The following is a 72089-nucleotide window of genomic DNA, read 5'->3' as shown; positions in this document are numbered from 1 at the left end:
CTCCTATCTATCTATCTATCTATCTATCTCCTATCTATCTAGCTATCTCCTATCTCCCTCCTATCTATCTATCTATCTATCTATCTATCTATCTCCTATCTATCTATCTATCTATCTATCTATCTATCTATCTATCCCCTATCTCCTATCTATCTATCTATCTATCTCCTATCTATCTATCTCCTATCTATCTATCTATCTATCTATCTATCTATCTATCTATGAACAGGAAAAGGCAGCACTCCGTATATAGTGTCAAATCAAGATGGGTGTCTTTATTCCATAAGCGACGTTTCAGCTCCTTGCGAGCCTTTATCAAGCCTGATAAAGGCTCGCAAGGAGCTGAAACGTCGCTTATGGAATAAAGACACCCATCTTGATTTGACACTATATACGGAGTGCTGCCTTTTCCTGTTCATATATTTCAGTCCCCTGGCCTGGGGACCTACGGTTTGCACCCACAGAGGTTGCTGTGCTGCTCCGAATTTTCCCTTACTCTATCTATCTATCTATCTATCTATCTATCCATCTATCTATCTATCTCCTATCTATCTATCTATCTATCTATCTATCTATCTCCTATCTATCTATCTCCTATCTATCTATCTCCTATCTATCTATCTCCTATCTATCTATCTATCTATCTATCTATCTATCTATCTATCTATCTCCTATCTATCTCCTATCTATCTATCTATCTATCTATCTATCTATCTATCTATCTATCTATCTATCTATCTATCTCCTATATCTATCTATCTATCTATCTATCTATCTATCTATCTCCTATCTATCTATCTATCTATCTATCTATCTATCTATCTATCTTTCCCTATCTATCTATCTCCTGTTTATCTATCTATCTAGGAAAAAAAGAGATGTCCGGAGCAGCACTACTGGTTAAGTGATAAAGTGGTGCAAAGCCATAAGTTCCGTGGCAAGCGGTCTTTTGTAGATAAGTCCAAAAAATAGGCAGCACTCCAAGGTTGTAGTAAAAAATGTGAGGGTGAAGCTTTATTCCATGGCAACGTTTCGGTGGTTTAATCCACCTTTATCAAGCTATCTATCTATCTATCTATCTATCTATCTATCTATCTATCTTCTATCTATCTCCTATCTATCTATCTATCTATCTATCTCCTATCTATCTATCTATCTATCTCCTATCTATCTATCTCCTATCTATCTATCTCCTATCTATCTATCTATCTATCTCCTATCTATCTATCTATCTATCTATCTATCTCCTATCTATCTATCTATCTATCTATCTATCTATCTATCTCCTATCTATCTATCTCCTATCTATCTATCTATCTATCTATCTATCATCTATCTATCTATCTTCTATCTATCTATCTATCTATCTATCTATCTTCTATCTATCTATCTATCTATCTCCTATCTATCTATCTATCTATCTCCTATCTATCTATCTATCTATCTATCTATCTATCTATCTCCTATCTATCTATCTATCTATCTATCTATCTATCTATCTATCTCCTATCTATCTATCTATCTCCTATCTATCTATCTCCTATCTATCTATTTATCTATCTATCTATCTATCTATCTATCTATCTATCTATCTATCTCCTATCTATCTATCTATCTATCTATCTATCTATCATTCTCCTATCTATCTATCTATCTATCTATCTATCTATCTATCTATCTATCTATCTCCTATCTATCTATCTATCTATCTCCTATCTCTATCTATTTATCTATCTGCAATACCCTCGCCGATGCAAGGCAGAGGAGTGGTTGCGAATACGTCCCACCATGTAGCTTGCAGCCTGTGTAGGGTCTAGTCAGCCCCACAGCATGTCACTACATCACACTACATAGTCCTCATAGGACACAGGGGAACATTGCAGTGGTAGATCCTGCCTGGTAAGGCAGGAGTTAAGTGTTTTGTCATATGTGTCAGCCAATCACATGTGTTACACACTGTTTTGTGAGCTGAGATGTAATTGGACGAGTAGCCACCACCTGACCAGTGGGAGTAACAAAACCCCTGGCCAGGAATGTTCTAGAAGTTAGTAAGCAGAAGAAGAGAACACTTCTGGAGAGCAGTCAGACCCAGGAGTCTGCAGAAGCAGACTGGAGTTACTCCAGTACAGACTCTATACAGCTAGCACACCAGACCAGAGCAGGAAGAGCCTAGCCCCTGCCTGAAGAGTGGAACTAATAGCTAAGAGTTAGTGAGGAAAGGGGTTTCATCCTACCTTTAAGGGTGAAACCTGAAGCAACCCAGGACAAGCTGAAGCATCCTACTAGGACAGAGCTACCTCCCAGCCTGCCCTCTGCATCCAGGCTGATGATCTACCTCCTGTGGCTCCCTCCAACTAGATCTCCAGCATTCCACCATCCTGTTAAGGCACGTTGCTGATGTTCCTGTCGGTTCCAATAAAGAACTGTAAGTTGTTTTTGTTCAACGTCTGCCTCCGTCTGGTCCCTGTTGCTACGGCTGTCACTATCACGGGCACCCTATCCACCACATAGGGACTCATACTCTAGACACCAAAGGGTTGCCCCAGGGAGATCCGCTATAGCAGCCTCTCCCTCATCATTTCTTGCCAACACCACCCTGCTGGAGACCTGCCAGGCTGTAGGACAGCCCTCCGGTTCCCCATACCAAGCACTGTGACACTAGCGTGCCTAGGCCGCAACCGCCAGCCACTCAGGTACTGCGGGCCCCGGCTGACTCCAGGCCCAAAGAAAAGGCTAGGCCCCGGTGGGGGATGTTGCAAGTGGCGTCACGAACAGGATATATACTTCTGTGCCTTATTCTGGCACTATAGACTGTACTTTATTACAAAGACTGTGATGCCTAACCCTGCTGCCATCCGGGTTTAGGCCCAAGCGATTGTGTGTTTCTGCATTGAACTGTATTACTGCTGCCACGTGCTGCCGAGCACCGCTCCAGCACTCAAGAGGTTAAACCCTGCAAAGAACTCTGTCAGCTCTGCTACATCCGGCGCTGCCGCGTCTGAAGCATTTACCTCACGAAACTGTGGCGCAGCAAGTAATTCCAGTCCGCCAAAACTTTCACTGGCGGGAAACCCAGAGACATCGCTAAGCTCCGCCCCCTGCGCGTATGGCGCGAATCCTGCCTCAGCGCGCTGTGGCGCAGCAGAAAATTCAGCCCGCCACAGCTCCTGGCGGGAAAGACTTAAGCTCCGCCCTCTGGCGCGAAACTCTCCCGTGCTGCAACGCCAATGAGAGCCCACGAGGTACCTCAGAGTCAGCGCAGCCGCCATCCAGCATCAAAGAGGTTAATCGGCCATCTTGGATTTCTCCACGGGCTGTCTCCTGTCCTGCCGACATGCCGCACAGCCTCCGAGATGAAGAACCAAGTGTCGCATGGCCTGCCCACGAGCCTTGGGCACCTTCCTCTCCTGTGAGCTGAGATGTAATTGGAGGAGTAGCCACCACCTGACCAGTGGGAGTAACAAAACCCCTGGACAGGAAACTTCTAGAGGTTAGTAAGCAGAAGAAGAGAACACTTCTGGAGAGCATTCAGACCCAGGAGTCTGCAGAAGCAGACTGGAGTTACTCCAGTACAGACTCTGTACAGCTAGCATACCAGACCAGAGCAGGAAGAGCCTAGCCGCTGCCTGAAGAGTGGAACTAATAGCTAGTATAGTGAGGAAAGGGGTATCATCCTACCTTTAAGGGTGATACCTGAAGCAACCCAGGACAAGCTGAAGCTTCCTTCCAGGACACAGCTACCTCCCAGCCTGCCCTCTGCATCCAGGCTGGAGATCTACATCCTGTGGCTCCCTCCAACTGCATCTCAGCACTCCACCATTCTGTTAAGGCACGTTGCTGATGTTCCTGTCGGTTCCAATAAAGAACTGTAAGTTGTTTTTGTTCAACGTCTGCCTCCGTCTGGTCCCTGCTACTACCCCTGCCTACATCACAGGCACCCTGTCCATCACACAGGGACTCATACTCTAGACACCAAAGGGTTGCCCCAGGGAGATCCGCTATAGCAGCCTCTCCCTCATCATTTCTTGCCAACACCACCCTGCTGGAGACCTGCCAGGCTGTAGGACAGCCCTCCGGTTCCCCATACCAAGCACTGTGACACTAGCGTGCCTAGGCCGCAACCGCCAGCCACTCAGGTACTGCGGGCCCCGACTGACTCCAGGCCCCGAGAAAAGGCTAGGCCCCGGTGGGGGATGTTGCATATCTATCTATCTCCTATCTATCTATCTATCTATCTATCTATCTCCTATCTATCTATCTATCTATCTATCTATCTATCTATCGATCTATCTATCTCCTATCTATCTATCTATCTATCTATCTATCTCCTATCTATTTATCTATCTATCTATCTATCTATCTCCTATCTATCTATCTCCTATCTATCTATCTATCTATCTCCTATCTATCTATCTATCTATCTATCTATCTATCTATCTATCTATCTCCTATATCTATCTATCTATCTATCTATCTCCTATCTATCTATCTATCTATCTTTCTATCTTTACTTCCCAGCACAGGTTCCTCAGCGCTGGTAATACTCGTATTTTCAGCTCCCCAGTCCTTTCAGCGTTTTGTTTTGATATTGACTTCTCTGGCATTCTGACTTTGGCTTTCGTTACTTACCTCGGCTTTCGCTTTCTGATTCTGCTTATATATTGCTCTCTCCGTTGTGACCCGGTTTACCTGACTTCGCTACCTGTGTGTATTGTTTGTTTGTCGTGTTCTTTGTCTGCACTGTGGCCTAGGAAGGGATCGTCTTCGTGGTTGTCCCGTATCAATAGGATACCGGAGGCAAGTAGGCAGGTGACAGCATTGGGGGGCTCAGACTTAGGGCTCACTGTCTGGTTTGTTGCCCCTGAATTCCCGAGCCATCATTACAATCTATCTATCTATCTATCTATCTATCTATCTATCTATCTATCTCCTATCTATCTATCTATCTATCTCCTATGTATCTATCTATCTATCTATCTATCTATCTATCTATCTCCTATCTATCTCCTATCTATCTCCCTATCTCCTATCTATCTATCTCCTATCTATCTATCTCCTATCTATCTATCTATCTATCTATCTATCTATCTATCTCCTATCTATCTATCTATCTATCTCCTATGTATCTATCTATCTATCTATCTATCTATCTATCTATCTATCTCCTATCTATCTATCTATCTATCTATCTATCTATCTATCTCCTATCTATCTCCTATCTATCTCCCTATCTCCTATCTATCTATCTCCTATCTATCTATCTCCTATCTATCTATCTCCTATCTATCTATCTATCTATCTATCTCCTATCTATCTCCTATCTATCTCCTATCTATCTATCTATCTATCTATCTATCTATCTATCTATCTATCTATCTATCTCCTATCTATCTATCTATCTATCTCCTATCTATCTATCTATCTCCTATCTATCTATCTATCTATCTATCTATTTCCTATCTATCTCCTATCTATCTCCTATCTATCTCCTATCTATCTATCTATCTATCTATCTATCTATCTCCTATCTATCTCCTATCTATCTATCTATCTATCTATCTCCTATCTATCTATCTATCTATCTCCTATCTATCTATCTATCTATCTCTCTCCTATCTATCTATCTCCTATCTATCTATACATTATCTATCTATCTCCTATCTATCTATCTATCTATCTATCTATCTATCTATCTCCTATCTATCTCCTATCTATCTCCTATCTATCTATCTCCTATCTATCTATCTATCTATCTATCTATCTCCTATCTATCTCCTATCTATCTATCTATCTATCTCCTATCTATCTCTCTTGTTTCTATGTGTATTTAATCTGTCAGCTTTTCCATGTATGTTAATAATAATTCTCGTCTCTTGTCGCTGCAGACTCTGGGGTCACAGGAGGTGAGGAGCTCGGGGAGCACTTGTGAGAAGCAATAATAGAGAACATTATCACAGATGAAAGCCGATGGAGGCCACTATCCCGCCTGCTTTATTGTCTTCCATCTAATATAGTTGAACATAAAAAGAATTGTCTCTTTGTATCTATCATGTTTATTTTGTTACTGTTTTATGGCAGGAAGGAGCTGAGAAGATTGTGTCTCCTGTAAATCCCGGGGATTACTTAGAAACACGACCGGTAAGTGCCATCACTCTCCAGGAGGGGACCCTGTGCACCCACGTGATGCCGGACCAGAACCGCTCCCACATGATACCGGACCAGAACTGCTCCCACATGATGCCGGACCAGGACCGCTCCCACATGATGCCGGACCAGAACCGCTCCCACATGATACCGGACCAGAACTGCTCCCACATGATGCCGGACCAGGACCGCTCCCACATGATACCGGACCAGAACTGCTCCCACATGATGCCGGACCAGAACCGCTCCCACATGATGCCGGACCAGGACCGCTCCCACATGATGCCGGACCAGAACCGCTCCCACATGATGCCGGACCAGAACCGCTCCCACATGATGCCGGACCAGAACCGCTCCCACATGATGCCGGACCAGAACCGCTCCCACATGATGCCGGACCAGAACCGCTCCCACATGATGCCGGACCAGAACCGCTCCCACATGATGCCGGACCATGACCGCTCCCACATGATGCCGGACCAGAACCGCTCCCACATGATGCCGGACCAGAACCGCTCCCACATGATGCCGGACCAGAACCGCTCCCACATGATGCCGGACCAGGACCGCTCCCACATGATGCCGGACCAGAACCGCTCCCACATGATGCCGGACCAGAACCGCTCCCACATGATGCTGGACCAGAACCGCTCCCACATGATGCCAGACCAGAACCGCTCCCACATGATGCCGAACCAGAACCGCTCCCACATGATGCCAGACCAGAACCGCTCCGTGACACAGGGACCTTATTCATCATGACCCAAGAATTCACAAGATTTTCAAGAAAAAAAATAACTGACAGCTTCCCTCCTTATCTATACACATTGATGTTATACAGGTGGGGTCTATGCATCAAAGAGGTCACTAGTTGCCCCTATGGTGGACACAACAAATCCATGTATTACATGGACAACCACAAATTACAGAGCTCACCATTACTAGCTGATGGTATAGACATCCGAGCTGCTTATAGAAAATAATTCCAGTTGTTAGATGCGTGAGTTCATTTTATTGGCAAGAGGTAATCCCCAAAAAGCCCACTGTTAGGACTCGGGGTCAGTGAACCCCCTGCCTCAAAGATGTCATGTTAGTTCCCCCAATGGTTACAAGGGCCTGAAAAATAAACCTAAGCAGTCACATATTTCATGTAATTTCAAAAAAGTCATCTCAGAAGCTTCCACTGTGAAGAGGGTCTCAAAAAACCTATATTATGGTCATGGAGAACCCAAGCTGTCAAAATGCCCCAAAAAGCCACCTGCTACTTTTCCGGTTAATGAAGCCCCATAATGCCACCTGAGCTTCTTCGATGGTAAGAAAGCTCTCATGGAAACCTCACAGTGGTCTCTATGGTTACGGAGGAACCCAAAAGTACCTGTCAGGATCAGGGGCAATGGACCCACTGGACCACCGCGAGCGATGACGTAAGCCGACACCTGGGAGCAGAATCTAAGTGGCACCCGGTTTTCACCAGAGCTCGAAGCAAAGCAGGTTGGACTTGCTGCGGCGTGGTACCATCTGGTCCCTCCACAGACACGACTTTGCTCGCAGTGGCGGCCAAGGTGAAGTACAGAATCTTGAGGCAGAATCGTGGTCAGGGACAGGCAGGAGGTCGAGACAGGCAGCAAAGGATCGTGGCCAAAGGTAGAACAGAAGGTCAGAGCAGGCAGCAGAGAAATGCAATCGGGAACAGAACTGGAGTTACAACGGGAATTCACCAAACAAACGCAGGGCATAGGGGACGAGCTTGTTCAATGGCGCAAAGCACAAAGTTCCGGCGGAGTGTGTAGTAAGGAGCTGAATATTCATAAAATCAAGGGATGGCCAGCGCCAATCAGCAGCACGCTGACCCTTTAAGATTCAGAAAGCCGGCATGTGCTCCCTAGGAGATAAGGACGAGTGCGCCAGACAGGATGGGGAAGAGCAGGAACGCGGTCAGGTAAACCAGCCTGCCGTGGAAGTGAGGGGGCAAAGAGAGGCACACGGGTGCGTCTGCGGCTCAGGACATGGGTTACAGGAGCACCCGTGCCAGTACCAAATAAGCCACAGGAGCTTCTGCAATGGAGAAGGAGGCATCTATAAAAGCCGCCTGCGCTGCACCCATGATCTGTGATGAGTTTTTATCATGTGACATTGGCACTTATTGCGTTTAGTTTAGAAAACTGCGCCGATTCCCGAGGTTCCTTCAAAAGAAAAAAACATTTTTTAACGAATACTTTCATTTATCTAAAAAGTGAAGCAATATTACGGCTCGGAATAAACCTTTAGAAACCTGTTCAAACACTAGTATTTGCTCGGTGATTGAGGCTTTCGGTGTTAATGTTCTCCTCGTGGTGTGAAAGCTCGAGGTACAGCAACCTCGCAACCTCATGTTTAACTTTCCTTATTGAAGTTTGTGCTTCGGCAATTCCCCCCGGTCGGACCGTTAAGAGTCAGATCTTCCAACCCTGTGTAATATAAGCGAACCTACTTATTACAATACATATTTCTACGGCACCGAGTCATCGGCAGTAATATTGTGCAATATACTAGATAGGAACTGAGCGAGTATCCTAAGTTCATAGCCATAATTTCCGCTTTGTCATTTATTTGTATTTGGGGCATATTAAGCAGGAAAGTAAATTGTATTACCAGCTTATTTTAGGCTCAGCAGGAATTACATTAGTTATCTGGAGCCTCACAAAGGAGCAATGAGGTTTATGGGCTTGGGGACGTTTCATGGGCTCGTAAACTGGTAAAGCAGTAGGCATCTATAATCGGGGAGCTGGATGGAGGATGGTGGAGAAGACGGTAGAACCCAAATATCCAGATCACCCCCAGCAAAGGTTATTATTGCTGGAACACTGTGTATCCATTAGCACTTGATGTATCCAGAGAGACAGCACTTACTTCACCTGTAATAGGACAATTCTGCAAGAGTTGGGATGTCTTGAAGGCCCCGTCAGACCAATGGTAATAAGCCGTTTTGGCTGACAGAGGATCCTACGGGATCTATAGATGCTCAGAAAAATTTGCAAGAATTTTGTAGTCTTCAGATTTGTTCCAGACTTTGCACAGATGTAATGTATGTATTTGTAAACATTACTCTATATTCGGTAGGAAATGTATGTTAGGTGCAGATCTGGGAATTTAATGTCTTATAAGAGATGAGCGAAAGTGGAATACGACCTGAATTTCATGAAAAATTAGGTCCTGTATGAATCCCGAATTTTGTGTCGCTATAGTGCCAAGACCTTGAGGTAGTGGAAGATGTGTCCTTCCTCTTGGAGTTCTTTCTGGTATATCATGGTGTTTCATCCTGGTTGTAGCAGGATTCCTTCCAAGACCGGAAGTCCTAACTCAGCCATGGTGACCAGGTCCTCCCCTGGTGAACAAAAACTGCAGTTCTCAGGGGGTGTCTCTCAGGGGGTGTCCTTCTGGAGATCTGGGAGTGAGAGGACAGGAAAGGGCTCCAGGAGGTCAGATAAGGCTTCCACGATCTCCCTGTCTAGGCACAGAGCACTGGCAGTCAGCATGGACTTGCTAAGAGAAGTTTGAGGCTCTGTGATAAGACAAGTTGACCTCCTGGAGCACTTTCCTCCCTGATCTGTTACCTTCTTCCATATGCTGCAGAATTTCTGCCAAGACCAACACTCTCAGAGTTATAACTTAGCCTGGGGCCACCAGGTCCTCCCATTCCTAGGCAATCACAATGGTTTGTGACCATCGCACTGGTCGCCTCTTCATCCGTGACGACTTGTTCAAGTTTATCTGCTATGTCAAATTCTGTGTTTGCCGATCCTCAAGTGGGGACAAAGACGACCATGGAGTCTAAGCCTTACCTTGTCCTAGCAGGGAGTCAAAAACTGTTCCTGGCCCATTAAATTAATGCAAGAACAACACAACCAGAAAAGAGAGGAAGGAAAGAGCGGTGACCCCATCGAGCCCCAATGGTTGGCAGAAGAAGCTCTCACCCAGAAGAGCATTAGAAAATAATAACCTCCAGGGCTGTTTGGACCAAGTAAAAGACAATCTGAGGGTTAACCATATATTAACAGAGAACATGTATGGATTGAAATGGTCACTTGGTCGGGGTTGTCAGTGACAATAGAGAACATCTCTCCCTCTGTTCTGTATTACACATACAATTCAATATACAAATTACAAATACAATGATTACAATTATAACAATGTAATCCCCCAAATCCCCTGTGGCGGCGCTGCAGGGAAACTAAACACTTGTACTCCTGGAGATACTGTTACACTCTTTGATCTGAGTCGAGGGACTCATTGTGGAATGAAGCGCTCATAGACCGTATTACGTGTGGTCTGTACTGTATACATGATAAATATAAATATTGTAACATCTGAATATAGAAATGTGAAAATCAGATGTAATTTGATATAAAGTTCTGTTCAAAAACTACTGACGTTCCTTTTGATACAATTACATCATCTGGGGACAAATAATCATTTCCAAGGAAAACAGCCATAAATCACTGATATCCTGATAAGATTTACTGAGATCCCGGCAACATCCGACTCCAAGAATTTACATCAAAACGCGGGAGACGGTAAGTGATTGTTATTTATATTATTATTTACAGTATAAACGGATTCTAATAGGAGGATCGTCGGCTACGTGATGGAAACTTGATACATGCAACTATATTGCTATATTGTTGGTACAATAGATTGATACTATTGTGTTTTATTAAAAAGTAACAAAGTTTACAACGAAATCGAAGGAATAGCCTTACTGGGATATAACAGATGGTGCATACTACAATCTCTCTTATTACAGTATAGAACCATCCCAGTACCCGGGTTAGCAGCGTTGCACATCTGATAGATTCTTCTGTGGATCTGATTGTAACTTTGGGAAAGTCTTCCCCAGTTTCCCATCCGGTGCAGTAGAAGTCGGTGTCTCCTTAATCCTGAATAAAACTTTGACTTCTTAGATTTTACTACTTGGTTTACATGATGGATAAATCTTTACCTCCCTCTGACGTCCACGATAAATAAAATGAGTAAAACTCTCAAGTCCTGAGACCAGGAAGCACTAACTCCCGGTAGTGAAGGTCGCGGAGTATTGTGAAGGTCAGGGATGGTGTAAACACGTCCATTACTTTTACTCCCGGTATTTATCTATAAATTGTCCGGTATATATAACGTCACTGTCACCTGCACTGGTAATATCCTTCCCCATGACAAGGTGATCCAGCAGGAGGCCAATACTCCGATCCTTACACACCCCTATCAGCACAATGGGGGTCATTTACTAAGGGCCCGATTCACGTTTTCCCGACGTGTTACCCGAATATTTCCGATTTGCGTCGATTTTCCCTGAATTGCCCCGGGATTTTGGCGCACGCGATTGGATTGTGGCGCATCGGCGCTGGCATGCACGTGACGGATATTGAGGGGCGTGGCCGAACGAAAACCCAACGGATCTGGAAAAAAACGATTTTTTAAAAAAAAAAAGTGTCGCGGGAGACACGCTTACCTTCACCAAGTATAGGCTCGTGCACTCCGGCGGGCCTCGGTGGACTTCAGCGCAGCAGCGCCACCTGGTGGACTACCTTAGTGAATCCCGGCTGGATCCGAATCCACCGCAGAGAACGCGCCGCTGGATCGCGAATGGACCGGGTAAGTAAATCTGCCCCAATATGTAGGTGCTGTATGAACCTTTAAGAAGGGGTTAGAATAGGTCATAAGTATCAGATTGGTGGGAGTCAAACACTCAGCATCCGACAGACCCAACAGAGGGTGGTACAGGAAGTAGACAGCGCCGCTCTATGGGGGTCATTTACTAAGGGCCCGATTCGCGTTTTCCCGACATGTTACCCGAATAGTTCCGATTTGCGCCGATTTTCCCTGAATTGCCCCGGGACTTTGGCACACGCGATTGGACTGTGGCGCATCGGCGCCGGAATTCACGTGACAGAAATTGGGGGGCGTGGCCGAAAGAAAACCCGATGGATTCGGAAAAACCGCCGCATTTAAAAAAAGAAAAGTCGCGGAGCTTGCACTTACCTTCACTAGGAATAGGCCGGTGAACTTGAGTGCATTCCGATGCTCTTCAGCGCAGCAGCGCCACCTGGTGGACGGCGGAGGAAATACCTTAATGAATCCCGGCCGGACCCGAATCCACCGCAGAGAACGCGCCGCTGGATCGCGAATGGACCGGGTAAGTAAATCTGCCCCAATATGTAGGTGCTGTATGAGCCTTTAAGAAGGGGTTAGAATAGGTCATAAGTATCAGATTGGTGGGAGTCAAACACTCAGCACCCGACAGACCCAACAGAGGGTGGTACAGGAAGTAGACAGCGCCGCTCTCTGTGTAGTGGCTGACCCGAGTCATTGCAGCTTAGCTCCCATTTAATCTGCAGTAACCTGGACTGACCACTACACAGAGAACAGCGCTGTTTCTGGCTAAATTCAGACCGAGGGATGGGGACCCCTGTCCCTGTTATTGGCGAAGAGTCCCTGATACTTGTAGTCCCGCTACATTAACATCTCTGCTCTGAGACATTTCGCTGGTTAATAATTTAGACTCCTCTTCATACATCGAACATTTACCATAAGAAATATGGAGATTCTTACAAAAAAAAATTTAACTTTTTTATTCCTCTCTTAAAAATCCCTTCTTGTTGATCGTGATCCGTAATGACTGCGCCGGCGCCCGCGTCTGACAAATTGATTGTGACGTGAAAATGACTTTGCCGCTTCCTAAGTTCTGCACAATCATTCGGGGACAGGTTGTCAGATTTCATTCTATCTGCATTAAGTCAATGTCATTAGAAGCCAAATCCACAAATCACTCGATAGATAAGATTTATTTATCTTTAACTGTTCAGGTACCAGAACATCTTTGGGCTCATCCGTGATGCAAAAATGTTTAACTCCAACTTTTAGACAACTTGTAGTCTTTGTAAATTTAAAGGGGTTGTCCATGATTGACTTTTATAATCTGGATGGAACTTCTAGCGCCTCCTGTGTTACTAGGAAGGGAATCCTGATTCCTGGGTCAAGTATGAACATTGCTCCTCCATCCATTCTCTATGGGGATAATGGAGATTCCTTATCAGTTGGTGTCCTAGTGGTCGGACCACATCACCTGTCGTGTGCATACAATAGGTGATTGTCACATCCGTGCCGGCATCGCCCTCGGTCCGCAGAATGCGAATTAGGAGGCGCTGATTTTCCTGATTTTGTGTTTTGTGTGTGTGATCTGTGACTAAGGTTTGTTACTGCTGTAATGGGACTGATTGAACTGCACTAAATTCCTCTGCAGCTCAGCTCTGCCAAGGGGAGCAGTCAGCTGCGGGGGGCGGCGTCATGAACTCCTCTATTTACCTGCCCACTTCCATTGCACTTTGCAGGTCTTACTAGTCTCCTGATTCCTCCTTCGGGTTGGATCTCCATATAATTGCACATTTATCCGGCCACATTGTCGCCTCTTCCCGTCACCTGTCAGACACGAGCCGCCTGTGAGTGAGAAGGGAGGTGACAGGTGAGAGGGATTGGGTAAAGAGCTTTGCATGATCTGCTCTCACCTGTCACATCCTCCTTCAGACTCCCTAAATGATTTGTCTCCCCCTCGTCCTGCCGGCTCTGGGTGACGCGTCTCCTCTCTCTGCACCGGTGACTTTCAGATCTGTCACAGAAAAGAGGAAACTGTGAATAAGAATTCATGGAGATGATTACAAGCACCGAGCGCGGCCAATCACACGAGCAGAACCTGTCATCCTGACATCCACTTATCATAGTCCATGGGGGAACCTTCTCCACCAAAAAATCCAGGACCTGTTACACTGTGCACGAGCCCTTCTCCCCTTCCACTGTGTAAGATTACATCAGGAAGGGGGAAGTGCTGAGGGAGCAGGGAGGAGAGGGAGACAGTGTAACACCCTGTTGTGCTACAGCACTCGTTCTCATGATCCATAGGGATCCCATCTCTGTGATCCCTCCATAAGATAAGCGCTAACTTATATCTGGCCGAAGAAAGATAAGATTCTTCTCTTTAATATGACACCAGTATCTTGTTTCTAGGTTCCATAGAACTGAAGAGAGGGGATTCTGAGGTGATACTCTCCCCCTGCAGCCTCTATACATGACTCATCTCAGGCAAAATATGACTCTGTTTTGCTTTTTTTCATCTAAAGGGGTGAGATTTCACAAAGGACATTTCATTCCCAAGTTGCTAAAAGGGGTACAAACTGCTGACAGGTTCCCTTTATAAAGCACCAGCGCAGGTATCGGGGTCTACTCTCCCCAATAGTCCCATAATCCATAGGGAGGTGCTAGGAGCGGAGCAGTAACATAGTGATACTCAGCGCTTGGGTTTCTTCACCTCCCGGTGACCCTCCATCAGGGCCGGCTCAGTGATCGGACATTTCCTGCCCCTCAGTACAGGGATTCCGCCTTGTGCCGTCTTATTAGGAATCGTCTCTTTGTGTAATAACATTTGCAATTACATCTAATTACAAACCGTCTCTTCTTTATGGCCGCTCTCTGCGCCCCCCGAATGCTGAGACAGTGGAACGCTGGGCCCTGTAGTGTCTTCTGGCTTTTATAATGAGACATAAAAGAAGTTCAGCCGCAGGTTACTGCATCGGTTTTCGCCGTGTAAACGGTAAATGTAACGTAAAACCGCAGAAACTCTCCGTAACTGCGCTGTAAGTAAAGGGAAATACGTAACAAGTTTGTGTGAAGTTCCAGTTAATATGTTAAGACTGTTCACAGTTGCATTTTTGTTACAGTGTTTCAGTCAAGGCAAAACTGTGCAATAAACCTCACAAAACTCTTTTCTGGATACTGTAACTTTTACCTCCACTGATACATTGGGGGCGGTCATTAATCCTGGCGGCTAGAGCCCTTTAACATTTTTATTTGCAAGAGCAGAACCTGCAGAGATTTTAGTGCGTGCTAAAAAAAAATGCAAGTCTGACAAAACCCATCAAATACACTGGAGTACATTTACTAAGAGCAGTGCAGTGTGTACTATGTGCAGTGTGTACTATGTGCAGTGTGTACTATGTGCAGTGTGTACTATGCGCAGTGTGTGTACTATGTGCAGTGTGTACTATGTGCAGTGTGTACTATGTGCAGGGTCCTGTGTACTATGTGCAGTGTGTACTATGTGCAGTGAGTACTATGTGCAGTGAGTACTGTGTGCAGTGTGTACTATGTGCAGTGTGTACTATGTGCAGGGTGTGTACTATGTGCAGTGTGTACTATGTGCAGCGTGTACTATGTGCAGTGAGTACTGTGTGCAGTGTGTACTATGTGCAGGGTGTGTACTATGTGCAGGGTGTGTACTATGTGCAGTGTGTACTATGTGCAGCGTGTACTATGTGCAGCGTGTACTATGTGCAGTGTGTACTGTGTGCAGTGTGTACTATGTGCAGGGTGTACTATGTGCAGGGTGTACTATGTGCAGTGTGTACTATGTGCAGGGTGTACTATGTGCAGTGTGTACTATGTGCAGTGTGTACTGTGTGCAGTGTGTACTATGTGCAGTGTGTACTATGTGCAGTGTCCTGTGTACTATGTGCAGTGTGTACTATGTGCAGTGTCCTGTGTACTATGTGCAGTGTGTACTGTGTGCAGTGTGTACTATGTGCAGTGTGTACTATGTGCAGTGTGTACTATGCGCAGTGTGTGTACTATGTGCAGTGTGTACTGTGTGCAGTGTGTACTATGTGCAGTGTGTACTATGTGCAGGGTGTACTATGTGCAGTGTGTACTATGTGCAGTGTGTACTATGTGCAGTGTGTACTATGTGCAGTGTGTACTGTGTGGAGTGTGTACTATGTGCAGTGTGTACTATGTGCAGGGTGTACTATGTGCAGTGTGTACTATGTGCAGTGTGTACTATGTGCAGTGTGTACTGTGTGCAGTGTGTACTATGTGCAGTGTGTACTATCTGCAGTGTCCTGTGTACTATGTGCAGTGTGTACTATTTGCAGTGTGTACTGTGTGCAGTGTGTACTATGTGCAGGGTCCTGTGTACTATGTGCAGTGTGTACTATGTGCAGTGTATACTATGTGCAGTGTGTACTATGTGCAGTGTGTACTATGTGCAGTGTGTACTATGTTCAGTGCCCTGTGTACTATGTGCAGTGTACTGTGTGCAGGGCGTACTATGTGCAGGGTGTACTATGTGCAGTGTGTACTATGTGCAGTGCACTGTGTACTATGTGAAGTGTCCTGTGTACTATGTGCAGTGTGTACTATGTGCAGTGTGTACTATGTGCAGGGTGTACTATGTGCAGGGTGTACTATGTGCAGTGTGTACTATGTGCAGGGGGTGTACTATGTGCAGTGTCCTGTGTACTATGTGCAGTGTGTACTATGTGCAGTGCCCTGTGTACTATGTGCAGGGTCCTGTGTACTATGTGCAGTGTCCTTTGTACTATGTGCAGTGTCCTGTGTACTATGTGCAGGGTCCTGTGTACTATGTGCAGTGTCCTGTGTACTATGTGCAGTGTGTACTATGTGCAGGGTCCTGTGTACTATGTGCAGTGTGTAATATGTGCATTGTGTACTGTGTGCAGTGTGTACTATGTGCAGGGTGTACTATGTGCAGGGTGTACTATGTGCAGTGTGTACTATGTGCAGGGTGTACTATGTGCAGTGTGTACTATGTGCAGTGTGTACTGTGTGCAGTGTGTACTGTGTGCAGTGTGTACTATGTGCAGTGTCCTGTGTACTATGTGCAGTGTGTACTGTGTGCAGTGTGTACTATGTGCAGTGTGTACTATGCACAGTGTGTGTACTATGTGCAGCGTGTACTATGTGCAGTGTGTACTGTGTGCAGTGTGTACTATGTGCAGTGTGTACTATGTGCAGGGTGTACTATGTGCAGTGTGTACTGTGTGGAGTGTGTACTATGTGCAGTGTGTACTATGTGCAGGGTGTACTATGTGCAGTGTGTACTATCTGCAGTGTCCTGTGTACTATGTGCAGTGTGTACTGTGTGCAGTGTGTACTATGTGCAGGGTCCTGTGTACTATGTGCAGTGTGTACTATGTGCAGTGTATACTATGTGCAGTGTGTACTATGTGCAGTGTGTACTATGTGCAGTGTGTACTATGTTCAGTGCCCTGTGTACTATGTGCAGTGTACTGTGTGCAGGGCGTACTATGTGCAGGGTGTACTATGTGCAGTGTGTACTATGTGCAGGGTGTACTATGTGCAGTGTGTACTATGTGCAGTGTGTACTGTGTGCAGTGTGTACTATGTGCAGTGTGTACTATGTGCAGTGTCCTGTGTACTATGTGCAGTGTGTACTGTGTGCAGTGTGTACTGTGTGCAGTGTGTACTATGCGCAGTGTGTGTACTTTGTGCAGCGTGTACTATGTGCAGTGTGTACTGTGTGCAGTGTGTACTATGTGCAGGGTGTACTATGTGCAGGGTGTACTATGTGCAGTGTGTACTATGTGCAGTGTGTACTGTGTGGAGTGTGTACTATGTGCAGTGTGTACTATGTGCAGTGTGTACTGTGTGCAGTGTGTACTGTGTGCAGTGTGTACTATGTGCAGTGTGTACTATCTGCAGTGTCCTGTGTACTATGTGCAGTGTGTACTATTTGCAGTGTGTACTGTGTGCAGTGTGTACTATGTGCAGGGTCCTGTGTACTATGTGCAGTGTGTACTATGTGCAGTGTATACTATGTGCAGTGTGTACTATGTGCAGTGTGTACTATGTGCAGTGTGTACTATGTGCAGTGTGTACTATGTTCAGTGCCCTGTGTACTATGTGCAGTTTACTGTGTGCAGGGCGTACTATGTGCAGGGTGTACTATGTGCAGTGTGTACTTTGTGCAGTGCACTGTGTACTATGTGAAGTGTCCTGTGTACTATGTGCAGTGTGTACTATGTGCAGTGTGTACTATGTGCAGGGTGTACTATGTGCAGGGTGTACTATGTGCAGTGTGTACTATGTTCAGTGCCCTGTGTACTATGTGCAGTTTACTGTGTGCAGGGCGTACTATGTGCAGGGTGTACTATGTGCAGTGTGTACTATGTGCAGTGCACTGTGTACTATGTGAAGTGTCCTGTGTACTATGTGCAGTGTGTACTATGTGCAGGGTGTACTATGTGCAGGGTGTACTATGTGCAGTGTGTAATATGTGCAGGGGGTGTACTATGTGCAGTGTCCTTTGTACTATGTGCAGTGTGTACTATGTGCAGTGCCCTGTGTACTATGTGCAGGGTCCTGTGTACTATGTGCAGTGTCCTTTGTACTATGTGCAGTGTCCTGTGTACTATGTTCAGGGTCCTGTGTACTATGTGCAGTGTCCTGTGTACTATGTGCAGTGTGTACTATGTGCAGGGTCCTGTGTACTATGTGCAGTGTGTACTATGTTCAGTGTGTACTATGTGCAGTGTCCTGTGTACTATGTGTGGTGTGTACTATGTTCAGTGTGTACTATGTGCAGTGTCCTGTGTACTATGTGCAGTGTGTACTATGTGCAGTGCCCTGTGTACTATGTGCAGGGTCCTGTGTACTATGTGCAGTGTCCTTTGTACCATGTGCAGTGTCCTGTGTACTATGTGCAGGGTCCTGTGTACTATGTGCAGTGTCCTGTGTACTATGTGCAGTGTGTACTATGTGCAGGGTCCTGTGTACTATGTGCAGTGTGTACTATGTGCAGTGTGTACTATGTGCAGGGGTCCTGTGTACTATGTGCAGGGTGTGTACTATGTGCAGGGTGTGTACTATGTGCAGGGTGTGTACTCTGTGCAGTGTCCTGTGTACTATGTGCAGTGTGTACTATGCGCAGTGTCCTGTGTACTATGTGCAGTGTGTACTATGTGCAGGGGGTGTACTATGTGCAGTGTGTAGTATGTGCAGGGGGTGTACTATGTGCAGTGTGTAATATGTGCAGGGTCCTGTGTACTATGTGTAGTGGGTGTACTATGTGCAGGGTGTACTATGTGCAGGGTGTACTATGTGCAGGGTGTACTATGTGCAGGGTGTACTATGTGTTGTGTGTACTATGTGCAGTGTCCTGTGTACTATGTGCAGGGTCCTGTGTACTATGTGCAGGGTCCTGTGTACTATGTGCAGTGTCCTGTGTACTATTTGCAGTGTGTACTATGTGCAGGGGGTGTACTGTGTGCAGTGTCCTGTGTACTATGTGCAGTGTGTACTATGTGCAGTGTATACTATGTGCAGGGTCCTGTGTACTATGTGCAGTGTCCTGTGTACTATGTGCAGTGTGTACTATGTGCAGGGGGTGTACTATGTGCAGTGTCCTGTGTACTATGTGCAGTGTGTAGTATGTGCAGGGTCCTGTGTACTATGTGCGGTGTCCTGTGTGCTATGTGCAGTGTCCTGTGTACTATGTGCAGGGTCCTGTGTACTATGTGCAGGGTCCTGTGTACTATGTGCAGGGTGTGTACTATGTGCAGTGTCCTGTGTACTATGTGCAGGGTGTGTACTATGTGCAGGGGGTGTACTATGTGCAGTGTCCTGTGTACTATGTGCAGTGTGTACTATGTGCAGGGGGTGTACTGTGTGCAGTGTCCTGTGTACTATGTGCAGTGTGTACTATGTGCAGTGTATACTATGTGCAGTGTCCTGTGTTCTATGTGCAGTGTCCTGTGTACTATGTGCAGTGTGTACTATGTGCAGTGGGTGTACTATGTGCAGTGTCCTGTGTACTATGTGCAGTATGTAGTATGTGCAGGGTCCTGTGTACTATGTGCAGTGTGTACTATGTACAGTCTCCTGTGTACTATGTGCAGGGGGTGTACTATGTGCAGGGGGTGTACTATGTGCAGGGTCCTGTGTACTATGTGCAGTGTGTAGTATGTGCAGGGTCCTGTGTACTATGTGCAGTGTGTACTATGTGCAGGGTCCTGTGTACTATGTGCAGTGTGTACTATGTGCGGTGTGTACTATGTACAGTCTCCTGTGTACTATGTGCAGTGTCCTGTGTACTATGTGCAGTGTGTACTATGTGCAGGGGGTGTACTATGTGCAGTGTCCTGTGTACTATGTGCAGTGTGTTGTATGTGCAGGGTCCTGTGTACTATGTGCAGTGTGTACTATGTACAGTCTCCTGTGTACTATGTGCAGGGGGTGTACTATGTGCAGGGGGTGTACTATGTGCAGGGTCCTGTGTACTATGTGCAGTGTGTAGTATGTGCAGGGTCCTGTGTACTATGTGCAGTGTGTACTATGTGCAGGGTCCTGTGTACTATGTGCAGTGTGTACTATGTACAGTCTCCTGTGTACTATGTGCAGTCTCCTGTGTAGTGTGCAGGGGGCACCAGATTCAGGATTTCTGGCACATGTTCTTCATGAATCTGGCTCCCCCTGCACTGCTCAAACAGAGGGCGCCAACTTTTTTTTGATGCACCTTTAACATGGGGCGTGCTCTTGGACTTTGCATGATAAATCTGGCGCCCGGTCAGACTGAGCCCCTGAACGTTCCCTTCAGTGCATAGATTTGTGTCGCATAGTGCAGCCACGACTCATAAGGGTCACGTGTGACGTATGTGGTACTGACACTTCTTAAATACCTGTGCAACCAGTCTGCATTAGCTCTGCGCAGTGTTCTGCCACACGCGCCCACGGACAAACGTACAACAGTTTCTGGGAGACGAGGGCAAAAGTTATTGCTCACACCACAATCACAGTGCCAGGTACTGCACAGTGGCCATGCTTGGTATTGCAGTTCATCCCCATTGACTAGAATGTGACTGATGTGTAAGATATTACAGAGGGGGAAGTGGACCCTGATGCATCGTGTAGTTTATTGATGGGGGTTCTGCATCTCGGATCTGAATATTATCAAATTGAACCTGGAAAACCCCTTTAAGACAATGATCAGTAGAAATAAATGTTTGCTTCTTTCAATCTTAGGCAATTTCTGGTCTTTCACAGTCGCCCCCTCCCAGGACATGTGGACCCGGCCTCTTCAGTAAAAACCCTTTAATTCCCAGCCAACGCCAAATCGGATCAGTCAGAGGCGGATGCGAGTGTCTGATCCCTCATCCATCAGCATTTAGCCGCCTTTGTGATGGACTCCTCCATCTCCCTCCGCAGTCATTGGAAGCCCCCAGAAGTTGTGCTGCGGCTGGTGATGTGCACAGATATACGGATACGCCGCGCCGTTCCCTCGCTCGCTGCTCTTTTCCCTGGGAATGTAGGATGTGACAGCTGCTGCCCGGATGTGTCACTATATTATCACCAGCTCTGACATTCTCCTCTCATCTCTCGCAGATCATTGCCTTATACTACACAATAATCACCTTCCATACCAGGGACCGCGCCAATCTCCCACATCCCGAAATCACTCACATTAACCATGAAATATTATATTTTTGTTGTGACTTGTCAGATGTGATTGTCATCACCGGAGATCTGGATAATAGAGAGAAGCCGTCCATCCTTCACCCTGCCAGGAATCCTACAGGCGGCCATAGGATGGATACGTTGTAGATACTCTCCCTATAGAACTGTGATACTGTAACATTGTAACAAAGCAGCAAAGCTGGGAAGTCACTGGAAGCCAAGGGAGGAGCAGGAGTCCTAGAGGAGGGGGGCTGATGGCCAGGTTCAGGTTCGGGGTTCAGGTTCCTGACCTGGATATATTGCCGGATTGGCAACTGAACAGCTAATCTGGTAAATTGATGCCCCTAGGATCCAGCCATGGGAATGATTGGCCAGGGGAATGATTGGCTATGGGAATGATTGGCCAGGGGAATGATTGGCTATGGGAATGATTGGCCAGGGGAATGATTGGCTATGGGAATGATTGGCCAGGGGAACAACCCCATGGCTGGTTGCTAGGGATGTCAATGGAATAGGGATGTCCAGGAATAGTCCGGGACAGGCAGTCATACTGAAGGCCACACCCAAATCCAACCATTGGGTCCGCTCATCTCTAGCTGCCACACATTGTGGGAATTTATATGTTAGGATTGATGAGGTCTTCCATGTTTCCGATTTTTTGAAATTCAAAGATTTTTTTATCATCAATTGCAATTGATGGAATACAGGCAGTCCCCGGGTTACATACAGGACAGGTTCTGTAGGTTTGTTCTTAAGTTGAATTTGTATGTAAGTCGGAACTGTATATTTTATCATTGTAATCCCAGCCAGAACTTTTTTGGTCTCTGTGATAATTGGATTTTAAAAATGTTGGGTTTGTCATAAGAATCAATAGTAACACTAAATCTTCATTACAGACGCCTGTGATATCTGTTACAGCTGATCATTGTAGCCTAGTGCTAATGTACAATAAATTGCCAATATCCAGAGGTCCGTTTGTAACTAGGGGTCGTATGTAAGTCGAGTGTTCTTAAGTAGGGGACCGCCTGTATTTTCAAAATACTTTTCTTTATATATGAAAAATTTACATAGTTTTTTCTCTTTAAAGCGGGGGGGGGGGGGGGGGGCTTGGTAGGTCCTCATCCCCTATTTACCTGATAGGAGATACTCATCTGTTCCTGAGAATTGTGGGTTTGCAATTCCCCCGCATGGCCTCAAGGTGAGTAGGATTCCCCAGAGGAACTTGAAATTTACTTTATCAAATAAAGGCCAAGGTTTTACAAATGGGAAGGAGGTCATGTAGCAGATAAGGACCAGAATTGTCTCTGGAATTGATGGCCGCAATCGGATCTACAATATGTCATGTGGTTCAGAAATTATTAATACATTTCCATCAACAACCAGGAACGATCCTGGATCCTAAAAAAATAATAATAACAATAATCACAAAATACAAAACATAAACCTAAACATTCCGAATCTCTCCCCTTTATATACAAAATATTTCCAATAACTGCTGCTCCAGCCCCATTCACCTCCTAGCACACTATTCTTCCCTGCGATGTGCAGCTCTGTGACGTGTTGTCCCTGGTGCTGACCACAGAAGGTGCTGGATCCAGTCATTAGGATCTATAGAGAATCTTGGTGTTGATATCTTTTGGGACACAAGAAATGTTGCAGATCTGATTGTGACAATTGATTTCTTTGACCGTAACCCAAAGGAAATTCTTGGTCTTGATCCAATATGGTGTCTTTCAAAATGACACAATGGGGGTCATTTGCTAAGGGCCCGAATCGCTCTTTTTCATCGGGTTTCCCGAAAATTACCGGTTTGCGGCGAATTGACCCGGGTTTTTGGCGCACGCGATCGGATTGTGGCACCTCGGCACCAACATGCATGCGACGGAAATAGGGGGCGTGGCCGTCGGAAAAACCACAGTATTTTTTAAAAAAAGTGTCGCTTGACACGCGCTTACCGGCACCCAGGATAGGATGGTGAACTCCGGCGGACTTCAGCGCAGCAGCGACACCTGATGGACATCGGGCGCACTACCGTAAGTGAATCGCTGGAAGACCCGAATCCTCGATGGAGAACACGCCGCTGTATCGCTACAGGACAGGGTAAGTAAATGTGCCCCATTGGGGCTCATTTTCTAAGGATCCGAACGCCGCACTTTCGTCAGGTTTCCCGATTATTTCCGATTTGCGCCGAATTGCCCTGGGATTTTGGTGCACGCGCCGCTGGATCACGACTGGACCGGATAAGTAAATGTGCCCCAATGTTCTGAACACATATATCTGATACCCCTGGGGGTATATATTATGTCCCCTTTACAGCCATTGCAGTGCTCCCAGCATGGCAGGCAATGAGTCAGATAAGTTTTCATGCCCCTGACTGCCCCCGGCTAGAAGTAGATCATTGACTTTGGATGACCCTTGGTGCCTCTACGGAGGAGCCGCTCATCTGCCTCTAATCATGAGATCAATGGCGGCTTCTTTATGATTTCAGAGGACGATGAGGGAGCAGCTACACAATGTCATACAAGAGCTATGGGCCTGATGGCGTGAATGTAATTTTCCTCCTGAAGTCCTCAATCACATATGTACAAGTTAATAGATTTCCCACTGTTGGCTGCCCATGGATGTATGACCCGGCGGGCGATGCCCATTCCTCATCCGGCACAGTTAGACTCTGCTCTGCCGTAATTAATGTCCTTCCTTGTTGTGCAATTTATTTTTGAAGCAGCCGGCGGATAGATAACACCTTCCCCGACAGCCGCGGATTTTCCTCCAGTCGTCTTGCACTTGACGAGGCTCAGTAAATCCGAGCGGTAATTTACACCCCTGCGCCGGGGATATTTCACATCGCCATCTGAATGATATCGACTGTCTGCTGTCAATGTGTCGCCGGGGAAGGACATTTTAATTCTCTGAGACTTCTGGACACAACAACTTTATGATAAAAGTGAGATGGAGATCCAATAAGTTGTATTATTGATCCGGCAGTAACATGGCGGCTCTCCATTAAGACGTTTATCCAGCCGCCCGCAAGAACGGACTCTCTGAGTTTTCTAATGTACAGATCCCCAATGTTTTTTGCACAAAAGGACCATTCGCATCCATGGATGGAGCTGGGGTGTTGTTTGGGACCTGACTGGAGCAATCAAGAGATCTGGCACTCGGCTCGCAGCGGCCGTAGTCATGGAACAGCCACACAAATTACACAACCAGCAGGAGCAGTTCTGGTGCACGGAACTGCAGGATCTGAGAACGGACAGATAAAAGCAGTGGGCCCTGAGACTAAACCCGCTTTCCCAGCTGTCCCTGCCTAATTGCTCTACTTATCCTACATGGTAGGAGACAACTGGTTGATGATCCTTTCTTCACCAAAGACAATATAATACAAATACGGGTCAGAACCGGGCGGACTCACTATTGAACTTATGGTGGACTCTATGTATAAATGTTCTCGAGAGGCCTGGATGACTTTCTGGAGAGCAATATCATATCTGGTTATGCGGAATAAACATTTGCTTAATTTTTAAAGGTTGGACTTGATGGACCTGCGTCTTTTTCCAGCCTTATATACTATGATACCAGGCAAAGAGAGTCAGAGATACGGATGGCAAAGAGAACCAAAGAGCCGGCAAAGAGCACCAGTCCAGAACACCTTATATAAAATGTTCTGGTCCAGAAGATGAGTGGTGAAATGAAGGTGGGGCGAGATTCTGTCAATCACAATGAATTAACTGTTAGTAAACCAGAGCAAAGTTTGCAGGAAACACATGGGTGCGGTGGAAATCAATTAAGGTTGCTAGGAAAGGAAATACACCAGTGTTCAGACTAGCAAAAGACATGAAACATACTAAGACTATTACCCTCTCAGCCTTACCTTAAAGACAGAGGATGGTGCAAGCGCAGGTGTAACAGCTGCAGGTGCTGCTTACACCGATAGACAAGTGCTGGCTGTGTAACTTATGGTGCTATTTGATGGCAACGCCTCCACCTACAGACACGAGGAAGATCTTATCAGAGGAAACTGATTCCTTCTCCACTTACTTTGACTCTTATCTTCCCCCCTCTGAGATGGGCAGAAGCTCACTGATGTGTCCCATTACATAGAAGTCAATGGAGTGGGGAGGGGGAGCCATGAGTTACAGCAGGTAGGTCCCTTTAGCAAAGAGAGAGGACTGCAAACTCACAGCCAGGGGCGAGAGAGAAGTCATCAACTGGAAAAGGAAGACGCATGATGTACATAACGTCACATGACAACCACAAACACAGACTGGACTACAGCAAAATAAGTGAAGATAAGATTTTATTTCACAAAGATCTTTTATAATTCTTTGTTTTCATGACATTTGAGTTTGGTTTACACAAAGAAAATTTATCATTCATTACAAAAGGTAAAAGAAATGTAAACTAAACTAAATGTAATAAATGCTTCCTCCTCCACCTATCAGGGTCTTTTACTTCTTCCCCCTTTTTACTCTGAAATCTCTGCGGAATCCATCTTGTTCTACCAATACGGACTGCAGCTCACTGAATTGTCAGGTTACAGCTTACCATTGAAGTCTATGGAGAGGGGAGCAAGAGGGGGGAAGTAGAGGAAAGGAAAGTGATGTCCCGCAGCAGCTTATAGTAAGTGTTATATTGTCTTATAGTTCCAGGTCATCATGGATATCTACTTCCTGGTCCTGTCTCTACAAACAGGAATCAGCCAATCAGTGGCGAGTCACCACTCAGGTCTGTGATTGGGTAAAGTCTAGAGATGAGCGAACACTAAAATGCTCGGGTACTCGTTATTCGAGACGAACTTTTCCCGATGCTCGAGTGCTCGTCTCGAATAACGAACCCCATTGAAGTCAATGGGAGACTCGAGCATTTTTCAAGGGGACCAAGGCTCTGCACAGGGAAGCTTGGCCAAACACCTGGGAACCTCAGAAAAGGATGGAAACACCACGGAAATGGACAGGAAACAGCAGGGGCAGCATGCATGGATGCCTCTGAGGCTGCTTAATCGCACCATTATGCCAAAACTATGGGCAACAGCATGGTCATGACAGAGTGACAGAATGAAGCTAGATAGCATCTAAAACATCCAATAATTGACCCTGACACTATAGGGGACGGCATGCAGAGGCAGCAGCGGCAGGCTAGAGAGTGTCATGGCGACATACCCTAAATGGACTCAGGCTTCAAACCAATGGGTGGCAGAGAGGAACCAAAGGAGGTGAGCAAGAAGCGCTCAAATAATATCGGTACATGATAAAAGTTTGCCAGTATATTTTGTGGATTACACAGCAGGGTGGCGACAAAGTTAACATGGAAGCCATGAAAACAACCCAAAATTCTGCCTGACACAGCACGTTTGATAAGGCGGCCATGTATGGAGGCAGTGAACTAGTAGTAGATTAAAGGTGCTGCAGTTAAAACTATGTTAGTTGGATCTTGGCATGGAGCTGGCGCTCCGCTGCCAGGCGAGCTTTCGCCAATCCAAGCCCCTGTCTCTAGGCTACTCCCCAAACAGCACTTCTAAGAACCTTTTGTATAAGATCAAGTGTAGTAGCGTTCTTATAAGTTTAGGATATGGCGGGTGAGGGGAATGTAAACAGATGCGCAAGAAGCGCTGAAATAATATCCCTAAATGGTAAAAGTTTGCAAGTATATTTTGGGGATTACACAGCAGGGTGGCGACAAAGTTAACAACTTTGATGTGGAATGCCCTGTAATAGCTCTTGGGCGGTGTGCCTTTTATCGCCTAGGCTCAGCAGTTTCAGCACCGCCTGCTGTCGCTTAGCGACGGCACTGCTGCTGTGCCTAGAGCTACCGACTGATGGCGCCATGCCCACGGATGGTAATTCGGAGGAGGAGGAGGTGGAGGAGGGGTGGGAGGAGGTATAGTAGGCCTTTGAGACCTGGACCGAGGTAGGCCCCGCAATTCTCTGCGTCGGCAGTATATGACCAGCCCCAGGGTCAGACTCGGTCCCAGCCTGCACCAAGTTAAGTGTAGTAGCGTTCTTATAAGTTTGGGATATGGCGGGTGAGGGGAATGTAAACAGATGCGCAAGAAGCGCATGATGCGCATGGAGCTGGCGCTCCGCTGCCAGGCGAGCTTTCGCCAATCCAAGCCCCTGTCTCTAGGCTACTCCCCAAACAGCACTTCTAAGAACCTTTTGTATAAGATCAAGTGTAGTAGCGTTCTTATAAGTTTAGGATATGGCGGGTGAGGGGAATGTAAACAGATGCGCAAGAAGCGCTGAAATAATATCCCTAAATGGTAAAAGTTTGCCAGTATATTTTGTGGATAACACAGCAGGGTGGCGACAAAGTTAACAACTTTGATGTGGAATCCATGAAAACAACCCAAATTTCTGCCTGACACACCTCGTTTGATAAAGGGACGATGTATGGAGGCAGCTATATGGACGACTTTTGGAGGTAGCAATGGAGACAACGTGTGGAGGCTGCTATGGAGACAATTTAATTTGGATAGTGCCTGTATGTGGCAGTCCCAAACATTTTTCAAACCAGAGGAGCAGGTAGGTGGCCCTCCAGTAAAATGGGATAGATTGAGTGCCTGTATGTGGCAGTCCCAAAAATGTTTCAAACCAGAGGAGCAGGTAGGTGGCCCTCCAGTAAAATGGAATAGATTGAGTGCCTGTATGTGGCAGTCCCAAAAATTGTTCAAACCAGAGGAGCAGGTAGGTGGCCCTGCAGTAAAATGGAATAGATTGAGTGCCTGTATGTGGCAGTCCCAAAAATGTTTCAAACCAGAGGAGCAGGTAGGTGGCCCTCCAGTAAAATGGAATAGATTGAGTGCCTGTATGTGGCAGTCCCAAAAATTGTTCAAACCAGAGGAGCAGGTAGGTGGCCCTGCAGTAAAATGGAATAGATTGAGTGCCTGTATGTGGCAGTCCCAAAATTTTTTTAAAACAGAGGACCGGGTAGGTGGCCCTCCAGAAAAATGGAATAGATTGAGTGCCTGTATGTGGCACTCACAAAAATTGTTTCAAACAGAGGACCGGGTAGGTGGCCCTCCAGAAAAATTAAATGCATGAAGTACTATAGCAAGAGCCAGTGGGCCCTGTCAAAAAATAGCCATTTTCCTCTGCTATACTGTACAAAGAGGAGGAGAAGGAGGAAAATGAGGAGGAGGAGGAGGAGTGGATCAATTATTCAGGTTGAGCTTCCTTCACCTGGTGGAGATTGGAAATTCTGAGAAATCCAGCCTTTATTCATTTTAATAAGCGTCAGCCTGTCAGCGCTGTCAGTCGACAGGCGTGTACGCTTATCGGTGATGATGCCACCAGCTGCACTGAAAACCCGCTCGGACAAGACGCTAGCGGCAGGGCAGGCATGAACCTCCAAGGCGTACAGCGCCAGTTCGTGCCACATGTCCAGCTTTGAAACCCAGTAGTTGTAGGGAGCTGTGTGATCATTTAGGACGATGGTATGGTCAGCTACGTACTCCCTCACCATCTTTCTGTAAAGATCAGCCCTACTCTGCCGAGACTGGGGACAGGTGACAGTGTCTTGCTGGGGTGACATAAAGCTGGCAAAAGCCTTGTAAAGCGTACCCCTGCCAGTGCTGGACAAGCTGCCTGCTCGCCTACTCTCCCTCGCTACTTGTCCCGCAGAACTACGCACTCTGCCGCTAGCGCTGTCAGAAGGGAAATACTGTTTCAGCTTGTGCACCAGGGCCTGCTGGTATTCATGCATTCTCACACTCCTTTCCTCTCCAGGGATGAGAGTGGGAAGATTTTGCTTGTACCGTGGGTCCAGGAGAGTGAACACCCAGTAATCGGTGCTGGAATAAATTCTTTGAACGCGAGGGTCACGGGATAGGCAGCCTAGCATGAAATCTGCCATATGCGCCAGAGTACCAACGCGTAAGAATTCACTCCCCTCACTGGCCTGACTGTCCATTTCCTCCTCCTCCAACTCCTCCAACTCCTCTTCTTCTGCCCATACACGCTGAACAGTGAAGGACTCAACAATGGTCCCCTCTTGTGTCTCGCCAACATTCTCCTCCTCTTCCTCCTCATCCTCCTCCACCTCCACCTCCTCCGATATGCGCTGAGAAACAGACCTCAGGGTGCTTTGGCTATCAACAAGGGAATATTCTTCCCCCGTCTCTTGTGACGAGCGCAAAGCTTCCGACTTCATGCTGACCAGAGAGTTTTTCAACAGGCCAAGCAGCGGGATGGTGAGGCTGATGATGGCGGCATCGCCACTGACCATCTGTGTTGACTCCTCAAAGTTACTCAGCACCTGACAGATATCAGACATCCACGTCCACTCCTCATTGTAGACTTGAGGAAGCTGACTGACCTGACTACCAGTTCTGGTGGAAGTTGACATCTGGCAGTCTACAATCGCTCTGCGCTGCTGGTAAACTCTGGATAACATGGTCAGTGTTGAATTCCACCTCGTGGGCACGTCGCACAACAGTCGGTGAGCGGGCAGTTGGAGGCGGCGCTGCGCTGCCCTGAGAGTGGCAGCATCTGGGCTGGACTTCCTGAAATGCGCACAGATGCGGCGCACCTTCGTGAGCAAATCAGACAGATTGGGGTATGTCTTGAGGAAACGCTGCACTATCAGATTTAACACATGGGCCAGGCATGGCACATGTGTCAGTCTGCCGAGTTGCAGAGCCGCCACCAGGTTACGGCCGTTGTCACACACAACCATTCCCGGCTTGAGGTTCAGCGGTGCCAGCCACAGATCAGTCTGCGCCGTGATGCCCTGTAATAGCTCTTGGGCGGTGTGCCTTTTGTCGCCTAGGCTCAGCAGTTTGAGCACCGCCTGCTGTCGCTTAGCGACGGCACTGCTGCTGTGCCTAGAGCTACCGACTGATGGCGCCGTGCCCACGGATGGTAGTTCGGAGGAGGAGGTGGAGGAGGGGTGGGAGGAGGAGGAGGCATAGTAGGCCTGAAACACCTGGACCGAGGTAGGCCCCGCAATCCTCGGCGTCGGCAGTATATGAGCAGCCCCAGGGTCAGACTCGGTCCCAGCCTCCACCAAGTTAACCCAATGTGCCGTCAGCGATATATAGTGGCCCTGCCCGGCAGCACTCGTCCACGTGTCCGTGGTCAGGTGGACCTTGTCAGAAACGGCGTTGGTCAGGGCACGGATGATGTTGTCTGACACGTGCTGGTGCAGGGCTGGGACGGCACATCGGGAAAAGTAGTGGCGGCTGGGGACCGAATACCGAGGGGCGGCCGCCGCCATGAGGTTGCGAAAGGCCTCGGTCTCTACTAGCCTATAGGGCAGCATCTCCAGGCTAAGCAATCTGGAGATGTGCACATTAAGGGCTTGGGCGTGCGGGTGGGTTGCACTATATTTGCGTTTCCGCTCCAGCGTCTGGGGTATGGAGAGCTGAACGCTGGTGGATGCTGTGGAGGATCGTGGAGGCGACGATGGGGTTTTTGTGCCAGGGTCCTGGGCAGGGGGCTGACTAGCAGCTGACACAGGGGAAGGAGCAGTGGTGTGCACGGCCGGAGGTGAACGGGCTTGTTGCCACTGAGTGGGGTGCTTAGCATTCATATGCCTGCGCATACTGGTGGTAGTTAAGCTAGTAGTGGTGGAACCCCTGCTGAGCCTGGTTTGGCAAATGTTGCACACCACAGTCCGTCGGTCATCCGGTGTTTCCTTAAAGAACCTCCACACTTCTGAAGATCTAGCCCTCGCCGCAAGAGCCCTCACCACGGGAGCTTCACTAGTTGACAGTGGCGCTGATGCACCAGCTCTGGCCCTGCCTCTCCGTCTGGCCCCACCACTGCCTCTTCCAACCTGTTCAGGTCGAGGACTCTCCTCCGTCTCAGAAGCACTGTGTTCACCCGGCCTCTCAACCCAGCTTGGGTCTGTCACCTCATCATCCTCCGATCCCTCAGTCTGCTCCCCCCTCGGACTTCCTGCCCTGACAACAACTTCCCCACTGTCTGACAACCGTGTCTCCTCATCGTCGGACACCTCTTTACACACTTCCACTACGTCAAGAAGGTCATCATCACCCACAGACTGTGACTGGTGGAAAACCTGGGCATCGGAAAATTGCTCAGCAGCAACCGGACAAGTGGTTTGTGACTGTGGGAAGGGTCCAGAAAACAGTTCCTCAGAGTATGCCGGTTCAAATGCCAAATTTTCCTGGGAGGGGGCAGACTGGGGGGGAGGAGGCTGAGGTGCAGGAGCTGGAGGAGTGGGGATTTCGGTGACATGGGTGGACTGCGTGGAAGACTGACTGGTGGTGGACAAATTGCTCGAAGCATTGTCAGCAATCCACGACATCACCTGTTCGCACTGTTCTGGCCTCAACAGTGCTCTACCACGAGTCCCAGTAACTTCAGACATGAACCTAGGGAGTGTAGCTCTGCGGCGTTCCCCTGCTCCCTCATCAGCAGGTGGTGTCTCACCCCGCCCAGGACCACGGCCTCTGACCCCTGCAGTAGTTGGACGCCCACGTCCCCGCCCTCGTCCTCTACCCCTAGCCCTCGGGTTAAACATTTTTAAAATGAGAGTTATAACTTTTTTTTTTTTTTTACTTCTTTTTGTTTTTTTTTGGTGTTTTTTTGTGTTTTTTTTTTTTTTTTGTGTTTTTTGTTTTTTTTTGAGTTTTTAAAACCAAACAATCCTATCCTATTGCTATGGCTATTTTCTAGCCAAGTATCAAAGGAAGCACACTACTATGCCAGATGAGATGACACTGAGTTATTGCCTAATAGAAATCCAACCCCTACTGAATTTTGCCACTTCGGCCTTTGCTATGGATATGTGCGCCACTAAGCGCAGAACACAGCGGTCGCAAGTCCCACTACAAATTGCTCAGAATTGGCAAGTACATGCACTGCAGAAACTACAGCCACCAGCAGATCAACCAGAAATCAAATATATAGAACGCTACTGTAGGCTTCAAGAAGCTGTTTGTATTCTCCTATGGCTATTTTCTAGCCAAGTATCAAAGGAAGCACAGTACTATGCCAGATGAGATGACACTGAGTTATTGCCTAATAGAAATCCAACCCCTACTGAATTTTGCCACTTCGGCCTTTGCTATGGATATGTGCGCCACTAAGCGCAGAACACAGCGGTCGCAAGTCTCACTACAAATTGCTCAGAATTGGCAAGTACATGCACTGCAGAAACTACAGCCACCAGCAGATCAACCAGAAATCAAATATATAGAACGCTACTGTAGGCTTCAAGAAGCTGTTTGTATTCTCCTATGGCTATTTTCTAGCCAAGTATCAAAGGAAGCACACTACTATGCCAGATGAGATGACACTGAGTTATTGCCTAATAGAAATCCAACCCCTACTGAATTTTCCCACTTCGGTCTTTGCTATGGATATGTGTGCCACTAAGAGCTAAACACAACGGTAGCAAGTCCCCCTGCTAATTCCTCACAAAATGGTAAAAGATGCAAATTAAAATAAAAAAAGTAGAACGTTATTGTAGCCCTAAGAAGGGCTGTTGGGTTCTTTGAGAATCACTCCTGCCTAACACTATTCTAATAGAACACCCTAACGCTTTCCCTGAGCAGCAGCAGCTCTCTCCCTAGCGGCATCCAGAGACAGAATGATCCGAGCAGCGCGGCCAGCGGCTAGTCTATCCCAGGGTCACCTGATCTGGCCAGCCAACCACTGCTATCGACGTGTAAGGGTACCACGTCATGCTGGGTGGAGTGCAGAGTCTCCTGGCTTGTGATTGGCTCTGTTTCTGGCCGCCAAAAAGCAAAACGGCGGGAGCTGCCATTTTCTCGAGCGGGCGAAGTATTCGTCCGAGTAACGAGCAGTTTCGAGTACCCTAATGCTCGACCGAGCATCAAGCTCGGACGAGCATGTTCGCTCATCTCTAGTAAAGTCCCATTCGGAAAGTCAAAATTTTACAGCAGTTCGGTTAAAGGCGGCCGTATTACACATTCAGCTTCCTATCTGCAACAAGGAACTGAAGGGCTTATATCTCATGAGAAAGTTGGTCCATAAACCCAATCCCATCCACCTAATAAGGAAGATTGTAGTTTTCTACCAGTCTGACGCCCTCCCCCCGCAGATAATCATTATAAATGACAGCACATCTGCCGCCCCTTTAATTCCTATTTATAGTCGGGCGCCATAAGGATAATGTCGTTTATCTTATTGCTGTTTCTGACACGTGTGATTGATACATCAATTATCAATATGTATCTGCCGCTGCATCTCACCGGATCCCTCTGTATATTTATGGAGGTTCAGGTTTATTTGCTTGTTTTCAACTTTTTGCTATAACCCCCCCCCCCCTTCCCCATCTTAGTCAATAAGAGAAAATTTCGGAAACCCTTCAGAGCGGCCTCGAGAGACCCAGCGATACATTATGCATCCGGGTTCCAGCTTTGAAATCCCCGCGAGCTGCTGAAAGATTAACGAGGGCGGCAAATAAAATAACGTAAGTATTTACATACAGGGAAGAGGCGGAGATGAGAGGCCACTGACACCGCGTGGCCCCGTGTCACCCTCAGATCAGGGCCCCCGGGGGAAGATTTGTAAAGACTCTAATGTGCCAAAAATATTATAAAATATTCACCTCCAGAAGCGACACTGAGAAAAATCCACTTTGATCAGGAAGAGACGGGAACCGGGGCGACATCTGTAATAATTACTACAGGGGGCTATGGGGTAAGTGGGGTAAGTCGTCATGGGTAAACTGGTGCCAGTACTGAGCAGGGGCACTAGGAGGTGCTATGTATAATTGGGGGTTACTAAGAGACTCCATGACTCCACTATAAATTAGATGGGGGAATGTTACTAAGTCAGGGCTCTATGGAGGCAAATGAAGAGAACCATTGGGAGCCCTATGGGGCATCATTGGTGAGTGGGAGGCAGTGAATGCACCGATAATGAGGCTCCTTTGGGCACCATCAATAGGGGGCACTATAAAGCATTATAACTGAGTTAAGGGCACGGTGAGTTACTGTTTTTGAATAGGATGAACTAAGGGGAATCATTACTCAGTGGGGGTCACAACCAAGGAGCATTATTATTGACTAGGGGTTACTAAATGATTTCTGTATTGGGCCCACTATAGAACACCAGTAAAAAGTAGGAAGTGCTCAATGGTCACAGATACTGAGTGGTGGTCACTAAGGGGCACCATTAACAAGTGGCTAGCACTATGGGTTGGCATTAGTGAATAGGGGGGACTATGCGGAACCATTACTGTGTGGGTGACATTATTACTGAGTGAGGTCGCTTACAGAGTGGGAGCACTATGGGGCACCATTACTGAGTGGTGACTATTAAGGAGCACCACTAACAAGTGGCTGGCACTATAGGGTGGCTTTAGTGAGTAGGGGGGTTTGTGGAGGCACTGTACAGAACCATTGGGAGCCCTAAGAGGCATCATTGGTGATTGGGAGGCACTAAAGGTGACCAATAATGTGGCTCCCTTGGGCACCATCAATGAGGGCACTATAGGGTACAGATTTTGATTAGCATGCACTAAGTAGAATCATTACTGAGTGGGGGCACATTACTAAGTGAAGAGAACCAAGAAGCGTTATTATTGATTAGGGTTACTAAGCTGTGGGTACTATGGGAAACTATTGCTGAGTTGGGATAATAAGTAGGAGGTGTTCAATAGGGACCATCACCGAGTGGTGGTCGCTAAGGGGCAACATTAACAAATTGGTGGCATTAGTGAGTAGGAGGGATGATGGGGAGCCATTACTGGGTGGGTGACACTAAGGGAAATGATTACTGAGTGGGAGCGCTATGGGAAACCATTAGTAAGTGGGGGGCATTTTTATGTAGCATTGCATAGGAGGCACCATGGAGCAGTATTATAGAGGGGGGTAAACTCTGACAGCCTTGCTGGGTAGAGAGAACCTGGGAGCATTATTACTGGTTAATGGTAAGTGAGTTGGGGCTACAAAACCCCATGAATGAGTTGCTATTGCAGAACCGGGAACCATTACTTCGTGAGTGACCTGAAGCGAGTGGAGCCAAGGAGCATTATGCTTAAATGGACTAAAGAGACTATGGGGCACCATTGATCCGAAGGGAACATTTTGGGCTACTGTTAGTTGGTGAAAGGATGTAAATGACCCAATTTGTGCGTGCAGGGCACTAAGTAGGAGGGGGTACAAAGAAACCTCATTACGGAGCGGTATCCATCCATCCGCAACACCCTTGCCAACATATACATAGGCAGGCTGTAGTTGCCAATGGCGCCCTCTCCAGGTCAGGAGCTGGGGAGTCACAAACCCTCTACAAAGGTTCTAGAACCTGGACATTGTGTAATAGCAGCTGCAGATTCTGCCTGGAAAGGCAATGGTTAAATGGGGGTAAGATGTTATCCAATCAGTTGACTGTATAGTACACTGGAGTGTGATTGGAGAGGAGCTACCAATTGACCAGGGGGAGTATAAAACCCCTGTGCAGGGAGAGCACATGGTCTGTGTTCTTACCTCATGTTCTTTCCACAGAGCAGAGAGTCTGTCTTTACCACTATGTCTGAGAGAAGAGAGACAGCGTTCAGTGCACCTTCAGTGCTGCCACAGAAACCAATCCTAGGAACTGAGTCAGGAGACTCTAATCCAGAGCTGCAGCTTCCATAGTTTGGACACAACTCCATCTCCATTATCTCAGCCTGCATCTACTACCAGGCTGGTGCATTATGCCTGAGGACCACTCTCCATGACCACTCCAGTACCAGAACCTGCTGTTACCCTTTTGGCCATTGCCTGCTGTTGTTCAATAAAGAACCGTGAGTTATTTTGCACAACATTGCCCCCGTCTGATCCCTGGATACGGGTTTTACCACCACGGGCTCCCCAGCCACTACCCAAGGACTTATCTTACAGACACACAGGGGTTGCCCCAGGGAGAACCAGTACCTCAGCCTCTCCCTCCATATTTCTTGCACACACCACCTGCTGGAGAGCTGCCAGGCTGTAGGACAGCCCTCCGGTCCTCACACCAAGCACAGTGACATCAGCATGCCCTAGGCCGCAACCGCCAGCCACTCCGGAAAAGTATATGCCCCGGTGGGGGAGGTTGCACATGCTGTGTTGGCCCCGGTGGGGGAGGTTGCACATGCTGTGTTGGCCCCGGTGGGGGAGGTTGCACATGCTGTGTTGGCCCCGGTGGGGGATGTTGCACATGCTGTGTTGGCCCCGGTGGGGGATGTTGCACATGCTGTGTTGGCCCCGGTGGGGGAGGTTGCATATGCTGTGTTGGCCCCGGTGGGGGAGGTTGCACATGCTGTGTTGGCCCCGGTGGGAGATGTTGCACATGCTGTGTTGGCCCCGGTGGGAGATGTTGCACATGCTGTGTTGGCCCTGGTGGGGGATGTTGCACATGCTGTGTTGGCCCTGGTGGGGGATGTTATACATGCTGTGTTGGCCACGGTGGGGGATGTTGCACATGCTGTGTTGGCCCTGGTGGGGGATGTTGCACATGCTGTGTTGGCCCCGGTGGGGGATGTTGCACATGCTGTGTTGGCCCCGGTGGGGGATGTTACATATCTATCTCATATCCATCTATTTATCTGCTCTCACGGATACTTCCTGCTGATCTATACGTCCGGTTTCCTCCTCACCTTTATATATTTAGTTTCACTTCCCCTAAACTTTTATTTCTGCCTCCATAAATATTTGATTCCCGGTGACGGTTCCGCGGAATCTACCACGTTCCTAAAAAAAAAGAAGTAAAAAAAAAAAGCGTCTGTGAAAGGAAGTAAATTTTGCTTTTTTCGCTCTTTGCTGTGAGATGTTTTTCTATGAAGTGATTTCTACGGCCGGAATCCGCGCGGCGCGTTTCTCCGTGTGTCGAGTCGCTATTTATAAACATCCCTTCTTAAAGAGACGCTATCTGAGAAACCTTTCGTCTTCTGAGGATTTATTGGCGCATTCTGAAGACGTTTCCTCCGCCGTCTTATAGAAATATCTTCCCTTCATTGTGTTCCATCACAAAAATCCGCCACTGCATTTTGCTTCTTTTAATTCCAGGGATCTCAGTTTGTCGGCGCGGAGTCACAAGGCTCCCGGTGCCGCGGCTAAGCTGCCCCCCCCCCATCATAATTGATTGAATCATTGACAATGTTTCGCCGCTGACGGTAACCGCACTTGGAAATGAGTTTCCTTATCGAGATACATGAATTGGCCGTGTAGTCGGAGGGATTATTTATGAGGCAAAAATTCCATTTTAAGTCTTTACAAAGTAACTTTTTCTGATGTTTGTCAATGGAGACGACTTTTCCCTTTTTTTTCGTTTCCATAGAAAAGCCAAAGAGAATACATAAAAAATATCTGTCAGCAGAAAAAGTCCCCGGGAAGGTGTCACAATGTGCAGGCGATATCACCATCAAGTGCGGAGGAGGAGGAGGATGAGCTGCAAAGAGAGGAAACGCGGGCTAAATAGTCATAATATTTACAATCAAAGTAGTATAAATAGTAATAATAACACAAATAATCACAGAAAAATAAATAATAACAACAGCAATAATAATAGCTACAAATAGTAAATAGTAATCACTATAAATACTCAAAAATTACTATGAATAATAATAATAGAAAAATAAATAATAACAACAATAATTATACTACTAATAATAGTTACAATAATAGTAAATAATAATCACTAAAAATACTCAAAAATAACTGAATAATAATAATGACAATTTACAACACTGGTAATAAATAACAAAAAAGGTAGACATAATAGTACATAAAATAATAAAAATTGATGACAATAATATTACTAAATTATTGCTAACATTAAAACAATTTATAATATTTTCAAAAAAGGTCTAACTTTAAAAAGTTTTATTCATATAAAAGGTTTTATTCTTGACATTTTTAGTGCCTCTTTTTATTTGCACAGGTCTCAGTAACTCTTGGATGTCTTCAGCCCCATTGAGCTCCCTCTAGTGGTGGCGACAGGCAGATGTAATTTTATTATTTATTGGAAACACGTCACCTTAGTTTTGGCCTCCACGTCACTAACATTTGTGTTTATGGATGTAGCAGAGCTGAGTTGATCTTTCTGGATTCCATGGAATATTTCTCTGGTAAAGATGAATAGGAACTGTGTTTTTTGGAATCATCCTGAATCACAAGACTCATTCATCCTAATTAAAGGAAATCTACCATCAACATCCATCCTGATAAACCGGGGACATTACTCATAGATCCAGGCACCGGGACTGTGAGATCTTCTTATATGTGTTTACCACGACCACCTCCCTTCTTAAATCAACTTTTATAATTATGCTAATGAATTTGAAGGTCTTCAGGGGGCATTACCAGAGTCCATCAGTGCTGTAGCTTCACAGTCTGTTACACTGTTTTGCCATCTCCTACTGCCTCAGCACTTTCCACCTCCCTCTGCCTGCTGTGTCACGGGTGGTCCCGCAATCCATATCGCGGATCGCGGGCTCATCAGTGCCTCTCGCCCCTCGCCTGCGTGTCGCAAGCGAACTTATGGGCCCCGGCTCCAGCCCTGGCTTCTTCAGTTCCGGCTGCCTCTGCTCCTTCATCCTTGGCCATGCGCGCACATCCCGGACTTCTAGGGTGCGCACGCAGACCAACTTCTGCAGATTTAAAGGGCCAGTGTGCCCTGCCGGATCTTTGTGCTTAGAGCCCTAGAGAAAGCTGTGTTCCATGCCCTGCGCTGTTTATGTGAATTCCCGTTGTGATCTGGTTCCGCTTTTGACTTCGCTCCTTTGCCACCTGCTCTGACCTGTTGCTACGTCTCTGACTCCGATCCTGTGCTGCCTGTCCCCGACTACGAGACTGCCTGCCGTTTCTGTACCTCGACCTTGGCTGCCACTGCCTGTGGAACGACCTGGTGATACCACGCCGCAGCTTGTTTAACCCGCTTTGCGGCGGGCTCTGGTGAAAACTGAGTACCACTTAGACTCCAGTCCCAGGTAGTGGCTTGTGCCATCGTCCGCAGTGGTCCAGAGGATCCACAACCTGGAAGCTTGACATGCTGTAATCTCACACAGAAAAGTTCTCCTGCACAGTGTAACAAGCTGTGAAGCTACAACACAGAGAGCCTTTGGTAATAAGCCCCAGAGCCCTTCAGGCTCATTCACTTCATTTTAAGTTGATTCTAAAGGGAAGGAGGCCATGGGTAACGTATGTAAGAAGATTTATACAGTTATTTTTTTATCAATTCTCTTTTTATTAAAACATTTTGTAAAAACAGGATTCATACAATGTACAATGTCAATTTGTTTGTTCAATGCAAGAATACAAAACATACCTCGTAATAATTCTACTGTAACAATTGAACAAATATATTCAGTATTATTATCTCCATCAGGTTCGCGGGCATTTACAGATATACTACGCGTTTGTGCAACAGAAAGTCATACTCCATACCTGCACGATACCTTTTTGACCTCATGACATTGCAATGTATTAGTAACAAAGCAAGTGTGACAACATAATATTGTGAACAAATATATAACCAGATCATGATGGTAGGATCCTAGTTTATGGTAGCTTTTGTACATGGGGGGGGGGGGGAGGGGTCATGGGGAAGGTAAGTCCGAGGGAGAGAGTGTGTTGTGTTATAGTACTGTCTGTTATTTGGGGGGAGAGAAGGAATTGTTGTTTTGTTTTTACTATTCGGGGGGTGTGAGCTCACACTACTATCGTAGCCATTATCCTTTATTGGCATTGGTTCTGTAATCTATCCAAGGTTGCCATGTTGTGACAAATTGCTCATGAGTGTGAGACGCCCAGCTCGAAAGTTCCTCCATCCGACAAATCTGAGCCACTTTCTCCTCCCAAGCTGAGATGGGTGGTGCAATGGGTTGTAGCCAGTAAGTGGGTATCAGCGCCTTTGCTGCCGCGATAAGGTGTGTAAAAATAGACTTCCCATCTAACTTAGTGTCGTCTGACGCCCATCCCATACAAATTAAGGGTAGTGTTATCTGGGGGGAAGCAGAGCATATGGTGCGAATTCTGCTTTGGATCTCCAGCCAAAAGGTTTTAATTAGAGAGCAGGACCACCACACATGCGTGTAAGAACCTAGTTCTAGTCCGCATCTCCAACATACCCCTGAAGGGTGCAAGCCCCAGTGGAACAATGACTCTGGTGTTTTGTACCACCTCGATAATAGTTTGTAATGATTTTCTTGTAGCCTAACACAGCGCGAAAAACCATAGGAGTGTCTCAGTACCCAGTCTTTTTGCTTTTCTGTAAGGGTAAGTCCCAGCTCTTTTTCCCAAGCTGAAATGTAAAGTGGGTAATCTGGTGCTTTTTTAGACAACAAAATGTCATGTAGAAACGACACCTTTGCAGCCCTGGGGGCACCTACCGCTAAAGATATTTCTAGAGTGGTTGCCTCTCTTACTGCACCGTGGTTCTTTAGGAACTCCCTACACACTGATTTGAGCTGCATCTTGATGAGTGACAGACAACCCCCCCCTTTTGTTCTATCTTTAATTTCCTCATCTTTCATAGTGTCGGTTTTTTTTAGAAATTCCCCTAATGTGAGGTCCTCAAATCCCGCCCACCAGGTAGGCACGTCAGACCAATTCTTAGATATCGTGTAGGGTAGGAGACTAGCTGGCATTAAAGGGGATGGGAAAGGGGATAACTCAAATCTCTTGTTTACTGCATGCCACATCTGAAGTGTGTGTCTCGTCAGTTTGTCCAGACAATCTAAGTTCTGTCTCCAGGGAGGTGGAATCCATGCCCCTCCGAGCGTCAGTAATCTCTCTTTCTGCTCCATTGACTTGGTGATTACTGAGGAGCTACCTGGTGTTCTATACGCCAACCCTCTCACCGCCTGTGCAGCCCAGTAGTAGAATCTTGCATCTGGTACCCCCAGACCTCCTCTCCCCTTCTTCCGCATCAGCAGAGTATGTGCCAACCTAGGACGTTTCCCTCTCCATAGATAATTTGAAAACATTTTCTTAATTTTGGAAAAAAAACATCCTGGTACTGTTATTGGGAGCATCAAAAGGGGGTAGAGTATCTTGGGTAATACATAAGCTTTTAACACGTTCTTCCTACCCATCCACGAGATGTTTGGTAGGTTGTAGTCTGTTAGCTTTTGTTGTATGGTGTCTAGAAGTGGAGTGAAGTTTAGTTTATAAAGATTACGTGGATCTCTAGACAGCTGGACTCCCAGATATTTAATAGAGTCATTTTGCCAAATAAAGGGGGACGTTGGTTTGATCTTTTTGACTTGATGCGCTGGTAGGGATATATTTAAAATTTCTGACTTGCTCATATTTACTTTAAAGTTAGCAATCTGATTAAAGTACTCAAAGTGTTTGCAGAGAATCGGTAAGGCTTCCGATGGATTGGTAAGCAGGAAAATTAAGTCGTCGGCAAAGGCCGCTAGTAAACATGTGGATTTCCCCATCTTAAGCCCTTTAATGCGTTTGTCTTGACGTACATACTGAATCATAGCTTCTAGGCAGAGTATGAAGAGGGAGGGGGATAGGGGACACCCCTGCCTCGTTCCATTTCGTATATGGAAGGTGGGTGACAAGATCCCGTTGATTCTAATACGTGCAGAGGGCCCGTTGTACAACGAGAAGATAGCTTCCACAAAGCTACTCGGGAGGCCATACTTTAGGAGGACCTCCTTCATAAAGAGCCAGTCTACCCTATCGAATGCCTTCTCGGCATCCGTGCCGAGAAGGATTAGAGGGGTCTTCCTGGAATTAGCTAAGTGTATGGCTTTAATTACTTTGGATATGTTATCTTTGCCTTCCCTCCCCTTGACAAATCCTGCCTGATCATCCGCTATAAGACGTGGGAGCAGTGATGTTAATCTGCTGGCCAGTAATTTAGCCCATACCTTTAAATCCACGTTCAGTAGGGAAATTGGGCGATAACTCCCAGGCTGTTCAGGGTCTTTGCCCGCTTTGTGTATTATGGTAATATGAGCTGAAAGCATAGAAGGAAGTGAATGTTGCCCTCTGAGCAGTGCATTGCACATATTCGTAAAGTGGGGAGTCAATAAAGGGCCTAGTTTCTTATAATAAAGTATTGTGAACCCATCTGGGCCCGGGCTCTTTCCCCCTGGTATGGACGCAATGATCTCTCCCAGTTCTTGTTCTGTTATCGGTTGTGTTAATGGACCCATGTCCGCCTCACCCAAGTGTGGGAGCTGCACCCTCCCCAGGAATTCTCGGATATTATCCAGTCTCACTCCTCTTTCCTGGCTAGACTCTCGTTGTCTCAAGTTATATAGGCCTGTATAATATTCTTGGAAAGCCTGAGCTATGTCTTCCGTTTTGTGTACTCTATCCCCTTTTGATGTTCTAATCGTAGAGACGAATGTACGTGCCTGTGCCTTTTTCAAAAGACTGGTCATGGTTCTACTACACTTGTCCCCGTGAGCGTAAAATTTATGTTGGGCTTTTAAATAAATCTTTGATATAGTGATGTTAAGGTGGTCCTTCAATTGGTCTCTGGCCAATTTCAGATCCTCTTCTACCTGCAGGGCCTTAGATCTCTTATGTTGTCGTTCTAGGTCTGAGATTCTTTTTAACAGGCCCTCTATTTTCGCGTTCCTTTTTTTCTTAACCCTAGCTCCCATCTCCATTAGGAACCCTCTAGCGACAACTTTCTGGCCTTCCCACAGGGTTACTGGATCTAGTTCAGTATCGGCGTTGTCAGTGAAAGATTTGGACATCTTAGTTGTTAGTTCCGCTACTAGAGACTCGTCTCCAAGAAGCGTCTCATTTAGTCGCCATGTCCACTCTTTAGCCGGGATATGCGGTAAGAGGAAGGACATCAAAAGAGGGGCATGATCAGATATCGTGCTTGGTCCTATCTCTACCGACAAGGCCTGTTCAATATAGTCTGATTGTACGAAGAGGTAGTCTAATCTCTGCCATGTGTTGTGAGGGACAGAGTGAAAGGTGTAAGATCTATCCCCTGGATGTAAACTTCTCCAGGAGTCCACCAGTGAGAGATCCCCCAGAGCCACCTTGATACGCTTTATAGCCCTAAAAGAACAAGCAGAGTGCCCAGTGGAGGAGTCCTCTAGCGGATTCAGCGTGACGTTCAGGTCACCTCCTACTATAAGGATTCCTTCTGCGAATAGCTTAATTTTTTCTAAAATGCTACACAGCCACGCGCATTGGCCCCTATTTGGCCCGTACAGTGAAACAAAAGTAAACATCACTCCCCCTAATAGACCTTTTACTAGAATGACCCTTCCCTCAGCATCTTTGTATGTATCTTTTAATGTGAAGGGTGTGTTCCTATGTATCCCTATGGAGACTCCTTTAGAAGCTGCAGAAGAACTGCCGCTGTGGAACCACTGATCATACATCTTAAGCGGTAGTTTTGGTTCCCTATTTTCTTTAAAGTGGGTTTCCTGAAGTAAAATTACTTCAGTGTTAAAGCGCCGTAATAAGAGCCAAAGTTGGGATCGCTTACCAGGGGAGTTGAGACCTTTCATGTTCCAGGAGGTAATCTGAAGGGTCGCCATCACATTTGTATCATGGGTGTGGAGTCCAGTTGCGAATTGCACCTCTTTGCTCTACTTGGTTGTGTTACCTGAGGGGGAAGGTAAGACCAGGAAAAAGGGGGAGGGAGGGGATGGAAGGAAGCTACCACCTTGTTACCATGAACATGATCTAGCAAAAGACACACAGAAAACAATGAAAAGAACAAGTAAACAGATGAAACAGACCCATGATCTCTCTGTGGGTGTTTCGCGGTACAGGTGCATAGAGCTCCCACTTTTGGAGAGTGGTCTATACAACCTGCGACAATGCGCCTGTATGCGCTGGGGGGCACTACTAGACTGGGTAGTCGCATCGCCATTTTAGGCGAGACCTATTATCTGCATAGGCCATCAGCTAATAAGTAAAACTGGGATTTGGGCTGGATAGTGTATCTACGGTCTCAGGTGTTTTACCGAAATTTCGTACCAGCTTAGACTTGTTGACCGTCATATATACCTACTGGGGCAAATGGTGAATAAAAATACTAAGCTTTGCAAGTGCTTAACTTATTAATGAGATAACAACATTTAAACAAAATACCGCATGGCGGCTGAGCATCTTACTACATAAACGAGATGAGAACCAGTGAAAAGATGAAAGGCATGTTGAAAGGTAAGTTAGACCTGTCCGATGCGAGTGATTCAAGTGTCCTCTTTCCAGGTTGGTCTCTTCTTCTTCTCTCTCACAGGTTTCGGCGCCGCCACTTGCTGCCAGGGAGTGGGTGTTTTCAGTAGAGGTAGCTCTATCTCGTCAGCTGCCGGTAGCCATGAGGGAATGTTGATGGGATTAATTCCTAGAAGCTTCCAGGCTTTCTCCAGGTCTCTCGGGTGTTTGATCGCTACTTGCTGGTTCCCTTTAGAAAATTGCAGGCCAAACGGGAAAAGCCATTTGTACTGTAGGTTGAGGTCGCGCAGTTGGGTCAAAAGTGGCCTGAAGAGGCGTCTTTTAGCCAGAGTGGAGGCTGCTAAGTCCTGAAAGAGGGCCACTTTAGCGCCTTCATATTCTAAGTCGCCATGTTCTCTCGCTTTGCTGAGGATGGCTGCCGTGTCGACGTAGCTCAGGAGCCCGCAAATTATGTCTCTAGGTGGGTCTGATGGGGCTGGTTTGGGCCTAAGGGCTCTGTGCACTCTTTCGATTATCACTTTTTCAGAGCGGTCTGCCCCTAATAGCATAGTGAATATCTGCTGCATGATGCTTGGCAGCGCTTCTGTAGCCCAGGATTCGGGGAGGCCTTTTAGCCTGACGTTTTTGCGGCGACTCCTGTTTTCTTGGTCTTCCAGCATCAGGAAGGTATGATTTATCTGGTTGTCCTTGGCTGTTAATTTGCTCCTTACCGCCTCAGCAAAGCCCACTAGTTCTTCCTGCCCTGACTCGAGAGCTTCCACCCTGTGCCCCACGTGGCGTACCGCTGCTTTGATCTCCGAGAGCTCCTTCATGACCGGGGCCAACGCTGCCGTGATCGTTCTTTGTAGCACTGCTTGTGAAATCTCAAAGCGTGAGGAGCCGGGCTCGTGGTCTGACGGCGTGTCTGAGTGCTCTGAGGCATCAGAGGGTGAGTTGCTCGGCGCCATCTTGTGCCGCATGCACGCGGGTCTTTCTGGGCTCTTTTTCTCTCTAACAGTTTTATGTGCGCTAATTTGGGAGCGATCGACTTGTCCCCGGTTACCTCCGGGACCGCTACCTCCGTACTTCACCATTTGCCGCTGCTTCTGCCCAGTTTACTACGGGTCTCACATGTGTAGCGCACGGAGCTCCGGGTTTATGCTGCCATCTTCCGCAGCGGTCAGCTCCGCCCCCAGAAGATTTATACAGTTATGGTCCCTGGTTTATCATGATTGGTTTTGCTGGTAGATTTCCATAGAAGGGGTTACGCTTTGTAGGGTGGAGCAGAGTGCGTCCGAACCGCAAAGTTATTGTTACTTATTTTAAAGCCACCGGCCGCATTTACATTAATATGGGTCATGTGTGTCCCGGCTCCTACCAGCCGCGGTGCATTCAGGCGGCCATATTGCTCCACTGTCACATGTCTCACCCAAATGGCCGTGCACATGCTCTGTGCCGGCTCTTACCAATCGTGGATGTTACTGTTTGGGCTTCAAATCCGGGATTTGGAACGGGATTTATAAAATCGGGTTTGGCCAAGTTCAGCTTCAACAGGGTCCACTCATCCCTCGTTACAGCTAGAGAATCAGTCCTACTTCTCAATACATTCCCTATCCAAGAGAAGAATGCAAATAAGTTTTCCAAGGTGATAAATGGAAAACAATACCTCCTTTTGCTACCTTAAGAGGCAGCCCCCTTAACATCAAGTATGACCTACAAGAAGTCTAAAAACATGGTAAGGTGGCCTTAATTGGCAATCTCTCCTTAAGGAGAACACCTACTGTCTGACCCTATCCAAGAGAGGGACAGTATTTATGCTCGACCGGATGCTCCATGTCTTGTGGGTGAAGTTCCCACCTGATGGACACATTGAGGCAGATTTACTTACCCGGTCCCGTTGCGGTTCCGCGGTGCGTGGTCCGACGAGGAGACGGGTCTACCACGATTCCTGCATCCGTCGCTTCTGCGCCAAGGTCTGCCGGAGTTCACCTGCTTCTTCCCGGTGTATGTAAACTGCGGAATTTAAAAAAAGAATTGTGTAGCAAGACACGCGTCTTGCTACACAATTCTTTTTTTAAATTTCGCAGTTTGTCCGAATCCGTCAGGTTGTCCGACGGCCTCTCCCCCTGATTTCTGTCGCATGCATGCTGGCGCTGATCGGAAATATTCGCGAAACCTGACGGAATCGCGGTCCCGCGGACCCTTAGTTAATGAGCCCCATTATCACCTTTCATGTGGAATATTGGTATAACCCGCTGCAACTAGATCAGGGGAGGCCAGCGGGGGATACAGGGCTTGGCCGCGTTAACAGGGACTTCCTGTACAAGGGAATCTCATGATGGTGAAGTAGAACCCAAGCAGGAGGGTCCCGCAGGTCTCTGCCCGTCACCTCGCAAATCACCCCCAACACTGCCGTCCAATATGGAGCAGGTGGAGGGCAGCTCCAAAAAACATGGAGGAGCGTCCCCTCCTCTCCACCGCAGCAGCGCTTACATTCTATCATGTCATTGTGTCGCTTTACGGATTCTTATTCCCACGACTTCATGGCGCCTGCCCACAAGATGCTGTCACGCCTAATAGTCCAAGTGACAAACTCAGCTCTGCAACATCTCCACCTCCACAGCGTTAATTTAGGAGACTAAAGTCCCGGATAACTGGATAAACGCCTCCCATACTGTACTGACTTATAACCCTTCAAAGCGATGTCATCCCTCTGTCATCGCCGCCGCCGTGGCGGGATCCACTTACGTGTGGCGCGCGAGACGAAAATAACACAAACTTTACACCTCATTAAAACTGATGCAGCAGAATTCTGCTTACAGAGGGTGAAATGGTGAACAGTATATATAACTTCTCCCTCCGCAGCAGAAACTTGATGGAAAATTGGATTGGGTTTCCAAGAAATAAAAAAAAACGGCAAGTGCGTCGCCGCTGTTTTTCTGCATAATAATTGAAATTCATCAATAGAGAAATCCTGGCGTTAATGACAGAGCCGCCGGATTAGATGTTTCAGAGCTGCCAACTCTAATGGCGCCTTCTTCTTACAGTAGGTTCAGCTGGATGAAAAATAGAGCGTAATGTCTCGGTTTTATTTCCCATTTTTTCTGCCTTGGTTCAGCAGATGTTTCTTTTGGAAACCTTAGCACCCAGTTTGGCGCGTGCCTGGCGTCCTGATGAGAGCGGCCGCGCACTACACTCACGGATAATTGATACTTTTTATTTTAATATAGGACGATCGCAAAGTGAATTTATATTTGTAATTATTTTTAACTTATCACTTAAAGGGGATTTCCACTCCAAAAATAAAACTCAGGGAAAGTGGCCTAAATGTTAGTGAATTAGAAGTGAAAGAGGTAGACAAAGTTTGGTGTTTGTGAATTTTGTATTGAGGGAGATGCGGGCATTTGTTTTTGGGCAGTGGCGGCCATATTGACATGCGTGATCACCGGACGTGCAGTCGTATTGGTTACTTTTCAATTAGTTGTTACTTTCATGTGTAACAAACGATCAATGTTACTTTCCATTGTTTATAGTGATAACAGACAGAATGGTTCTACATATTTACCCAACAGCGGCCACTACAGGAGATGAAAAGTATTACACCCTGTCCATGATCATTTCTGCTGATCATGTTATGGGTGTGTTGAATCAGAGCTTAATTTTTTTTTTTTTTGGGGGGGGGGGGTTATTGTTCTGCATTGTTTTGAGGGTCATAGTTTACACTGCACTACTAAGCATGAATAAAAGAGAACCTTTGAAGATCCAGAAGAAATTGAAGTTTAAGGTGTTGTCCCATAATGCAATCTCATCTCCTATGCACATGATAAGGGATAACATACTGATCGATGGGGACTTGACTACTCAATGTAAAAATGGGGGTATCACTGAATGAATGGAGCAAGCATCCATACTGTCACCCCATTAAGTGTCTAAGGGTCTGCTGGATCCAGCAGTCAGTTATCTCTGTCTGTGATATAGAGAATGAATGGAGCAGCAGGTCAGGCATCCATACTGTCACCCCATTCATTGTCTAGAGATAGCTAGGTCCAGCAGATAATAATTTCTGGCAGTCCCATAGAGAATGAATGGAGCAGCAGGTCAGGCATCTATACTGTCACCCCATTAAGTGTCTGTAGACATCTGGCTCCAGCAGTTAATTATTTCTGGCAGTCCCATAGAGAATGAATGGAGCAGTCAAGAAGTCAAGCATCCATACTGTCACCCCATTAAGTGACTGCTAGAAATTGCTGAGTACAGCAGTCACTTATCTCTGGCTGTGATATGAGAATGAATGGAACTGCATGGTACTTGATCCACCTATTGCTCCATTCATTTGATAAAGCAGAACCTCAGCTTTCATGATGGTGGGAGTGATAGGGGTCAGAATGTTCATTTCCACAACCCTCTGCTGTGCACTGAATCTACTATATGAAAGCTCAGGGGGTTAAATTGGACTCCATTGAGCAAACCCCCCTAACACCCCCCCCCCCAATTCTCCCCCCCTGCCCTGGCATATGTAACTTTCCTGATTCCAGTGAAGGGTGGCAGCACCCAGGTTTGGCACCCAACTGGTACCTCTGCACTGGCTGGGGTTACATATGGATAACGTTATAACTTTACAAGGTTGAAGGTTCCCTTTTGGATTTTGCGATGGTCCCACATTGACCACCCAACATCTACCATATCGGTATTTAACCATTGAATGTCCTAGAGTATACGGCGCAGTCCACACCATCATTCAATCTTTATCTGGGCAATTTATCTTGTGCACACAGACAGTATTGAAGCAGATTCTCCTCTTTAGCATCTAAACCCGATTCCACTAATGAGCTTGTTCTTGGATGTTATTAAGGCTCAGCCCTCGTCGGATACAATCATCATTTCCTTGTGTGTTAATCTCCAGATGTTGATGTAAATTGAAGGATTTCATTATGTTAATTCTTAAAAAATATGTTTCTCCTTTTCATTTAAAATTTGGTTTGGTTCCTATAATTCACAATCGGGGGTCGGAATATCTTAAAATAATGACCTGAACATGTTTGTAACTTATTCTCCAACTGCTGGAAACAAGTCTATCCACATGATAATTGCAATTTTAGATAAACCCCCCGAGGACGTTACAAAAAAAACAATCTCCAAACTTCTCAAGAATGTTCAGAAAATCTGGCAGGAAGTGCTCAGTCTGCCTGCAGTGCCCCCACAGGACAAAGGAAGAATTACACATCAACAAATTCACATGAATGAGACACTTGGCTTCACCCAAGGCCCGATGTAGATGTGAAATATGGACCAGGATTGTGTCTACTGGACATCATCTCTGAGATTTCCATCCCTCAACTGGCTACATGCATAGTCCGTTCTTAGGACTGGTGTCAGTCCTAGGGAGGGATCAATCCTTTTCTGCATACGAGTCATTAATATTATTTGTAACAACGTCTTCACCCAAAGTCTTCTATGATCCACCTAGATCCATGCGTGATGTACCATGGACAACTTCAGCTGGAGAACCTCGCCATTGTCCCACTGACTGTAGAACATTTATAAGGAGGCTATCACTGGGTATGATGGCTACAAGGAAATGGGGAGGACCAGGGGAAGCTTCTTCCTGGAGAGCAACATCAATCTACTGTCCCACCACAAGATGTCCTGGAGCTACTAGAAGGACAGAAAGGACATGTTTTCGGTGGGTTCGGGTGGTCTGTGTACAGTTTCTTTTGGAGCCCTGGTTGACCTGTGAAACAAGTAGACCTGAAGTTTGTTCCATGTGGGAAAACTGATGTGTGAAATTGGTGCAGGATGGACATCGGGAGTGTCGATGGAGTCAAGGCTTGGAGTTTGGGGAGGACTGAGGAGGAACCTCTGGAGGGCAGCATCTCGGAGTCTTCACTGAACAAGACCTGGATGTTATAGAGTAGAAATGGAACCACTTGCCTCACCCTACAAGTTGCGAAACTTGACATTAGACCTAAAGTAAAAAGGATTTTTATGGACACCGATGACTAGAAATGAGCAAAACCAATGGGGTTTGGAGGGATCGGCCGAACATTGAAAAAACGGTTTGGTTCAGGCACCGAAACCCCCGCTAACACCTGCGATCGATGCTGGATTTAAATGCCCCTGGCGCCTGTGCACTGGCATCTAAAGGGTGTTACCGACAGGGGGCTGCAATTTGGCCTTGGGAATTTCAAAACATTGCAATTCGGGCCAAATGATCCATATTGAGGACTCCCTAACAGATCATTTGGGTCTGACTTCTAATACACCCAACCACAGCAATGGAATACATGCTACAGACTATTTGCTGTAAAGTGATATAAGGAATCTCAGCTCCTACCGTGTGAAAGCGTCTGTCGGGGGAGAGCACGGAGCTCACCTCACCTGTGCATAACGAGAGGGCAGGACTAACTTTTTTCCAGCTCCAATCCACCAATGTTCAGACGATGTTGAATAAACTTTGTCTTTATTTAGTTCATATTAAAAGCATGGACAAGTACATCAGAAAAGAAACTATTTCTAGACTATTTGCTGTGCATCATGTACAGCGCCGTCCATAGTATAGTGGCTGCGGTTAGTATTGCGGCTCTGTCCCTCTGTCTAATATCACTGGCCTGAGAGGCCGTAATGGTGCCCATCGAATGACATTTTGTAGTGATGATTGGTAGAAGTTCCCAGGATAAGTCCTAAATCTTAGAAGTCTATCAGGTTATAGCAAGGTAGGTCCTACCCACATGCTACGACCTAACTTGATGATCGGTGGGGGTCTCAGTGATGGCCTCCTATGGGTCACAAGAATAGGGGTCCTTTGTACCTCCGTTACACCCAAGAAGAGCAGAGCCGCCAGTCACACATTCGCTGTCTGCTCCATTCATCTATACGGAGGTGATGATGATAAGCGATTGTGGCGGCGCCAAAGAAGAGGCAAGTGGTGGATCCCTCATCCGTGAGCATTGAATATAAATGAGTGATTCCACTCCTCTATCTCCTTCTCCATTGGGAGTTCCCCTGACGCCCCTCTTTACGGGAAGATTAAACTAAATATGATCCGTAGACTCCAATTATTGCAGCCATAGAGATTTGCACCTCCAGGTGGCGCCGTTCTCCAAACACTGCGCCACCTAGTGGTAAACAGTAACAGGTCACGGCATCAGAATTATATCTATACTTACATTTGATAAAGTTTTATATTTTTTATGTGGTTTTCCATAAAAACCCACAGGGATCTTTTTTTATTACAAAAAAACAGAAAAGCCCTCCAGTTGTGACTGGTTTCTCCCTGCGATTTCTCCCTGAGTTACGGATGAGACGGCGCTCTACCCCGCGCTGGCTGCGCTCTTAATGGCTCCTCTTTACATCAGCAGAATCAATATAATTTGATATACACAACCTCGCGCTTTATTGTCGAGGCTTAAGTTGGTTTTGGGGTTCATTAAATTTTTTTGTTGGCTGTAATAATTCTTTAAGGGTCTACTCTGAGCTTTTATACGTCTCATCATTTGTGCATCTGTTCCCAAGATTTTGGAGCTATCAAAAGTAATTTGAAAAAGGAAGAAAAAGTATTTGTGTCTCTTCTCAGAAGGATTGTGCAACTTTTCATGCTGATTGCTGGGAATGTGGGTGACTCGGAGCTATAGGGGGGTTCCATATGGAGCATGTGCTATATGGGATGCTTGTAGGAATACAATGTATCAATGTACAATCCCCTTCGTATACATTTTCATACTTAGGTGGAGCTCCTACCCTCAGTCTGCTCATACAATGGACCAAACACCAGTTTTTTGGGCAAATTTGTGCAAGTGCCACCCACTCTGTGTGTTATAGAGGTCTCATAAGTGTCCCCCATCCGACCCCCATGAAATACAATGGGCGGCATGTAAGGGGGTTTTGAATCATATATTGCAGTACCATTAATTTCAAAACCTAAGTACAAATCTTATATTCAAGAAAATCTCCCATCTGACTCCATCATGATAAACCAGGGACATTACCCATAGATCCAGGCACCGTACTGTGGTATTGGAAGGCGTTACCAGAGCCCCTCTGTACTGTAGCTCCACAGGTTGTTCCCCCTTCTACCTCCAGACTTTCCCCTCCCTCTGCCTCTGTAATCTCACACTGTGGGAGGGGGAGTGCTCCTGCCAGTGTAAGAGCCTGTGAAGCTACAGTATGGAGCCCTTTCTGGCTCATTAGCATAATTCTAAAAGTTGATTTTAGAAGGAACGAGGCCATGGATAACAAACTATAAGAAGATTATCACAATCACGGTGCCTGGATCTATGAGCAAGTGCCTGTAATTTATCATGATGGATTCTGACGGTAGATTTCCTTTAAATGCACTTCCTGTTCTGTGGAGATCACTTATTAGTAGGTATCTCATAATCATCAGGATTAGGCAGGATTACAATGTAGATACAATAGGATACACTGATAACTATAAATGATGACACTATTTATCTCCCTCCCCTCCCTCAGAAGTCAGCAGGTTCCTATCGACCATGTAGCTTCTTAGAGGAAACCTACCACCATGGATCTACCTATAGAGGTAGTTTGGGTGGTAGGTGTCTCTATTGTATGTGAGGATAGTCATTTTAAGGGCTAATCCTCACGTCTCCTGTATCTTTTTATAACTCTTATTCCCCTAATATGCTAATCTTCTAAAGAGACTACTGGGGCGTGGAGTAGCCGAAGCTGAGGCTACACGGAGCGGCTACTCCACGCCCCAGTAGCCTCTTTGATCCTCCTACCAGATATCTTCGGCGTGCAGCTATGAGGAGCTGCGCGCCCTCGTCTGCGTAGCCGGAGTTCTGCGCATGCACAGTAGCTCCAGCTTCGCGGATGAGGTTGCACAGCTCCTCCTAGCTGCGCGCCAAAGATATGCCGGTAGGAGGATCAAGGAGGCTACTGGGGCGTGGAGTAGCCTGTAGACTGTATGCAAATGAGCCTGAGGAGCTCCAGGCTCCATTACCACCCTCAGGCTAATTTGCATAAAGTCTTTCAATCTGGTAGATGCCCTTTAAATTGACTTTCCCATCCTGCTCATTCTGATTTGCAGGGGACTCCATCTAGAAGAGTCACTTTTTGCCTGAGATGAGTCACTTTAAGAAGCTGGAACAGGAGGACCACTTTAGATCATCTTATAGGACCATGTTTCTGATGTCCTTGTAAAGACAAGAATCTTATCTTTAGGAAAATCCTACATATGTGTGTAGCCCCCTGTATCTCCAGTTCTGGTTCTAGTTCTGGATGGTTCTAGTTCCTATAGGGGGCGTCAGAGGTAGCAGCTTCTGGTATGAAGTGCCTGGAGCCGCTATATCTGACGCCTTCTGTTGCTTTCTCCCCTACATACGGGAAACTTTTACTTGTAAGTTTCCAAATCCAAAAAGACAAATCATGAAATTGCTGACAGATCTGAGAGACGCGGCTCCTGAGGTTCTGACTCATTGTCCGTGTGGTCATTCTAGATTGTAACAAAACAGCGGAAAATGAGGGAAAACACTATGATGAACGTTATAGATTGGAAGTTCAGTGACATGGGGAGGGGCAGTATCCTACAGATACAGGGGCAGGTCTGGCACCTCTGGGGTCCTATGTAAGTGTCTGGGTGGTCCCTCATGCCCAGCACCTTAGTATGGATCCAATACAGTATAACGGCCCTGTGAGGATACAGATCCGCAAGTTTCTCAAGTTCCTCTACCCGGATAATTTGGATCACTATGCCCCCCCCCCCCCCCCACACTACCTCCGAGTCCTTGTAAGGTTTGCAGAAGTTAGAGAGTAGAGATGTGTTTTGGGCTATGAATGGCTTCCTATAGGGCAGGATATGGAAGGACCGCCCATGAGGATCAGGTTGAGGGATAACTTTGTTGGTTTTCTCCAGATAAGCACATTGGACGTATTTTCCATTGTACTTCATAGATGTTAAAGGAAATTTCTGGGTCATAATTTGGGCATCTTGACCGAACATCACTAAAGTGATGAAGACCTTTTATAAAAGGGACAGGGCATGGGGTCCTGAGAACTGAAGGGTACTAAAAGCCCCTCCTAGGAAGACACGAGTCTACAAGAGGACATCAGTGTTGTATATGGCACATGGCAGCTGGGGGTCTTCTACTGACTCTGCACTGTGACCCTGAATGATATCCTAGACCTATATCATGTCACAATGTTGCATTATGGCCATAATGGGGAAAGGGTTCCGGGAGAAAACAGCTACATGTACTATGTAGTATCCAACTGCACAGGGCACAGAGAGCTAAGAGCACAGCAGTGTGAGGACACACCCCTAGTGCACTTGGAGAAGCCACAATCATGGAATATAAATACATATATTACAGTCCTTCTGCTACTAATAACACACACAAAGGTCTGATCACACATCTCTCCAGGGACAATACCTAACACTGTCTGTAGAGTGTACAGAGCACAGCAGTGTGAGGACACTACCCAATGCAGTTGGAGAAGCTACAATACTGGAATATAAATGTTAATATCACAGTCCTGCTGCTACTAACACAATACACAGAAGTCTGATTACACTTCTCTCCAAGAACAATACTGGACATTGGCTGCAGAGATCACAGAGCACAGCAGTGTGAGGATACAATATACACAAAGGTATAGTACACATCCTTACAGGGATAATGGGGCACATTTACTTACCCGGTCCAGTCGCGATCCAGTGGCGCGTTCTCCGTCGAGGATTTGCTTCTGCCGGGATTTGCTAAGGTCGTGCGCCCGATGTCCACCAGGTGTCGCTGCTGCGCTGAGGTCCGCCGGAGTTCACCTGCTTCTTCCCGGTGCATGTGAGTGCTGATCTTGGCACACAAATCCTTTTTTAAATTCCGCCTTTTTTTTCCGAATCCATCGGGTTTTCCGATGGCCACGCCCCCCGATTTCTGTTGCATGAAAGCCGGCGCCGATGCACCAAAATCTGATCGCGTGCGCCAAAATCCTGGGGCAATTCAGGGCAAATCGGAAATCATCGGGAAACCCAACGAAAGTGCGCGATTCGGACGCTTAGTAAATGAGCCCCAATATGTAACATCAGGGGCAGTCTGTATGGTCACACCTGATGACACCAGTTTTTAAATTGTCCTTTTGCCCCTTGTATTTGATCTGTATCTAAATTTGTACAAAAATGTAAACCAATCCAAAAATCAAGTCCCTGCGGAAAGTCAACAATGTGAGATCCTCCCTCCTCCATATTAAAAAGTTCAGCTCGGTGAAGTGATTAGGTACTTCAGATATCAATGATCTAGAAAATCAGAGCAGATTCCTGAAATACCTGCGAGACAGCGGGGGAACAATTAAACAATGGGACGGGGGCTGTATAATTAATGAACTCATTATTAATGCATCGCCTTAGATTTACAAAATTAATTTGTTGATAAAAAAAATAAAAAATTCCCGCATCGGCGAATGACTAATTTAATCAATGCTCCTCTGCCCGTGGCCAATGTGCACTAATGAGATTTGTGTGAAGAAAGTGGCCAGGAATGTGAACGGTAACATTTACTAAATCCACAGCAAACTAATATTTATTCATCAGATGAAGGGGAAAGATACATAATTAATGAGAAGGTTTTTTTGGACTATTTAGAGATGTAGTTAAACTCATCTGAAATTCCTCTGGGTTTTGCAACATCTGCAAGTTGTTACTTTTAAACAACTTGTTACATTTGGGAAAGAAAGGAGCTTGTCCTGAGGCCGGCGGCACACGTGGCGTTTTGAACCCGTTTTTGAGCCGTTTTTAAGTCGTTCATTAAAAAACACATCCGTTTTTGCCAGTTTTTTCCAATTATCTTAATGAGTATAATTGGAAAACGGACCAAAACGGTCAAAAAAACGCATAACGGACTGCTTAAAAATGGCCCAAAAACGAGTTCAAAACGCCACGTGTGCCGCCGGCCTCAGGCTGGTAAGAGCTGGACGTGGCATCCACTGATATGGACCCTCCATCACTCCCAGGTCTACAGGTTATTCTTCCATAAATGTAACATAACCAAATGTGGCTCTCAGATCAGACACCCGGCCACCAGGAACAAACGGGAACAAGGAAGAAAGGAGACTGGGGGGAGAATCCCTGGATATTTACCTATACAGACATGCCCTGTGTTACGTACAACATGGGTTCCATAGGTTTGTTCATAAATTGAATTTGTATGTAAGTCGGAACAAGTATATCTTATAATTGTAGCTCCAGAGAAAACATCTTTTTTGCCCCAGTGACAATTGGATTTTAACAATTTTGTGCTGTAATGGGAACAAGGATTATCCATAAAGCTTCATTACAGACACCTTACAGCTGATCATTGCAGTCTGGGTCTAAAGTAACATCCAAAAAGCTTCACCAGAGGTTATAGGGGGCAGAGAAGTCCGTCTGTTACTAGGGGTCGTCTGTAAGTCAGGTGTCCTTAAGTAGGGGACCACCTGTAATAGACACACAAGGGTTGCCGCGGTATCCGGGATATTCATTGGTCGGCATCTGGATGTTGTGGTATTACCCGGGGTCTAAGAACAGAAACAAAGCCACCAGGAACACATGGGAAGCAGGAACCAGGGACAGACGGAGACCACAGAGCCAAGGTTATTTCTTAGGAGGCGCTGGTTTGGCACTGGTTGGACTGGGGGGTAGAATCCCTTGATAGTTACCTATAACATACAGATGGAGGGTTGCCCCAGTCTCCAGGATGTTCCTCAGTCTGCACCCGGATGTTGTGGTATTAACAGGGATCTTGGAACAGAAACAGAGACACCGGGAACACACGGAAACTAGAACAAAAAACAAGAACAATAGGGAACAATCCAAGACCAGAGACTAATAGACCACCCTAATGGTGCCGCTAGTATAGCGCTGGTTAGTATGAGGATTGCCGTAGTCTCCAGGATGGTCACCAACAAAAAGAGACTACACAAATGGAACATAACAGAAACTCGGGCGCCAGGAACACACGGGGAGCTGGGACCAAGTAGAGACGGAGACCACAGAGCCGAGGTTTATGGGTTTGGCACTGGTTATACTGGGGAGTAGAATCCCTTGAGAGTTACCTATCATCTACACATGGTGGTTTCCCAGGTCTCCAGGTTATTCCTCAGTCTGTATCATGAGACAGAAACACAAGGAACACATGGAAACTAGCATCATAAACACGGATCAGAGGGTAAAGGGTTACCAGAGGGCAACTACCACACGGACACAAGGAACACATGGGATTCTGGAAGTAGCAGCACGGACACAAGGAACACATGGGATTCTGGAAGTAGGAGTACGGACACAAGGAACACATGGGATTCTGGAAGTAGGAGCACGGACACAAGGAACACATGGGATTCTGGAAGTAGGAGCACAGACACAAGGAACACAAGGGATTCTGGAAGAAGGAGCACGGACACAAGGAACACATGGGATTCTGGAAGTAGGAGCACGGACACAAGGAACACATGGGATTCTGGAAGTAGGAGCACGGACACAAGGAACACATGGGATTCTGGAAGTAGGAGCACGGACACAAGGAACACATGGGATTCTGGAAGTAGGAGCACGGACACAAGGAACACATGGGATTCTGGAAGTAAGAGCACAGACACAAGGAACACATGGGATTCTGGAAGTAGCAGCACGGACACAAGGAACACATGGGATTCTGGAAGTAGGAGCATGGACACAAGGAACACATGGGATTCTGGAAGTAGGAGCACGGACACAAGGAACACATGGGATTCTGGAAGTAGGAGCACGGACACAAGGAACACATGGGATTCTGGAAGTAGGAGCACGGACACAAGGAACACATGGGATTCTGGAAGTAGGAGCACGGACACAAGGAACACATGGGATTCTGGAAGTAAGAGCACAGACACAAGGAACACATGGGATTCTGGAAGTAGCAGCACGGACACAAGGAACACATGGGATTCTGGAAGTAGGAGCATGGACACAAGGAACACATGGGATTCTGGAAGTAGGAGCACGGACACAAGGAACACATGGGATTCTGGAAGTAGGAGCACGGACACAAGGAACACATGGGATTCTGGAAGTAGGAGCACGGACACAAGGAACACATGGGATTCTGGAAGTAGGAGCACGGACACAAGGAACACATGGGATTCTGGAAGTAGGAGCACGGACACAAGGAACACATGGGATTCTGGAAGTAGGAGCACGGACACAAGGAACACATGGGATTCTGGAAGTAGGAGCACGGACACAAGGAACACAAGGGATTCTGGAAGTAGGAGCACGGACACAAGGAACACATGGGATTCTGGAAGTAGGAGCACGGACACAAGGAACACATGAGATTTTGGAAGTAGGAGCACGGACACAAGGAACACATGGGATTCTGGAAGTAGGAGCACGGACACAAGGAACACATGGGATTCTGGAAATAGGAGCACGGACACAAGGAACACGTGGGATTCTGGAAGTAGGAGCACGGACACAAGGAACACATGGGATTCTGGAAGTAGGAGCACGGACACAAGGAACACATGGGATTCTGGAAGTAGGAGCACAGACACAAGGAACACATGGGATTCTGGAAGTAGGAGCACGGACACAAGGAACACATGGGATTCTGGAAGTAGGAGCACGGACACAAGGAACACATGGGATTCTGGAAGTAGGAGCACGGACACAAGGAACACATGGGATTCTGGAAGTAGGAGCACGGACACAAGGAACACATGGGATTCTGGAAGTAGGAGTACGGACACAAGGAACACATGGGATTATAGAAGTAGGAGCACGGACACAAGGAACACATGGGATTCTGGAAGTAGGAGCACGGACACAAGGAACACATGGGATTCTGGAAGTAGGAGCAAGGACACAAGAAACACATGGGATTCTGGAAGTAGGAGCACGGACACAAGGAACACATGGGATTCTGGAAGAAGGAGCACGGACACAAGGAACACATGGGATTCTGGAAGTAGGAGCACGGACACAAGGAACACATGGGATTCTGGAAGTAGGAGCACGGACACAAGGAACACATGGGATTCTGGAAGTAGGAGCACAGACACAAGGAACACATGGGATTCTGGAAGTAGGAGCACGGACACAAGGAACACATGGGATTCTGGAAGTAGGAGCACAGACACAAGGAACACATGGGATTCTGGAAGTAGGAGCGTGGACACAAGGAACACATGAGATTTTGGAAGTAGGAGCACGGACACAAGGAACACATGGGATTCTGGAAGTAGGAGCACGGACACAAGGAACACGTGGGATTCTGGAAGTAGGAGCAAGGACACAAGGAACACATGGGATTCTGGAAGTAGGAGCACGGACACAAGGAACACATGGGATTCTGGAAGTAGGAGCACGGACACAAGGAACACATGGGATTCTGGAAGTAGGAGCACGGACACAAGGAACACATGGGATTCTGGAAGTAGGAGCACGGACACAAGGAACACATGGGATTCTGGAAGTAGGAGCACGGACACAAGGAACACATGGGATTCTGGAAGTAGGAGCACGGACACAAGGAACACATGGGATTCTGGAAGTAGGAGCACGGACACAAGGAACACATGAGATTTTGGAAGTAGGAGCACGGACACAAGGAACACATGGGATTCTGGAAGTAGGAGCACGGACACAAGGAACACATGGGATTCTGGAAATAGGAGCACGGACACAAGGAACACGTGGGATTCTGGAAGTAGGAGCACGGACACAAGGAACACATGGGATTCTGGAAGTAGGAGCACGGACACAAGGAACACATGGGATTCTGGAAGTAGGAGCACGGACACAAGGAACACATGGGATTCTGGAAGTAGGAGCACAGACACAAGGAACACATGGGATTCTGGAAGTAGGAGCACAGACACAAGGAACACATGGGATTCTGGAAGTAGGAGCACGGACACAAGGAACACATGGGATTCTGGAAGTAGGAGCACGGACACAAGGAACACATGGGATTCTGGAAGTAGGAGTACGGACACAAGGAACACATGGGATTATAGAAGTAGGAGCACGGACACAAGGAACACATGGGATTCTGGAAGTAGGAGCACGGACACAAGGAACACATGGGATTCTGGAAGTAGGAGCAAGGACACAAGAAACACATGGGATTCTGGAAGTAGGAGCACGGACACAAGGAACACATGGGATTCTGGAAGTAGGAGCACGGACACAAGGAACACATGGGATTCTGGAAGTAGGAGCACGGACACAAGGAACACATGGGATTCTGGAAGTAGGAGCACGGACACAAGGAACACATGGGATTCTGGAAGTAGGAGCACAGACACAAGGAACACATGGGATTCTGGAAGTAGGAGCACGGACACAAGGAACACATGGGATTCTGGAAGTAGGAGCACAGACACAAGGAACACATGGGATTCTGGAAGTAGGAGCACGGACACAAGGAACACATGAGATTTTGGAAGTAGGAGCACGGACACAAGGAACACATGGGATTCTGGAAGTAGGAGCGCGGACACAAGGAACACGTGGGATTCTGGAAGTAGGAGCAAGGACACAAGGAACACATGGGATTCTGGAAGTAGGAGCACGGACACAAGGAACACATGGGATTCTGGAAGTAGGAGCACGGACACAAGGAACACGTGGGATTCTGGAAGTAGGAGCAAGGACACAAGGAACACATGGGATTCTGGAAGTAGGAGCACGGACACAAGGAACACATGGGATTCTGGAAGTAGGAGCACGGACACAAGGAACACATGGGATTCTGGAAGTAGGAGCACGGACACAAGGAACACATGGGATTCTGGAAGTAGGAGCACGGACACAAGGAACACATGGGATTCTGGAAGTAGGAGCACAGACACAAGGAACACATGGGATTCTGGAAGTAGGAGCACGGACACAAGGAACACATGGGATTCTGGAAGTAGGAGCACAGACACAAGGAACACATGGGATTCTGGAAGTAGGAGCACGGACACAAGGAACACATGGGATTCTGGAAGTAGGAGCACAGACACAAGGAACACATGGGATTCTGGAAGTAGGAGCACGGACACAAGGAACACATGGGATTCTGGAAGTAGGAGCACGGACACAAGGAACACATGAGATTTTGGAAGTAGGAGCACGGACACAAGGAACACATGGGATTCTGGAAGTAGGAGCACGGACACAAGGAACACATGGGATTCTGGAAATAGGAGCACGGACACAAGGAACACGTGGGATTCTGGAAGTAGGAGCACGGACACAAGGAACACGTGGGATTCTGGAAGTAGGAGCAAGGACACAAGGAACACATGGGATTCTGGAAGTAGGAGCACGGACACAAGGAACACATGGGATTCTGGAAGTAGGAGCACGGACACAAGGAACACATGGGATTCTGGAAGTAGGAGCACGGACACAAGGAACACATGGGATTCTGGAAGTAGGAGCACGGACACAAGGAACACATGGGATTCTGGAAGTAGGAGCACAGACACAAGGAACACATGGGATTCTGGAAGTAGGAGCACGGACACAAGGAACACATGGGATTCTGGAAGTAGGAGCACAGACACAAGGAACACATGGGATTCTGGAAGTAGGAGCACGGACACAAGGAACACATGGGATTCTGGAAGTAGGAGCACAGACACAAGGAACACATGGGATTCTGGAAGTAGGAGCACGGACACAAGGAACACATGGGATTCTGGAAGTAGGAGCACAGACACAAGGAACACATGAGATTTTGGAAGTAGGAGCACGGACACAAGGAACACATGGGATTCTGGAAGTAGGAGCACGGACACAAGGAACACATGGGATTCTGGAAATAGGAGCACGGACACAAGGAACACGTGGGATTCTGGAAGTAGGAGCACGGACACAAGGAACACATGGGATTCTGGAAGTAGGAGCACGGACACAAGGAACACATGGGATTCTGGAAGTAGGAGCACGGACACAAGGAACACATGGGATTCTGGAAGTAGGAGCACAGACACAAGGAACACATGGGATTCTGGAAGTAGGAGCACGGACACAAGGAACACATGGGATTCTGGAAGTAGGAGCACGGACACAAGGAACACATGGGATTCTGGAAGTAGGAGCACGGACACAAGGAACACATGGGATTCTGGAAGTAGGAGTACGGACACAAGGAACACATGGGATTATAGAAGTAGGAGCACGGACACAAGGAACACATGGGATTCTGGAAGTAGGAGCACGGACACAAGGAACACATGGGATTCTGGAAGTAGGAGCAAGGACACAAGAAACACATGGGATTCTGGAAGTAGGAGCACGGACACAAGGAACACATGGGATTCTGGAAGTAGGAGCACGGACACAAGGAACACATGGGATTCTGGAAGTAGGAGCACGGACACAAGGAACACATGGGATTCTGGAAGTAGGAGCACGGACACAAGGAACACATGGGATTCTGGAAGTAGGAGCACGGACACAAGGAACACATGGGATTCTGGAAGTAGGAGCACGGACACAAGGAACACATGGGATTCTGGAAATAGGAGCACGGACACAAGGAACACGTGGGATTCTGGAAGTAGGAGCACGGACACAAGGAACACATGGGATTCTGGAAGTAGGAGCACAGACACAAGGAACACATGGGATTCTGGAAGTAGGAGCACGGACACAAGGAACACATGAGATTTTGGAAGTAGGAGCACGGACACAAGGAACACATGGGATTCTGGAAGTAGGAGCGCGGACACAAGGAACACGTGGGATTCTGGAAGTAGGAGCAAGGACACAAGGAACACATGGGATTCTGGAAGTAGGAGCACGGACACAAGGAACACGTGGGATTCTGGAAGTAGGAGCAAGGACACAAGGAACACATGGGATTCTGGAAGTAGGAGCACGGACACAAGGAACACATGGGATTCTGGAAGTAGGAGCACGGACACAAGGAACACATGGGATTCTGGAAGTAGGAGCACGGACACAAGGAACACATGGGATTCTGGAAGTAGGAGCACAGACACAAGGAACACATGGGATTCTGGAAGTAGGAGCACGGACACAAGGAACACATGGGATTCTGGAAGTAGGAGCACAGACACAAGGAACACATGGGATTCTGGAAGTAGGAGCACGGACACAAGGAACACATGGGATTCTGGAAGTAGGAGCACAGACACAAGGAACACATGGGATTCTGGAAGTAGGAGCACAGACACAAGGAACACATGGGATTCTGGAAGTAGGAGCACGGACACAAGGAACACATGGGATTCTGGAAGTAGGAGCACGGACACAAGGAACACATGGGATTCTGGAAGTAGGAGCACGGACACAAGGAACACATGGGATTCTGGAAGTAGGAGTACGGACACAAGGAACACATGGGATTATAGAAGTAGGAGCACGGACACAAGGAACACATGGGATTCTGGAAGTAGGAGCACGGACACAAGGAACACATGGGATTCTGGAAGTAGGAGCAAGGACACAAGAAACACATGGGATTCTGGAAGTAGGAGCACGGACACAAGGAACACATGGGATTCTGGAAGTAGGAGCACGGACACAAGGAACACATGGGATTCTGGAAGTAGGAGCACGGACACAAGGAACACATGGGATTCTGGAAGTAGGAGCACGGACACAAGGAACACATGGGATTCTGGAAGTAGGAGCACAGACACAAGGAACACATGGGATTCTGGAAGTAGGAGCACGGACACAAGGAACACATGGGATTCTGGAAGTAGGAGCACAGACACAAGGAACACATGGGATTCTGGAAGTAGGAGCACGGACACAAGGAACACATGAGATTTTGGAAGTAGGAGCACGGACACAAGGAACACATGGGATTCTGGAAGTAGGAGCGCGGACACAAGGAACACGTGGGATTCTGGAAGTAGGAGCAAGGACACAAGGAACACATGGGATTCTGGAAGTAGGAGCACGGACACAAGGAACACATGGGATTCTGGAAGTAGGAGCACGGACACAAGGAACACGTGGGATTCTGGAAGTAGGAGCAAGGACACAAGGAACACATGGGATTCTGGAAGTAGGAGCACGGACACAAGGAACACATGGGATTCTGGAAGTAGGAGCACGGACACAAGGAACACATGGGATTCTGGAAGTAGGAGCACGGACACAAGGAACACATGGGATTCTGGAAGTAGGAGCACGGACACAAGGAACACATGGGATTCTGGAAGTAGGAGCACAGACACAAGGAACACATGGGATTCTGGAAGTAGGAGCACGGACACAAGGAACACATGGGATTCTGGAAGTAGGAGCACAGACACAAGGAACACATGGGATTCTGGAAGTAGGAGCACGGACACAAGGAACACATGGGATTCTGGAAGTAGGAGCACAGACACAAGGAACACATGGGATTCTGGAAGTAGGAGTACGGACACAAGGAACACATGGGATTATAGAAGTAGGAGCACGGACACAAGGAACACATGGGATTCTGGAAGTAGGAGCACGGACACAAGGAACACATGGGATTCTGGAAGTAGGAGCAAGGACACAAGAAACACATGGGATTCTGGAAGTAGGAGCACGGACACAAGGAACACATGGGATTCTGGAAGTAGGAGCACGGACACAAGGAACACATGGGATTCTGGAAGTAGGAGCACGGACACAAGGAACACATGGGATTCTGGAAGTAGGAGCACGGACACAAGGAACACATGGGATTCTGGAAGTAGGAGCACGGACACAAGGAACACATGGGATTCTGGAAGTAGGAGCACGGACACAAGGAACACATGGGATTCTGGAAATAGGAGCACGGACACAAGGAACACGTGGGATTCTGGAAGTAGGAGCACGGACACAAGGAACACATGGGATTCTGGAAGTAGGAGCACAGACACAAGGAACACATGGGATTCTGGAAGTAGGAGCACGGACACAAGGAACACATGAGATTTTGGAAGTAGGAGCACGGACACAAGGAACACATGGGATTCTGGAAGTAGGAGCGCGGACACAAGGAACACGTGGGATTCTGGAAGTAGGAGCAAGGACACAAGGAACACATGGGATTCTGGAAGTAGGAGCACGGACACAAGGAACACGTGGGATTCTGGAAGTAGGAGCAAGGACACAAGGAACACATGGGATTCTGGAAGTAGGAGCACGGACACAAGGAACACATGGGATTCTGGAAGTAGGAGCACGGACACAAGGAACACATGGGATTCTGGAAGTAGGAGCACGGACACAAGGAACACATGGGATTCTGGAAGTAGGAGCACAGACACAAGGAACACATGGGATTCTGGAAGTAGGAGCACGGACACAAGGAACACATGGGATTCTGGAAGTAGGAGCACAGACACAAGGAACACATGGGATTCTGGAAGTAGGAGCACGGACACAAGGAACACATGGGATTCTGGAAGTAGGAGCACAGACACAAGGAACACATGGGATTCTGGAAGTAGGAGCACAGACACAAGGAACACATGGGATTCTGGAAGTAGGAGCACGGACACAAGGAACACATGGGATTCTGGAAGTAGGAGCACGGACACAAGGAACACATGGGATTCTGGAAGTAGGAGCACGGACACAAGGAACACATGGGATTCTGGAAGTAGGAGTACGGACACAAGGAACACATGGGATTATAGAAGTAGGAGCACGGACACAAGGAACACATGGGATTCTGGAAGTAGGAGCACGGACACAAGGAACACATGGGATTCTGGAAGTAGGAGCAAGGACACAAGAAACACATGGGATTCTGGAAGTAGGAGCACGGACACAAGGAACACATGGGATTCTGGAAGTAGGAGCACGGACACAAGGAACACATGGGATTCTGGAAGTAGGAGCACGGACACAAGGAACACATGGGATTCTGGAAGTAGGAGCACGGACACAAGGAACACATGGGATTCTGGAAGTAGGAGCACAGACACAAGGAACACATGGGATTCTGGAAGTAGGAGCACGGACACAAGGAACACATGGGATTCTGGAAGTAGGAGCACAGACACAAGGAACACATGGGATTCTGGAAGTAGGAGCACGGACACAAGGAACACATGAGATTTTGGAAGTAGGAGCACGGACACAAGGAACACATGGGATTCTGGAAGTAGGAGCGCGGACACAAGGAACACGTGGGATTCTGGAAGTAGGAGCAAGGACACAAGGAACACATGGGATTCTGGAAGTAGGAGCACGGACACAAGGAACACATGGGATTCTGGAAGTAGGAGCACGGACACAAGGAACACGTGGGATTCTGGAAGTAGGAGCAAGGACACAAGGAACACATGGGATTCTGGAAGTAGGAGCACGGACACAAGGAACACATGGGATTCTGGAAGTAGGAGCACGGACACAAGGAACACATGGGATTCTGGAAGTAGGAGCACGGACACAAGGAACACATGGGATTCTGGAAGTAGGAGCACGGACACAAGGAACACATGGGATTCTGGAAGTAGGAGCACAGACACAAGGAACACATGGGATTCTGGAAGTAGGAGCACGGACACAAGGAACACATGGGATTCTGGAAGTAGGAGCACAGACACAAGGAACACATGGGATTCTGGAAGTAGGAGCACGGACACAAGGAACACATGGGATTCTGGAAGTAGGAGCACAGACACAAGGAACACATGGGATTCTGGAAGTAGGAGCACGGACACAAGGAACACATGGGATTCTGGAAGTAGGAGCACGGACACAAGGAACACATGAGATTTTGGAAGTAGGAGCACGGACACAAGGAACACATGGGATTCTGGAAGTAGGAGCACGGACACAAGGAACACATGGGATTCTGGAAATAGGAGCACGGACACAAGGAACACGTGGGATTCTGGAAGTAGGAGCACGGACACAAGGAACACGTGGGATTCTGGAAGTAGGAGCAAGGACACAAGGAACACATGGGATTCTGGAAGTAGGAGCACGGACACAAGGAACACATGGGATTCTGGAAGTAGGAGCACGGACACAAGGAACACATGGGATTCTGGAAGTAGGAGCACGGACACAAGGAACACATGGGATTCTGGAAGTAGGAGCACGGACACAAGGAACACATGGGATTCTGGAAGTAGGAGCACAGACACAAGGAACACATGGGATTCTGGAAGTAGGAGCACGGACACAAGGAACACATGGGATTCTGGAAGTAGGAGCACAGACACAAGGAACACATGGGATTCTGGAAGTAGGAGCACGGACACAAGGAACACATGGGATTCTGGAAGTAGGAGCACAGACACAAGGAACACATGGGATTCTGGAAGTAGGAGCACGGACACAAGGAACACATGGGATTCTGGAAGTAGGAGCACAGACACAAGGAACACATGAGATTTTGGAAGTAGGAGCACGGACACAAGGAACACATGGGATTCTGGAAGTAGGAGCACGGACACAAGGAACACATGGGATTCTGGAAATAGGAGCACGGACACAAGGAACACGTGGGATTCTGGAAGTAGGAGCACGGACACAAGGAACACATGGGATTCTGGAAGTAGGAGCACGGACACAAGGAACACATGGGATTCTGGAAGTAGGAGCACGGACACAAGGAACACATGGGATTCTGGAAGTAGGAGCACAGACACAAGGAACACATGGGATTCTGGAAGTAGGAGCACGGACACAAGGAACACATGGGATTCTGGAAGTAGGAGCACGGACACAAGGAACACATGGGATTCTGGAAGTAGGAGCACGGACACAAGGAACACATGGGATTCTGGAAGTAGGAGTACGGACACAAGGAACACATGGGATTATAGAAGTAGGAGCACGGACACAAGGAACACATGGGATTCTGGAAGTAGGAGCACGGACACAAGGAACACATGGGATTCTGGAAGTAGGAGCAAGGACACAAGAAACACATGGGATTCTGGAAGTAGGAGCACGGACACAAGGAACACATGGGATTCTGGAAGTAGGAGCACGGACACAAGGAACACATGGGATTCTGGAAGTAGGAGCACGGACACAAGGAACACATGGGATTCTGGAAGTAGGAGCACGGACACAAGGAACACATGGGATTCTGGAAGTAGGAGCATGGACACAAGGAACACATGGGATTCTGGAAGTAGGAGCACGGACACAAGGAACACATGGGATTCTGGAAATAGGAGCACGGACACAAGGAACACGTGGGATTCTGGAAGTAGGAGCACGGACACAAGGAACACATGGGATTCTGGAAGTAGGAGCACAGACACAAGGAACACATGGGATTCTGGAAGTAGGAGCACGGACACAAGGAACACATGAGATTTTGGAAGTAGGAGCACGGACACAAGGAACACATGGGATTCTGGAAGTAGGAGCGCGGACACAAGGAACACGTGGGATTCTGGAAGTAGGAGCAAGGACACAAGGAACACATGGGATTCTGGAAGTAGGAGCACGGACACAAGGAACACATGGGATTCTGGAAGTAGGAGCACGGACACAAGGAACACGTGGGATTCTGGAAGTAGGAGCAAGGACACAAGGAACACATGGGATTCTGGAAGTAGGAGCACGGACACAAGGAACACATGGGATTCTGGAAGTAGGAGCACGGACACAAGGAACACATGGGATTCTGGAAGTAGGAGCACGGACACAAGGAACACATGGGATTCTGGAAGTAGGAGCACGGACACAAGGAACACATGGGATTCTGGAAGTAGGAGCACAGACACAAGGAACACATGGGATTCTGGAAGTAGGAGCACGGACACAAGGAACACATGGGATTCTGGAAGTAGGAGCACAGACACAAGGAACACATGGGATTCTGGAAGTAGGAGCACGGACACAAGGAACACATGGGATTCTGGAAGTAGGAGCACAGACACAAGGAACACATGGGATTCTGGAAGTAGGAGCACGGACACAAGGAACACATGGGATTCTGGAAGTAGGAGCACGGACACAAGGAACACATGGGATTCTGGAAGTAGGAGCACGGACACAAGGAACACATGGGATTCTGGAAGTAGGAGCACGGACACAAGGAACACATGGGATTCTGGAAGTAGGAGCACGGACACAAGGAACACATGGGATTCTGGAAGTAGGAGCACGGACACACGGAACAGACTAAGGACTGCCGCTGGGATTAGAAATACGGAGCAAGATTCAGAAGTTGTGGCGCTGACAAGAATCTTGGAACAGAGGCAGAGACACCAGGAACACATAGGAATCCATAAACACGGAGAGGGTATAGGATTACCCCAGGGGTGCACCTGGTATAGCAAGATTTAGAACCAAATATGGATGTAACATAGGAAGCAGACTTACATGGGGCAGGAATAGAATCACATGGTCTGGAAGAGGCACAGAACATAGAACAGCTCATAACAGTGCGAGGACACATCCCAAATCCTGGAATCTAAATCCATATTTCACAGCACTGCTGCTACTATCAACATACACAATGGCCAAATATCTACCCATCCCTTCCATAAACCAATTCTCCTGATCCGCTCCTTACTCGGCTTTCAAATTACCATTAACCAACATCAAATCATCAAACTCCATAATTAAAATCCATCACAATCTTCCATCCAGACTTCATCCCCAAAGCTCCCCCCCCATCATATGTTTCGGAGAAACCAATAATAGAAATGGTCTCCGCTGCAGCAGACTCTCTGATTTACCCTAAGCTCAAGCCGCAAGAACGTGGATCACGCGTCCCGGCAAACTTCATTAAAGTGCTAATTCCCCTTTAAGTTTTACTCATTTGCAACAAAACTAAGTTTGCGACCATCTGCCTCCGTCTCTTTTATCGAGGGGGAAATTGTAATTTTCTTGGTTTTGTAATGCAAAATACTTTCCTTAAATCCTTGGCAGATTAGTACCTAGGTCATAAGGTATTAAAATTCAAGGAGAAAACTGCGCTTATTGTATGTCGGCGGCTTGATATCCGGCGATATCTGTAAACCATTGCTTTTATTTACATGCATTTGCATCGGGAAGAGCCGCTTTCCGCTTCTTGATAGGCAATTTTCAGTCTACTGTCTAATAGCCTCGTTACGGGGAACGGGCCCCCGAGCTCTGGGGGAAGGAAATCGGGGAAAATCTCGTTTTTTCTTTGCTGCGGTGGCCGAGTCCTTAAGTAGAAGCTGCTGCATCCTGCAAGACGTCTTCATACGTCAAGGTGTAAATCGGAGAAAAAGTTGATGTTCCCGTCTGCAAGGTCAAAGCCGATATTAGACAAGGCTCGGCATATTTCGGCTCCCGCTCTCCCAGGCTATTTTGCATGTTGCTTATGTCCTCGACAAATCATTAAAGAAGCTTATAAAGCAGAGTAATAAATCCTCCCCTCCCCCCCTCTCCTTACCGATCCTATATACAAATCATCCTAAAGACCAGAGGGACCCCATTAAGCGCAGGCGGGGGCTTGTAATCCAGAGCCGTACACAAGGAAAGTTTTCTAAGACGTGCACAAGGTTGAAGAGTGTTCCGGTTGCTGGAACGTGACCTTTGCAATGAGGGTAATCATCACCCCGGGGGGCAGTGACAGCCTAATTAAAAGTGGCGCGTTGGGGTTTTTGTGAGGCTGTCTTGGGGGATTAGGCTACGCCGGCCGTGTCTGTCACCGCGCTGGACAGAACTAGGGCGAAGGAAATGTCACAGGGAAAAAAAAAATCCCATTGTTCTCTTTTTGAAAGACTTTTACTAATAAGCGGCAATTGACCCGTAGAACTTGTCATGTGCAGCAGGTAGCGGGGGAGGGGCGCTCGTTACTGCGCACAATTACAATTATATGGGTTTGTCGCATGTCATACTTTCCACGAATGGCCGGAACATTATTGGAGGATGTAGAACTATTCACTTTGTCTACTATTTTTGTACAATTGTCGCGGAGCCTGTGACCCCCTCAGCTGCGTCTTGTCCCCCTCTAGTGTCACCAGATAAGTTATTCGTATTCATGGCTTTTGTCTTTGTCCGTGTTCTTCTACAGCACTGGCTGCTCAGTAGGTTATTAAAGGGGATGGTCACCTTTACTATCACACAAAAAGCAGGTTTCTAGGTGCTATAGGGAAGGTGAGAAGAGTCAAATTTTCCTGACTTTGGGGGATAGTTTATTGTGGTAATAACTGGTGACAGGTCCCCTGTAGATAATGCTCGCAGGCCTAATATACTTTTCTAAAGACCCCAGACCCCATTGCGGGTCATAAACCCACTCCTCTTATTCTGCCGGTCCTGGGTCCGCAGCAGCGCCCCTGACTGAGCGCCATCTTGTGCAGTGCTTCGCATTTGTCCCTCCGCTCACCCAGCTATGAACACGTTGAACATCTGAGGGTGGACTGCAGAGCGGGCACAAAAGACGGGAAGAAGATGACATGTTCCTCCAGTGAGTGATCCGGGAAGGAGGTCCAGAAAGTAAGACGGATCAGTGACTGCAGGACCCCAGGGGACAATCAGGACAATGAAGGTAAGTGACACAAATGTCAGGTATCCTGCCCTCATACACAATTCTAAAGTGACCAACCCCTTTAAGAGTCTATAAGTCACATATCCAGTGTCTGAATATTCGCGTCACCTGAGGCCATTAGGTGGGTGTCTGCTCAGATCCTGCCTTAGTACCTTAACTGTGATTTTAGGGGATACTTCATCTAAGCCCAATAATCCAGG

This window comes from Engystomops pustulosus, chromosome 10, assembly GCF_040894005.1.
Source record: "Engystomops pustulosus chromosome 10, aEngPut4.maternal, whole genome shotgun sequence".
NCBI lineage: Eukaryota > Metazoa > Chordata > Amphibia > Anura > Leptodactylidae > Engystomops > Engystomops pustulosus.
The sequence above is the reverse complement of the archived record's forward strand: the minus strand, read 5'-3'. Positions refer to the sequence as shown.